The sequence below is a fragment of the Bidens hawaiensis genome, unplaced genomic scaffold (genome assembly GCF_021521415.1).
Source record: "Bidens hawaiensis isolate Kalapana, Puna unplaced genomic scaffold, B.hawaiensis_p1.1 tig00026186_1, whole genome shotgun sequence".
Taxonomy (NCBI): domain Eukaryota; kingdom Viridiplantae; phylum Streptophyta; class Magnoliopsida; order Asterales; family Asteraceae; genus Bidens; species Bidens hawaiensis.
This window is the reverse complement of record NW_027494210.1, coordinates 219,358-282,554: the sequence shown is the minus strand read 5'-3', so window position 1 is coordinate 282,554 and position 63,197 is coordinate 219,358. Positions and strand designations below refer to the sequence as shown.

General features: G+C 36.1%; 4 protein-coding genes and 3 pseudogenes across 5 annotated transcripts; 2 read left to right on the top strand and 5 right to left on the bottom strand.

The window, feature by feature from the left end:
- Window positions 1-12: 12 nt before the first annotated feature.
- On the bottom strand, window positions 13-1,356 carry LOC143573034 (pentatricopeptide repeat-containing protein At3g13880 pseudogene; annotated as a pseudogene).
- A 6,127-nt stretch (window positions 1,357-7,483) lies between these two features.
- On the top strand, window positions 7,484-9,002 carry LOC143573028 (uncharacterized). Its single transcript, XM_077058019.1, has 2 exons — window positions 7,484-8,256; window positions 8,840-9,002. The coding sequence occupies exons 1-2, from the start codon at window positions 7,597-7,599 to the stop codon at window positions 8,945-8,947; spliced, it is 768 nt and encodes a 255-aa protein (XP_076914134.1). The 5' UTR covers window positions 7,484-7,596; the 3' UTR covers window positions 8,948-9,002.
- An 804-nt stretch (window positions 9,003-9,806) lies between these two features.
- LOC143573033 (receptor-like kinase TMK4 pseudogene) lies at window positions 9,807-12,584 on the bottom strand (annotated as a pseudogene).
- Window positions 12,585-16,288: 3,704 nt separating this feature from the next.
- LOC143573022 (norbelladine synthase-like) lies at window positions 16,289-17,528 on the bottom strand. The gene is made up of 2 exons (XM_077058015.1): window positions 17,306-17,528; window positions 16,289-16,703 (listed from the first exon to the last, which is right to left on the bottom strand). The coding sequence occupies exons 1-2, from the start codon at window positions 17,526-17,528 to the stop codon at window positions 16,411-16,413; spliced, it is 516 nt and encodes a 171-aa protein (XP_076914130.1). The 3' UTR covers window positions 16,289-16,410.
- Window positions 17,529-22,832: 5,304 nt separating this feature from the next.
- Window positions 22,833-25,471, bottom strand: LOC143573021 (adenylyl-sulfate kinase 3-like). Its single transcript, XM_077058014.1, has 6 exons — window positions 25,313-25,471; window positions 24,697-24,846; window positions 24,064-24,182; window positions 23,898-23,982; window positions 23,092-23,138; window positions 22,833-23,012 (listed from the first exon to the last, which is right to left on the bottom strand). Exons 1-6 carry the CDS (start codon window positions 25,437-25,439, stop codon window positions 22,914-22,916), a joined length of 627 nt encoding a protein of 208 aa, XP_076914129.1. The 5' UTR covers window positions 25,440-25,471; the 3' UTR covers window positions 22,833-22,913.
- Window positions 25,472-35,632: 10,161 nt separating this feature from the next.
- Window positions 35,633-40,160, top strand: LOC143573020 (uncharacterized; annotated as a pseudogene). The gene is made up of 3 exons (XR_013142353.1): window positions 35,633-35,864; window positions 39,062-39,130; window positions 39,445-40,160. The product of XR_013142353.1 is annotated as an uncharacterized LOC143573020 (transcript).
- A 764-nt stretch (window positions 40,161-40,924) lies between these two features.
- LOC143573019 (uncharacterized) lies at window positions 40,925-42,073 on the bottom strand. Its single transcript, XM_077058013.1, has 2 exons — window positions 41,890-42,073; window positions 40,925-41,112 (listed from the first exon to the last, which is right to left on the bottom strand). The coding sequence occupies exons 1-2, from the start codon at window positions 42,043-42,045 to the stop codon at window positions 41,008-41,010; spliced, it is 261 nt and encodes an 86-aa protein (XP_076914128.1). The 5' UTR covers window positions 42,046-42,073; the 3' UTR covers window positions 40,925-41,007.
- Between the last annotated feature and the right edge of the window lie 21,124 nt (window positions 42,074-63,197).

Sequence of the window (63,197 nt, the reverse complement as noted above, 5' to 3'; positions counted from 1 at the left end):
ACTCGACTTCACAATCCCGGTTTTAACCGAATAACTTTGAACCTGCTCACCGAATCTCACACCACCCAAATTAGCACACGCACTCAAAACAGTCCGAAACTGTGAACTCATCTGGCTTTAACCCAAAACTAAGAAGTTCACCAAACAAACCTAACGCCCGTTCATATTCACCGTTTTGAGCAAAACCCACAATCATAGACGTCCATATCACTATATCTCGTTTATTAGTTGAATCAAAACATATTAACGCGTCATTCATTAACCTCCACAAAGAATAAAACTCAACAAGAACACTTCCAACATACTCATCACACTGAAGATTATTCTTATAACATGTGCATGAATTTGCTTCCCGAACTCCAAATTTCAAAACGCAATACAAGCTTTAACCATTGTCGAAAACGTAAACTCTGAAGGCCTTAACCCGTGCCTTTGCATATTAATTAAAAGATCCAACGATTTCTTCACTAACTCATCGTTAACATCCTCCCCACGAAGCAGCCCGGCTATCATCGCATTATACATCACCACATTCTTGTCACAAAGAAGATTAAAAACCAAAACCGCATCGTTTAAATCCCCAGTTTTCGCATACATGTCAAGCAACGCAGTCCCGACAATAAAATCAAGATCCCACCCTACTTTCACCGAGCACACGTGCAACAACTTCCCCCACACCAAACAAAAGTTAAAACCCGCACAACACGCGTTAGGAACACTCCCCAACACATAACTACCGAATCTCACCCCGCTCCGATGCATTTCAACCAAAACTTGCAACATCTCATAATGCAAACCCGCCTTAACATAACCCGCAATCATCGAGTTCCACGATACCTCATCCAACCCATCACACTTATCAAACACCACCCGCGCTTGATCCACTCGTCCACATTTCGAATACATCCCAACCAACGGATTACTCAAAAACGCGTCTACGCCAACACCACTCGACACAATCAACCCATGTATAACCTTCCCGAGCTCCAAATCACCGGTCCGAGCACAAACGCTAAGCATACTCGCATAAGTATACTTACTAACACCAACATTCTCAACCCGAGCTACCCGAAACACTTGTTTCGCAGTAACAAACTGACCCGTTTGCGTACACGCGGAAATCAACAAGTTCCATGACACAATGTTTCGTTCGGGCATTTCGTCGAACATTTGGAGTGCATTGTCTGGTTCTTTGCATTTTAAGTACATGTTCATGAGGGTGTTGTTAAAGAACAATGGTGGGGTGTAACCGGTTTTGCTTATGTGTGATTGTGCTAGCTTGGCATGGGTTGATGAGTGTGAATTGGTTGATGATTGAACCAGTTTAGTGTATGTAGAATTGTCTAAAGTGATCATGGTTGATAAGGATCAGAATTTTGGGGGGTTCACTTGGGGCAACATGAGAAGATGTTTTGTTAAATGTGAAGGGTAAGGTTTTAAAATCCGGTTTTTAACGCGTTTCGGATTGGAACGGGTTGTAGCGGGAGGTTCAATCAGGATAATTAGTTTATCTTGTAATTTCACATAAGCCGATAAGCGCAACTTTAATTTCAGAATAATCAAAAAGTATATGATTTTATAATAAAGTATAAACCAAAAGTAAATCTATATTAGAAAAAGAGAAAAGTACTATTTGCGTACCCGTGATTTTAAGGCGGAGGCATAATGAGTCCCTGAAATTTTTTTTGAACTGGTTGAGTTCCTGTGGTTAAAAAAAATGAATCATTTGAGTCCCCGCCTTTACTTAAATTTCAGGGTAAACTTTCATTTTACTGAAACCACAGGGACTCAAATTGTTCGTTTCTAAAACCATAAGGACTCAAATTGTTCGTTTTAGAAACCACGGGGACTCAACCAGTTCAAAATTTTTTTTAGGGACTTATTGTGTCTCCGCCTTAAAACCACAGGGACGCAAACAGTAATTTTCTCTTAGAAAAAAGTGTATCGGCTTTTATTAATCTCAACTATTATCTTTTGGTTGTTGTCGGTCAAAACTAACGAATTGATTGCTGACGGTCTCAGCTTTTAACGTATTTGTTCACAATAGTCCGCGACTAACATAATCCCAACCCCGTTACTTGCAGGTCGTCGGGAAAATGTTTTTGGCCGGAAAACTCACATTTTTTCAGAAAACTCAGCATTTTCGTCCCAAACATTTTTGTAACCTTAGATCGGACCATTAGAGAACTTTTTCTAGTAAAAGCTTCAATTATTGAGGTCGCTTGATCTCTAGAACCATTGATGGAATCGATTGGTGGTGCTCAAATGATGGTGGTTGGTTGGTCGTGAGTCGGTGGTGGTGGTGGTGTTTATGTTGAGATTACCGGTAAAAACGTGACTTTTCCAGCCAAAATCGTTTTTTTCCGGCGACCTGCAAGTAACGGCGTTAGGATTCTGTTAGTCGTGGACCGTTGGGAACAAATACGTTAAAAGTTGGGATCGTTAGTAGCCAATTCGTTAGTTGGGACCGGCAACGACCAAAAGATGATAGTTGAAATTAATAATAACAATACACCTTAAAAAAATATATATAAACACTTGATCTTCAAAAAATAATCCAGAAATTTACGTGTTTCAATGTTAATTGATAGGGTTAAAAGTAATTTTTTTTTAAAAATATGAGCCGCAAAATATTAAAAATCTCTTGGGCTTAAAAATGGTTTGCTGGTTTAAACTGGCATTTTAGAAAAAACCGCCAGTTTAATATTCTAGCAAACCGCCCAAAAATACCAGGCTTAAAATACCGGTTTGATATGCGAAACATGATATAACCGATTCAACTAGCCATTTGTCTTGGTTGCTTACGCTTTTTACGGTAAACAAGACAAAATATCTGAGAAATGAGAAGATATGAGAGTTGTATAAGCAAAAGACGAATACTATGTGTCATAAGGTGTTCATAAACAGTAGATAGCAACAGAATCGTCTAAAGCGAAACAAGTTAGGCGCTTTGGTTCACAGTTCATTTTTTACAATATGCAATTAGACGTAATTTGGTCGGTTAAATGGCTTTTAAATCGTTTAAACATGAATAAAAGTTATTTACTATCATTTAACACCGACAACACATTGTAATACGTTCTATACACCGGTTAAGAGTCCGTTGTGAATAAATACTTCATACCGGTTAACAACCCGTTGTTAATTATAATAAACACATGTTACAACCCGTTTCAATATCTTCTAGAATATACACCGGTTTTGAAAGCATTTTAAATATGTTTTGTAACGCGTGATTTAAAATGGTTTTGAAACCATTATGTATACACTATTTAATACTTTTAAAATGGACCGTTTCTATACTAGTAAACGCTTTAAACTTTATAGTTTTATAGTAGATCATCGCATTGAGAATTCGTACCTCAACAAAACTAACTTAAAATACATATAGTGTCAAGCCGACGACTTCACAACATACTAACCACTCTTGTTCTTGACCACCTTAATTATGGCGCGACTTGGTATAGTCGAACATTATAGATTTTAACTCTTTTCCTTTCTTAATCGCTTTGAACTCAAGATCACCAATATTCAACGAGTAATCAGAGATGATTTGACCGAAATTTTCAAAAGAAAATTGAACGACTTTGTTGTCTTCTTGACGAGTAAACAATACTTTTGTTTCGCTTCCGTTTCTCTTGCTTTTCAAAGTGACTTCAGCCGGTTTATTTTTGAACAATTGGATGTTACAGACTTGCGCGCCTAACGCAGGGAGTAACTTGTTTATAACGTCGTCATTCGACAACAAAACACGTCCGGTGGTGTCCATGAGATCTGTGCAAAACATGTTCTTCTATGGTTTGTTATGCCTAGCAAATTATGATTTGTGTATTCTACTGTCTATATAAGAAGTAAAGTTGAGCATGAAATATATTTGATATTTATGACACCATAAGAAATAATATTGCTTATCAATTATGATAGTTAAATGTAAATAAACCTAAATATATTTTTATTATTAAGATGTATTTAATTGGAGGATTCTTGACTTTAATGCAAACTAGGTAACAAACCCGTCACGCAACGACTCGCATTCGAAAGATATTGTATAGTAGTGCGTGCGATTTGTTGCGTCGTGCCTAGTAAGAGTTAGATGTGACCGATTGATACATACAAAATAGACACATTGAATAGCAATCTTGAAGATAAAATAACATTAGATATAATAACATGAAGATTAAGGAAACTTAGTTGATCAAAAATGTTGTCGGTGTAGACGGAATCTACTTAAATCTTGTCGGTGTGGACGGATTCCAACTTATAAGAAGAAAATATAAATCTCGTCTGCTTGGAACAAATTTCTCTCAAATATGTTTCCCAAGTCGAAATTAAAAATGAACATATTTCGAGATTTTGAAAATATGCACAGATCAGGTAGGAAATATAAAAAAACCGTATGGGAAGACTGCTTTTGAGAAGAAAATTAAGTCAGAAAATATGGACGGCTCCCCCAAGATTCTCAAATTTTTGGCCGTGTCCATCAACATTTTTCACAAATTTGGCCTGCTCCTTCAATACTTTTAAAAATTTGGCCGGCCGTTTCATGTTAAGGATTTTTTTCAATGCGTCGCCTCAGTCCATATTATTTGGTCTATTTTAGGAATATTCAAGATTTTTGAGTCATTTTACACTTTCTCTCTCTTAAAAAGGGCTATATCAGGACTTTTCCCATCATAATATATCTTTGTAATGATTTAAGCAATAACACGGTCACGCGTTTCACTATTTGCAAGTTGCAACTATCCATCTTGTTATATTTAAACATGAAGGCAATTTCGACACATTTACCTAAAAAATGCCTTTTTTCAATAATATTTTTTATATGGGAAAGTGAATAATGTTAGGCGTCTAACATCACACGAAAAATCAATCAAAACGGTGTCCTTTTTATTAAATCATCTGATTCAATCAAAATCACTTTCATATTGGTTTGAAGATTTATAAAATCGCATCCTTCAATGTTGTTCCTCTTTTCCAATATGTACAACTATTTCTTCGGCCACATTCATCCTCATGGTTTTTTTTAAGGACTCCATTGCAAAGACTTTCAACGTCAACAAGTGTCACAAATCATAATTCTTTATCAATTGATGAGAAACTCTGAAATAAATCAACCAAAATATGAACGAAAGATAGATAAGAAAATAAAAGAACTAAACCATCATTGTCATGTTCTAAACACCGAACTGATTACATAAACTACAGTCAACGATAGAAACCCTAATTCGAATCAAGAATATCAAAAATACAACCAACAGGAAATAGGAAATATTCTTCGTTTTAATAAACCCATATGGGCTGGGCCCTCTCATCTCCAGCTTTAGGTCAAAGCTAGCATCCAAGCCCATAAGTAGCCATCCAACCAATCAGCCCAATAACACTCCAAAAGTCCATAAGTGTCTAGACAGCATATTAAACATATAATACCAGAAAAATTGTTATTAAGTATTTATGCAAACAAATGTTTGACATTGAATTGAAAGTAAACACATATTTCAACAACAAGGAAAAGAAATTGATTGTTAATTACTAATAAAAGAAAATTGATACTTTTAGTCGTTTTTCATTTGTTCTTTTCAATGTAGTGTATTAGTAGGAAGCCTGAGTTTTTTAATGGAGATCCATGTTCGATCCCCACAAACAACACTTTAAGAGAACATGAATGGCACAATGAAGGAAAATCGGGATCATTGTGATCTTTGGTTCAATCCTGAGGGCGCCCGGGTTTTACCATAAGTGGGCCTTCAGATGGATGGTTTTTTCCCCGAAATTGGAGATAACTTGGAAGCGCTTAAAGGCTCCGTATGACTGAGTTAGACTAACTGGCGACGAACTTTTACCATTGGGTCGCTCCATACAAAATACCCAGGCAATTATGTTTGTTAGCCATTAAAAAAAACGTTTTTCTTTTCATTCAACCACCCTCAATAGTTTCATATATCTTCACGAAATTACACTTAAGATTTCATTATGTCGATTGGATGTGGTTATCAAAGTACGTTTTAATTGGTTTTCCATGTAAGATTAGACGCCTAACAGCACCCTATTCACTTTGCTCAACATTCATATCTTCTTTGTAAAATTTATTTGTTATTTATATGGTTACTAGAATATCATGATTTTATATGTCAGACTCCTAATTAAAGACGATAACAATTATATATTTTCATTAAAATCTATGGGTCTGAACACCCCCAAATACATACACAAGTATTGAACCAGCAAAAGCCAGCTCTCACCCCTCTTCTATGGAAACATTGATGATTACAATCCTTTGGATGACATGGATGAAGGGTCAGATATTCGTTACACGCTTCACCAAACATCACCAAGCTCCCTGAATTAGTTAAGCATACATTGACCGACAAAAAAAAAAGGTGAGTCATTAGATGTGTGTTACTCATACGGTTAGAAATTAAAAGTAAAACGTTACTTTATAAAATTTAAAGAATATGTTGCTTACCGACAAATATAAGTATAAGAAAAACTGCAACGTAATGGTTTATAAATGATATGCTTATGAGTTCTTAGTATTTCAAATCTAAAAGAATAGATAATGAAACATTATACAATCACATGGCTCTTTTGGATGCTCGGAGATCATAAATTTATACTTGAAGCATTTTGATGAGAAATTGAGAATGCAACTTAAATATATATTGATATTATGACATTAATTAAATAACCATAAATGTGTGATATTGTTGTTTTCAGCTAAAAAAAACAGTTTTCATATATATCTTACCAAAATAAACATTGAGAGTTTGTTTGATATGATGTAATGAAATGTATGTGGGGATGGAATGGACGGAGTAATGGAATGGGTAAAGGAGTGAAATGGATCATTACTATTCCGTTGTCTATTTTAGTTGCCATATATGATTCATTACTTTATTATTATTAATAAAATAGTAATAATAACACGAATATTAATAAAATAAATTTGAACGTTCAACAATCTCATGACTGGCTGATTGTTAGCACAAAAAACAAACAATCATTCATTCTAACACATTTATGTTACAACTGAGTAAACAATTTAATTCCTGAAAAACTAAATGTGTAATATGGTTTTACCTTTACCACCAGATTTATTCCTATAATTATTTCTATATTATGTGAGAAACAAGTTTAATGTTAGCCTTTTCTTTTTCATAACAAGAATTTGCCAACCGTCCTATTTGTGAATTGTGATAGTATAGATCATAAAAGGTAGATTTTGTGTTCACCCAAAGTTGTTGTTTAGGGTCTAAAGTGACATTTAATATAATATATATATTTTTTGAAAGTGTCGGGAGAATTAGCCAGCTCTTCTGGAAAACTCCCAATAAAATATCTTTGGGAGTGTATAAAACAATTTTGAAATGAATTAGGTACACATTATGTAGGTCCCATGGACCACCCCAAATTCATATAATATGTCATCCACACTATCCATTATTAATGTATTATACGTGTAGAACAATAGGACACCCTTAGAGCTGACTATTTTCCAAATGCAAGTTCCATACCTTCAATAATTCAGGGAATCCATCAAATTAATGTACATCCTTTATATTTAGATTCTTGAAAAACTTCACCTTTGATGAAAAAAAGATGGATCTTGAAGATGAAGAGTGGGTGAATATTCCTCGTGATCTTGGACTTCTTGAAGTCCAAGATTACGAGGGTGAGAAGATCTTCTTAGAAAAATATGTCATGAGTTCCGGAAATTTTTACAAGCCGAATCACTTCTATACATCAAAGACGTCTCAAGATTGTACCGAATATGAACCGATATTAGAAAAGCAATCCGATCACAAAGAAGTCAAAGAAATCATCAAACATCCAATTTTGATCGAGGGATCTAAGGAAAATTCGGAAAATTCATTTGAGTCTGAGTTAGACTCAAATCAAGATCCGATCTTTCATGTTTTCTTTAAGAAAGAAAACCAATTTGTCGAAATGATAATGGGTTCTCCGAGACTGAGTTCTCAAGAATCTTGTTTGTCTCGTATCGAGACCGTTCCATTGGAACAAAATGAAAAACATGGCGACAATTGTTCATCACCATCAAAGATGATCAAGAAAGAAGTGGTTGCTTGGAAAGAAAGTAACCAAAGATTGAATTTTTGGAAGTGGGGTTTAAGTGGGATTGGTGTGTTTTGTTCTGTTGGCATGACTGCTATTACCATTTGTGTCATAATGTGTGGAAGTGGCAGAAGGCACAAACAACAAAACCAAAAGCTTAGGATTCAGATCTACCCTGACAACAAGGTTATGTCACTTTTTTTATTTTTTATATCTTTACACACTATTACATGCTTTGAATTTATTATTTAACCTGTCAATGGGTGTATTTATATAGAAGTTTTTGAAGTATTAGAAGTATTGTAACTGTTAAAAAAAAGAGAATGTCATCGTCAATATTAAGCCTCAAGCCCGCCGCAATTACTATCAACCCAACTAGTTGTATAACTAAGTTAGCGACTTACAACTCGCGAGTAGCTAACTTGGTAAAACTCACTATTAAATCAACTTAATCCGGTTTGACTCGTAAAAATATTTAAGCTGCCGCTAGCTCGCTCTTGCATATTGATAGTCTGGTTCTATGTTTAAAACTTGTGTAACTTAGGTTAACTTCTTTGTTAACTTGTTATATGAGACTTGTGTATCGAACTTTAAAATTATTGCAACTCAAAATAAATAACTAATCTAACTTATGGATCCACAAGCTGGTTCGAGTTGAATATATTATTATAAGCTTGAGTTCTTAAGTTAAACTAATAATTACTAGTCGCGTAACGAGTTTTTTCGATCATATAATTTGTATTGACATTAAGTTTGGATGTGTGATCAGAGGATAAAGCAGGTGGTGCAAAATGCAAATGAAGCAATGTCAACAATGAGAGGAGTTTCTCTGGTCAGGGCTCAAATCACATATGGTGGACACTATGAAAGTATCTAGACCAATTTGCCATCTAAATTATGTAGATATTGTAATTAAACTTTATGTATATAATTGTGTAGATATAGTTTGTATATATATGTATTTGTGTATATTTCTATTAAATAATGTATGTAAATATTGTTTGGAATGTTAAGTTAGAAATCTACTGAAAATAGTTGAGAGCGAAAAACCTCTTGTCGGTTCAAACGTCTTCTGAACGAGCATGAGTTTCAAAGTAAAAGTTTTACTTATGCGGGTTTATTCTAAAATAAAAAGGGTTAATATCACAAAAATCAAATGACTTGTTAGCTCTTAAATTTGTTATGAGTTGATGTTTGAAGTTTACCAAAATACTGATGTTGTTACTTTTCTGTAACCCTCTAGCATGATACGCATTTTCATTTGAACGGGATAAAAATTGATAACTTAGCGTTTCATTTAACAAAACGCCAATAGGGCTCCATCCACTACATATGGTCTAACATTTACATAAATACAAATTCGTTTGTATCGTTAATGGTGTTTGTGCTTTGGGAGACTCAACGGTGCATTTAATTTGGTGTTTCAGTGTTGATTTTATGCTTACTGCTCGACCCCACAACCTTTGCTTTCTCGCCCCCACCCTCTTCAGTTGCAAACCCCACCCTTGACAATTTTTTCTTCCTTTTTATGTTTTGAGTGAATTATATAACTAGTCTATGTACTTTGTCAAAGGGTATTTTAGTCATTTTACACAAACTAAACAGAATTGTTAACAAATGTTGATGTTAGATCTGAAACTTATTACAAAATGAAAACCACGTAACCCAGACAAGCAGTTTTTTAAACTTACCCTAAATGTGTAACCACGACGGCAATTTATGTAAAAACGAGAATGCTAGATTGAGTTTGGCTGAAAGGCATTGAACAACATACTATATGTATCCTCATTGGCTTGAAGAACATGGGGAAGGCTCATATGATGTCTATGATATGTTTGTTCTTCTTCCGACGGATAGGGTTCCCATTGCTCTACCAGAGGACCCAACACGCTAACCACATAACCCATGTTAGGTCTCTGAAACGGGTCATATGCAGTACAGTGGTATGCGAGCTCAGCCACCTTGAGAATACTTTCAAGGGTTACTTCATCATTAATATCAAGAACTTGATCTATACAACTTGTCATGTTTTCCTTAGAGAGAGGGAGCCTTCTAAACCATGTAGCCAGATGACATATCTCCTCTGAGATAGTTTCGTGTACTGCTTTTCGACCCGTCACTAACTCCATTAAAACTACCCCATATGCATAAACATCCGCCTTTGTTGTCACCCTCCCAGTACCTATTTTCTCAAGAAAAGTTTGAATTTTAGGTTCTTGTAAAACTTTCATATAAACTAGAGACTATTCATGTATTTTACTTCTGTTATAATTATAACCAACGCAATTGCAAAAAAAAAAAAAAAAAAAAAAAAACCGAACTAGAGGTGGTAATTCTCACCGGCATACTCTGGTGGTAGATAACCAAACGTTCCCGCCAATCTGGTATCAACAGAGTACTTCCCATCAAGCACAATCTTAACCAACCCAAAATCTGCTACGTTGGCTCTCATATCATCATCAAGAAGAATGTTAGCTGACTTTAAGTCTCGATGAATGAAGCGTTGTTGTGCCAAACTATGCAAATATTCCACCCCTCTTCCTACATCTAGAGCAATCGAAACCCTTTGTTTCCAACTAAGAGGGGGGATTTGAGCTTCTCTCCAGTCGAACAAATGTTGACTTAAAGTTCCTTGGGACATGAATTCATATACCAAAAGCCTTTCGTTGCCGTTAATGCAATAACCAAGAAGTGACACAAGATGTTTATGTCTAACTTTCGTTAAAACTTCAATTTCCGCTTGGAACTCTTTCATTCCCTTTGTTCCCGTCGCATCAGATTTCATCCTCTTGACTGCAATCATAATTCCATCATTTAACATGCCTTTATAAACAATTCCAAATCCGCCTCTCCCCAACACATTGTTGTCGCTAAAATGATTAGTGACTTGTTCAAGCACTTGAATGGAAATAATTAAATTACCATTTCTGGATATAGGCATCTCACCATGATCCACACTCGGTAACTTGGTAGGAGCTCCATAGCAATTATAGTAACACGCATACAACAAAATCCCAACAAAAACAAGAGCACCAATCGCAATGCCAATAACCATATTTGTTGAAACAAGCGACCCCTTCGAATGTGGAAGTGGGCTTCCACCTGAAACGGTAGAGACGTTTTGACCTAATAAAATGTTGTTTTCATGTGAAAACCTCACCTTTTGGGGGAATTCAGGTATAGGCCCCGAAAGATTATTGTTTGACACGTCAAGAAGTTGAAGATTCGGCAAAGATGCCAAGATTTTGGGAATGGAACCTGTAAGATCATTGTCATTCAGTACTAGACTCCTCAACCAGGTCAAGTTCCCGAAGGAAGGTGAAATAGTACCCGAAAACTTTTGTTTTCCAAAGTTTACTCCGGTCACATTCTCCCCATAAGAATCACATGTAATAAAGAACCAACTGGCACAAGCATCATTACCTCGCCAAGATACCGCCAATGACATTGGATACCCTAGAGCTCCAGTGACCTCAAGGAGGGCCGTCACTTGTGGGTTACACTCTCCTGGCATAGGTAAACAGAAACTATTATTATCGAATAATTCTAATTCTACACCGCTTTGAAATACAGGCAATGGACCTTGCAACTTATTGTTATGTAAGGTAATATTGGCTAAATTAGGGAGAGACATTAAGGAATTAGGAACTAAACCTGTTAACTGATTATCCCTAAGTTGCAAATCAAACAAATTGATGCATTTTGACAAATCTGGTATGGGACCGGTGAATGCATTAGCTTGTAACCAAACTTGATTAAGATTAGTCATGGACGAGACTACATCAAGCGTGCCAGAAAGACCTTGTTTTTGATTGTTAAGCCAGAGATTTTGAATTTCCAATCCGCCAAAACTTTTAGGCAGGGTTCCAGTGAGATCATTGTAAGACAGACGAAGGTTGCGCAAATTAAGTAAATTATGAAAAGTATCCGGAATGGACCCAACAATGTTAGCATTGCTAGCTTCAAATGTTTGTAAATTGGTGCTTTGAGTGGGGTCGATAGGGAGACTCCACGACGACATGATTGGATTGTCCGAAATGCTAAAACTAACTAGATTGGTGAGACCGGAAAGAAATCCAAAAGGAAGTGAACTAAAATTATTATTGTCTAGGAACACTTGTTCAAGGAAATTGAGGTTAGATAATGTAGGTATCTCACCGGAGAGCGAGTTGCGTCTAAGATCCAAGAGTTTGAGGTTCGAGAGTTTGTTGAGATCGTTTGGGAGAGTTCCCGCGAGTGATTTAGAAGGTAGAATGATGCTGGCTACACGATTGGAGATGTCACATGAGATTCCTTCCCAATTACAAAAGTTGTTGGTTTTCCAGGTGGATGGAGTAGGAGAAATGGAGGCGGAAAGTTTTGACATGACGGAGGCGTCATCGGCGGTGGAGAAGGAGAGGAGCAGGATGATGATGATGGGGGAAAGGCAAAGGTGGTGGTGATCACAAGCCATTGTTTTCGAGTTGATGTAGACAACAAAGAAGTATAAGATGAAGACTATTATTATAAGATATAGTTTACCCGGGATATAAGGGCAGACTTTGAAAATTCAATTTGCATAAAATATAAATAAAACATACAACCTGCTATAAGCAATTAAGCATTGACGGTGCATTTTATAATGTACTTATTTGGTATTAAATATTTAGGAACTTTAAGGATAATATAGTATTACTATTATTATTATACGGTACTAGCTTTTAAACAAAGTTGATTTTAATTTAAATGTAATTGATTTTAATCATATATTGGTATTTTTTCAATCTTACTTTTAAGATGTTTTGCAGCGGTTTTACAAATTAAAACTCTACTTATCATATATATTGGTATTGGACTTTGCATTGGTAAATATTGGAAAAATTACAAAATGAACTTTATATCTTTGTATTTTCAGTCTCGTGTAATACATGGGCTTATAGACTAGTATTATTATATAGAACTAGCTTTTAACCCCGTATACAAAGGTTTTTTTTTTACATTTGTCGTTTATATTATTGTAAGCATACTTTTTTAGATTTTAATTTAATTTATTATAGGAGGGTTTATTAATTATATTCATTCAGAATTTATATACTTTGACTTATTTTAATCCATTTATGTTTATTTATAATGTTCGTTCATTATGTTTGTTTATTCTCATTTTAGAATGAAATATTAAATGAATTATCTGCTTACTATTTTATATTTGTTCGTTTGTGTTCATTTATATTTGTTTATGTTTGTTTGTGTTTGTTTATATATGTTCATTTATGTTCGTTTACCTTTGTTCAATTATGCTCGTTTTCGTTCGTTATTAGATTTTAAATACATGAATATAAACAAACACGAACATCATATTCATGTTTTAAAAGAATTGAGTACATGAACACAAATATTTCAGATCCGTGTGAACATTAAACCAGATGGTGACCAATAGTACTGAATTTAAAAACTTAAGGGAATGGTCCCCTTTTATTTAAGACAGTCAACATAACACCAATAAAATAAAATTAAAAAAAACGGTGAGGGGTGGAGGAGGAAGACGATTGGTGGGTCGATTTAATCAAACTATTAATCAAAGACTGAGAAGAGAAGAGAAGAGTGGAGTTGCAAACCTTACCATGAAGAAGAGGATGAAGAAGAAGAGAGTCGGCTTTAGCGTTAAATATTATCCCACTTATTTTTTATTTGAAGCATATATGTTATATTTTTTACCCTTAAATTTATAACTTTTAAAAACTTTATCTTTTATCATTTATAAGTTTTATTTCTTATTATTTAACTAGTTTTAGAAACCCGTGTATTACACGGTATAAGTTAATTTATAAATTGTAATGAATAATTTAATACAAATAAAATAAAAGATAATTAAGTCTCCTTATATTGTGTAAAAAAATGTATAACAAATATAGTTGCTTTATATCATCAAATGTATTTGAGTTTTAAATCGAGAATGAGTTGTTCTATCATCGGTATACAATAATGAAGTAATGTCACTGGAAGCACCATTTAAAACAATGAGTCCTTTATATCTGAAAGATGTAGTTAAAGTCTTTCACAAAAAAATTTTCACTCCATACCCGAAACCCTAAACCATAAGCCATAAAAAAAACACCAGATTTTCCTTTTTGAACAACTTTCATGATATTCTTATAAACACACTGTTGTTCAGTTGTCACAATAGTCTTATGCTAAATATAAAAAATGAAAAATTTGTCTATGCTGTTTAAGACTTATTAAACATTGAATAATTATAAAAAATAAACAAAATTATTATAGTTTTCTTCAACATGAATATGTCTCAAAAATTAAATATTAGTATACTCTTTAAACATAATCTCTTTTATATACAATTTAATTTTAAAGGAAATATCTTAATTTACGTAATTATTATATATATTAATATTTTTTTATATAAGTATGTTTACACTATAATTTATAGCATTAATAATTCAATCGATGGAGATCGACGAATTAATGCGGTATGTTGAATTTATAATCAATACTATATTTAGAACCAAGATATTTTTTTTTCTTTTCCATCAATAGAAGAGAAGCCCTACTTGCGGTGCGCGCATATAACGTATATATGTGTGAACCCTCGGGTGGGCAAAAGTGAAATTGCACTAATTTTGACGTTATTTTACTAATCTCGTGAAAATAACGTTAAAAGTGGCGGAAGGTTAATCAGGCATCATGTAGTGGCGTTGATAGCTGAAAGACAAGGGTACATGCACCAATCGGCCGGTGTGCCAATGGCTGAGTGTTATGTGCCTTATGTCTAAGGCTTGATACAAAACTACTTTCGAGCCGGGGGTCTCACCGAAAGCAGTCTCTCTATTCCTACGGGATAGAGGTAAGGCTGTCTACATCTTACCCTCCTCAGACCCTACTATAGCTTTGCTATTGGTGGGATATACTGAGTACGATGATGATGATGATGATGATGATGATTTGGGCGGGAATTTAATAGTGAGAATTAACTTTAGTATGCCATATGTCTAGAATTATTTTCTTTTATTATTATAGGTAGATGTAATTTTATTTTTATATAATGAAATTTTATTTGTTTTATTCTTATTTAAAAAATGAATAATAATAATAATAATGAGGTAATGATTATAGCTGGCTCCATCCATACACCCCTATGGTGTATGGCGCTAAAAAGGCCCTATGGTGGCGTGGCGCCAGATGGCGCAAAACGTTCATAAGTGCTTCATCCACTACACGTGGTCTAACATTTACATATATACGAATTCGTTTGTATAGTTAATGGTGTTTGTACTTTGGGAGACTTGATGGTGCATTTAATTTGGTGTTTCGGTGTTGATTTTGTGCTTTGGGAACTGGCTGGAAATTGGTGCGTGTCTAACATAAATGTTGTACATGGTGGTTACAGACTTACAGTGACCTTGCTTGACCCCACAGCCTTTGTTTTCTCGTTAACCTCGTCGGATTGTCGCTTGCGACCCCCACCCTCTTCAGTTGCGAACCCCCACCCATTGACAATTTCTTCCTTCTTTTATGTTTTGAGTAAATTATATAACTAGTCTATGTACTTCGTCAAAGGGTATTTTAGTCATTTTACACAAACTAAACAGAAATTTTAACAAATGTTGATGTTAGACCTGAAACTTATTACAAAATGAAAATCATGTACTCCACACATGCAGTTTTTTAAACTTACCCTAAATGTGTAATCACGACGACAATTTACGTAAGTAACTCTCAAACTGAAGAGGTTGGCAAGAGCCGACATTTTATTTTTATATCACCATGATTCTGAAAATCTAAAAAATGCTAGATTGAATTTGGCTAGAAGACATTGAACAACATACTACAGGTATCCTCATGGTCTTGAAGAACATGGCCGGCTCATATGGTGTCTATGATATGTTTGTCTTTCGTTTAAATTAAGTTCGTGTTAAATGAATCAAATTAAACAATATTACTCACTTTAGCTATCGTAGTTTTTATTATCTATTTCCTCCTTTCCCTTCCTTTATAATGTCAATTCACTTGTCGAAAACATGACGAGATTCAATCGTTATAAATTTTTACCTGACGTCAAAACATGGTAAATTGGATAGTTAAGTTAAGCATACCGACCTCCTGGTACTCCGCTTATAACACGAAACAAGTTGTGTGTCAAAGCCAAATATGCTCATATTGGATAGTTAAGTTAACCTCTTAAAAAGTGGTACATTAGATAGTTAAGTTAAATATGTTGCATACAAACATGTGTTTTATGTACCACAAGAACATTAGTAAATCATTATTCTTCAAACCAAAGGCAAATGCAATCAGTCACTCATACTAGTGAAAAGCACTGGCTTACGCTAACCATAAACATGATCCATGTTAATTAGATTTCAAAAGATGCTCGCTTGCAACGCTTAAAAGGTTAAGGAGAGGTTCATTGGTGACAAGAGTAGCATTAGCAGCAAACTCTTCCTTAACCTCGTACTCAATCGTTAGTTTCTGAATGCACGATGAGCCTGTGGCATCGTTTGGATTATCTTTGATCTCAAACCTTATTCTATATAAGGTAAATCCGATATCAAGAAATCCCCCTTCCACAATTTTGTTTTCTTTTATCATATTCTCATTATCGACCTTTGTAAACTTCTCTTTGTAATACAAGAAACCTAGCCCTGCAAAATGATACGATACTATCATTTATTCGTCTACAATATATCTACACTCGTTTAAAATTTAAATTTGGCTCAACCTAGAAATTCATCAATCTACTATCAAATGATGTAACCCTCTTGTTATTAATATATACATGATGAGAAAAAAAAAAGAATATAAAATTTGTATAAAATTTTCTTTTTATTGATTTTTGTTAGGATTTAGTTTACCAATCTTCTTTTATCTTTAGCAAAGTTATTCCGAGTCTATTTGTGACTGGATTTCAACTGCCCTTGGCTATCAAATGATTTAACCCTCTTGTTATTAATAAATACATGATGAGAGAAACATAAAAGAATCCAAATTTGTATAAAATTTTCTTTTTCATTAATGTTTGTTAGGATTTACGAATATTCTTTTATTTTTAGCAACATTATTTCGAATCTATCTGTGAATGGATTTCAGCTGACCCTGGTCATTTGACATTTCATATCCAACTCACCCCCACCTTTCCCTCCTGCCTACGACCTCTCGTCTGTTAAGAGAATCAACCGGGCTACCACTAAGCCAGAAGAACAATGGTATTGATTAATATTATGTATGATGAGAATGAAATGCGTACCGGGCTTCAAGGTAAGCTTGAGTATGCTACCAAGTCCACCATCGCCTTCAACCACATCAACTGCATCGAGGACTTTCCCGACAACGAGCTTTCCTATCTCAAGAGTGCCATAGAGTGCCCAAGCTTTGCTTGTTGGCACCTTCACTTCAGCCTCTTCTGTTAAGCTTCCAAACATTTTTATTTGTGGTTGATGGAGTGTGCATAGGAGGTTCATTTTATACATAAACATGTCATAATGGAACAACTTGGATTTATTTCCTAATTGTTTTATTTGTCTTTTTTTCCATGATTATTCTCTTCATCACCTCCACCTGTCAAATCTTAAAAGCCGGCCACTGTTTTTCTTGTTTGTTTTTAACGATGATAGAAAATGCCATAATCTCATTATCGAACTTTGTAAACTTCTCATTCTAATATGGGGTGTAAACAAGTCGAGCTGTTTGAAATTGGCTCGTTAAAAGGTTTGATCGAGCCTGATCTCAAGCCTAAGAGTAAGCTTGTTTAATAAACGTGCCCAAGCTCGAGTCGGCCCGCAAGCCTAAACCAGTATGTTATTTATATAACTTTTAAAAATATATATTTAATAATTATTAATTAATATATATAATGTTATGTAAAAATAAATAAAAATAACTAAATAATATATATTATTTTATACATAAAATTATGATAGAAAAAATACATAAAAATAATTATATTTATATAAAAAATAATTTATAAATAATAAACGAGCTGAGCTCGAGCTTCAAAATTTACTCACGGGTCGAACTCGAGCTTTGAAAATAGAGCTCGAAACGAATCAAGCTCGGCTCATTTGTAGTAAGAAGAAAAAAATGATATGGTTTTCTTTTGAAAAAAATAAAATGAAATGAAATAATATGGTTTTCTAGTAAGAAGAAAAATTATAAAAATTTCTCGTTTCTGTAGTACTCAAGTAGAAGAAATAACTGTAAAATTTCTTGGATAGAACGACTGAAAGCCCCTCTCTTAATCATGTAATTTTTCGTTTTTCGTCCTGTTAATAGCTTGCTAGTTGGTATTTTTCAATGTAGCACCGTCATTATGTCACACCCCAAAAATCTCAATTTAACAGCGGAAGACTTAGTCAACTAATTTGGGTGGTGACAGACACCGTTTAGCCATCAGAATTTAAGCATAACATATTAACATACAAGTTGAACTTTTATTCATTACAAAATGTCATGAATACACATGTCAGAGTACACATTTTATTTAAAATAGAAGTCCAACGCTCAAGTACCACCCACTTATTTTTCCCACATCATCTTCACGAAGCCTCCGGTTTTCATTTACCTGAAAACACGTTTAAAAATGATTTTGTCAACACAAAGGTTGGTGAGTTCTTAATTTAAAAACCATGGTGTAACAGCTTTCGGCTTTTACATCAATTATTTCTTCATTTTCATCAATGGGAATATCATCATTAACTTTTGTATTTCACTTCACATATATTATTTCATTGAAACAAAGGTTTTCTTGTTTAATTATTCCCATAAATACCACTTCGTTCATTCGGACCGAAGTCATTTCAATACCTTGCTTTTACTAGACCAAGGTCTACTTTCGTTTTATACATGAAAGTTATTCAAATTTTCACACCGGTCCTTGCTTTACCACAAGAGACCATTTGCCCCCCTTTCGCTATAGAAACGAAAGTGCATAAAATTCAACATTTTATTTAACAAGTGTGATAGTTATAGACTAGCTAGGAATATAACAAATGTATAACTCCCTTAAATCTATAATCAAAGCGTACAACAATCGAAATATTTATCACTTACCCCACCGGCGCGACCGGTGATGATAGGGCGTCACCCCGATAGATCTATCAATATTTCTATGCATGTTTAACAATTAATGATTATAAGGCTGTGGAATTGTTCCCAATTTTTACCCACAACAGCCCGAACAATTTGGTTAAATTTAAAGTCATTCCAATACCACAGTTGTCAAGATAAAATGCGTTTTGACCCAAACGTGCTTTCCCCCAAAACATTTATAAATTATTTAAATGTGTCAAAACAATAGGGATTTATGAGAAACTCACCTTTGTCTCAACACAATTAACACGTACGAGATGATACACAACCAGTTGATGCAAGATCTTAACAACATTCATCCATTGATAACTGGATTTCCTATGTTTAATACAAATATATTAACACATAACACATAAACAAGTAGGAACGTATCCTAACATAACTCGTTATCCTCACGTGTCTTATTTATCATAATTGTAGTGATTAAATTACGAAGTTCTATCGTTTTAGAAAATCGTAACTGAATAAGATGTTATTTAATAAAAAGTACATATATATTTATTGTAAAATTATAATAACCTTTTATTAACTAGTTATCTGAATAATTTATTCTGTCCAAATATCCTATACACACACACACGAAATCGTCCAAGTCTCGATTGTAACGTTTTTAACACTCGATATTAACTCGCGGTTTTCTAATTAATTATTAACAACCTTTTCATTGTCCAAGTTATTTCCGATGACGATATTTATACTAATCTCTCGTTTTCAACACTTAAAGATATAAAATATATATACCTCATCGCGTACGGTTCGAGTCTAGAAATCTACTCAAAACCCGCATACAATGCGATCCAGATACACCAACGCTTTCGTTTTTGCGTCACAAACGTTTCTCCGGTCTCGGATCGTCCGTACGACACCTCAAAACCTACATGCAACTCGATTTAATAACTATTTTCGTTATGAAATCTGACAAGTAACTTACGAAGCATATAACTCACCATCTAGTCATCTGATCATCGATCCCTTTGGTGGAATCAAAGATCTATATGTTAGGAAGGCACCGAAAATTTCAGCTCGATCCGACGGTCGGATCTCCGGTAATCTTCATTTCTTTAAAGCTGCGTTTTCAAGATCCGCTCAACGAACTGAGTCCGAAAACGAGCCTAAAAACCCAACTTAAACTTCTCCGATCCTCAAGTGGTGGTTGTATTTTCCAAATACATTCCGTCAAAATATTTATTCAGTTCCTGACTTAAGTTTGACTCGTTAACTTATTATTTCCACTAATAAGTTATTACCGATCGTTTTCTAGTATCGATGTCGGTTCCGTGTTACTCCAAAACTTAATAAAACTAGTTTAGTAGTTTTTCCCAAAAACAACACATCCAAACTTATGGTGTCTATTCGATTTATTTTATCCACATAATAAACCTCAAAATGCGACGACAATATTAACTTTTGCAAACTTATCAGTACACGTGCTTTAACGACCGTGTTCGAAAATACTAATTTGCATTTTCCCGCTTCGTTATAACTTAGAATTGAGTCACTTTTTCGCCTTCGTTCTCGGTTTTCAATACCCTACAATATTCAATTGAATCCACCCATAGATATTTTCTCGAATATCGGGTTGAATATTCACACGTTTTATCGAAAGCGTTCATTTCTTCTAACTTATCACCAAAATTTCCTTATCCGGTCTGACTTTTCACGTGCATTCCTTTATATATTATCTTCATTCTTAGAATAAAATAATATTTTAACTTACGGTCTTAATTTCGCACTTAAACGGCCTAAACATGTCTTAATCTCGATTAGGAAATATAATAATACTTTTTATTTTACCGGGTATCACACATTAAAAGAAATATTTATTTCTAGAAGAAAAAAAAAGGTAGTAATATAGAGATGTGTTTACATCTAAAATTTTTATATAATTATTGATAATCATTTTTAAATCCGTATGAGATAGGGAAGAGTTCAGCACCACACCGGTATGATCCTGAATTTTTAAAAAATTGCTCAGTTCGGTACTGGTACCATAGACAAAAATTCGGTAAATACTAGTGTCAGTACCGATTGGTAACGATCCCAAATTTCTTAAAAATTTGGTATCAATACCGAAATTACTTGGTTCGGTACAAGTACCAGTAACGAAACCGGTATCCATGACTATCTACTCGTACCTATAATGGGATGCCTTTACGTGTTCAAATCTTATTATTTGTACAAATATATTCCGATGAGTGAGTTGAATAGTATTTAAAAATATATATATATATATATAATCAATTTGGTCCACCAAACTATTATATCTTTGTTTAATGTGTTTGGTGAGAGTGATATGTTCTTGAAATTGGTTATTGCAAAGAAAAAATATCAGCAAACCAATGAGATCAACAAGAATCTTTCAATTATATTTTAAATATATATATTAAAATATTTTCTTTAATATTTTTATTCAGCGGGTCATGCATAGTAATGTTATGACTCCAAGATCAGCAAATATAGTTTTTAAAAGATTGGGTTTTGCGATTCAAAAGGGGGTAGCGGCGCAGCTTGTTACCCGCTTGCCTTCTATTTCGATGTAATCTAAACTTTTCTTTAATAAGACTGTTAACCTATTAAGTTATTTTTATTCAAAAATATATATATGTGTGTGTGTATATATATATTAAAAAAACAATTCAAATATCGCAAATCGAATTATTAGGGGTGCAAACAAAGCGACGCTCGCGAGCTATTTGAGATCGGCTAATTAAAAAGCTTGATCGAGCTGAGTTTAATCGAGCCCGAACCCGAGCTTCACTTATCGAGCTCGAGTTAGCTCGCGAGCCTAAACGAGCTTGTCATTTATATAATTTTAAAATTATATTTTTAATAATTATTAATTAATATATATATAATGTTATGAAAAAGTAAATAAAAATAATTAAAAATATAGATTATTTTTATACACAAAATTATCATAGAAAAAATATATAAAAATAATTAAATTTATATAAAAAACTGTTAAATAGTAAACGAGCAGAGCCCGAGCTCTGTGTAAGTTAAACGAGCCAGGCTCGAGCCTAGTCGAGCTCAGGCTCGGCTTGGCACTTGCACCCCTACGAATTATATAAGGTATGCAATATGCCAGTATGCTGGTTTCTTTCGTTAGCTAGATTTCGTTTCTAACAAGTGGCACAATATATATGTAATATGTACAATAAGCTAACATCAATCCGACAATTATAACCCGTTAGTTATCCACTGAAAGAACGTGGTTCACCTATAGGCTATATAAGGACAATCTTTACTTTGTAACACGTATATTTAAATAGCGTAAGTTTTTGTCAAGTTATCTATCATATATCTTTTAGTATTTATCGAAGATGGTCTTTTTCAGTTGGTCACTTTTCTTGAGTTTGGCTTCATCAGCAATCAATATAGGTCATTCATATCACACACAATCCATTTGTTGTGTAAAATTTGGATGGTGTTCGGACAGTTGATGCACTGGATCAATAAGAATGACTGTAATGTAATATCGACCCTGACACTTGTTCAACAAAATTCCGATTTGGTTCAACTCCTTTCGAGTCAATTTTTGGCATTAACCGAAGAGCTTTCGTGCGCAGTTTTATACTTGGTCACAAAATTCAAAAAAACCAAGACACAAATGTTTACAACATACTAAAGTTTTGCACTCAAGATTTTATATTTTCATCTTTAGAAGTTTAGAAAAAGAACTTCCAAAGGCCATGGTTCATATCATTCATCCTAAAACCGAAAGGTTCAAAGAGGGGGTTCAAAGTTAAAACCATTATATTGAAGTTTCAAGCATGAAGAAAACCATTTATGTCCAAGTAAGAAGCCACTTGTGCAGCCATGTCACATGGTGTGGGACAAACTCCATTTTTCTGTTCAATATTGATCTGCAAATATTGATAGGTAGGGTTCATTTTCGGGTTCAAATGATAAAAAAACAGGGGTTCAAATAAAAGGTTCATGTACCTCACAATTCAGCGGTGGTTCATAAGGATCGTCGATTCCAGTGAAGCCTGCAGTGGGTTGAGATTATATGAATGAAATATGATGCTTAAAAATTATACTATTTAAGACGAGACAGTTTGTGAAATGCGAATAAAAGGGCTCTCAAAAGTAGGCTTGTAAATGAAACAAGCGTTCAGTGAACCGTTCGGAAATTTTTGTTCATTTAGTTAAACGAGCGGACATGAACACATGTCTCGTTTCTATACGTTCATTTATGCTTGTTAGCTTACGTGTGTTTTAGTTCGTTCGTTTATATATTCATTAAAATAAGTATGGTCATTACAATTAGTCTAATTTTATAAAATTATATAAAATTAATATATCACCTCTTACAGTTTATCTAGTTATATTATATTTTAGGCCCAACGGATTGATGCTCACGCTTACTTTTAATTGGTGTTAGCTCAGTCATGCTCGTTCATCTATGTTCATTCGTTTGTGTTCGCTTACATTCATGAACAGTTTGTTTACACTGTTAATAAACAAACATAAACCAACACGAACATGCTCATGTTCTTAACGGACGGACACAGACAAGAAAACCACGTTCGCTTAATCGTTCGATCATTTGTTCAGTTAAAGTTCAATGAATGAACACGAACACGCTCTACTCGTGTTTGTTCGATTTTTGTTACAAACATAATTTGACCATTATATTGGAAGAAGCAGAATCAGAACCCAACTATCCCCTGGATAAGCCCTACAGTCCTATTTTCCGGTTTAACTAACCAATCACGATATTATTAAACTTCATGTAAAAATCCTACCTTTAATCTTTCCAGCACGTGCGAGCTTGTAAAGGCCTTTAGTATCCCTTCCTTCACACACTTCAAGTGGTATGTTCATGAAAACCTGCAAAAGTATCAACAAATTTCACGTTTTTAACGCATGAGCACGCACTGACAGACAAAAACACACAGAAAGAAGCATTGCCTCTATAAAATTTGCATCTGTCAACATTGCACGACATGCATCTCGGTCTTTTCTATAAGGAGATATCAGACTGGCTATACAGATTAATCCAGCATCTGCAAACAGCTTTGCTACCTCTCCTAATATGATTATGAAATCAAGTATGTCAGATCATCAAGAGTCTTTAACCAGAATAAACATAATAACAGTAAATCTGAATTTTGACAAACAGTTAACAAAATCAAGAAGAGGCTAACTTAATAATGTACATCAGATTAACAATTTATTCTCGTTGAGGCACACGTTTGAATGCTTTTGTTGTTTAAAGTTGTAATAATCAGATTACATGTTGGTTTTTGTCAAACTCTTGATTATGCAAGAAACTAAGTGATAAATTGACCAAAAAGAAGTGTTTCACGTGATTATATGTCGCCATGTCATCCAAACTTGATTATTTGTCCCCTAAATGATGAGATAATCAGAAACAGAAACTGTTTATCCAATCATTAAAAACTAGTCATTGTCACTTTGAGTCGCAATAATTGGATAATCATTTACAAAATGCAAATCCAAACAGCCACTAAGTTTACAAATAGATAAACTTAAATCAAGATATAATGAACTCATTTTGCAAAGAAAAAGGAAAATACTTACCAACCCTACGAATATTTTCTGTTCTGTCTTCAGGTAAAAACCCGAGATTTTTATTTAATCCATGTCTAACATTGTCACCATCAAGAACATATGAGAGTTTTCCCCTGGAGTGTAGTTCTCTATTCAATGAACATGCAAGTGTACTTTTGCCTACAAAATACCAATAAAAAGCGGATAAGATGTAACTTCTCACCTCAAGCATGCACAAAATGGATAATTTTGTATAGGTCGGGTGACAAGTCAAATGGGTAACTTTTTTATAACTATGAGAACACGTTACCAGAAAACTCAGGGACCCACCAATACCCTACTAACCAACGAATCAGGTAAATCACAGGTTGTGTTAGGCAGGTGGCCTTCAAAAGGCTATGGTAAGAAACCAATGGAATCAAGATACAAACACGAGACCTCTGCTAGAGAGTGCTTACTATGAATTAAAAATGATTTAGAAGGTTTTATGCATTAAAATATACAATTTGGACACTTCGACCCGTTTGAAGCTCTACTCATAACCCGAATCAACCCATCCACGAGTAAAAACGGGTCAAATTTGACACCTTTTGAGTGTGTGAATCATGCAGATACTGTATAACAAGAAAAAGGCTCGAGTGCAAACCTGACCCACTAAGACCCGTGATCCATACAACACACCCCTGTTGGTTAATCAGCTTTTGCCGTTCTGCTTTCCCGACCGCACATTCGTGCCAGAAAATGTTTGTTGGATTGCTAATTGCAGACATCATACACCAATCTCACTTCTCTACTTGCAAAGTTACCCTGTAAAACATTAGATCAATCAATTATCTGAAATACATGCACAATTACAAATAGGGCTGTAAACGAACCGAACCGAACTAGGCATTGTTCATGTTCGTTCGTTAAGCTTTTACGGACATGCAAACGGTTCACACAGCTAACGAATGAAATTCCTTTTCTGTGTTCATTCATTAAGGAAATGAAGTTGTTCGTGAACGGTTCACGAACACAAATAAACACAAACAATGTGTTATCTGATTTGGCTAACCGAAACAGTCGGTGTCAACGGTTTGGTATGGCTGCCAAGTTTGTGTAGGGTTTTTTTTTAACATTCATATTCATATGTTAATTTTACAAATAAATTGATTACATAATACTCGTATATACTTTTGTTTTATAGTTAATAATTTTGCTTAAATCTATATGATAAGATTAAAAAAAACCATTAAAAACCTTAGTGAACAAACAAACATTAACGGAGCTAAACGAACACATTATTGAACATTCATGAACACAATTGAACAAACATGGCCTTTGTTTATGTTCATTCATTTTGTTAATCGAACAAAGTTCCTGTCCATGTTCGTTCATTTATTAAACGAACTCTTGCCGAACTTTTGGTCATTTACAGCCCTGATTACATATAGGCTTGTAAACGAACCAAACGAACATGAACGAGGGCATGTTCATGTCCGTTCATTTAACTTTAACTGAACACGAACATATAATCAAACAAGTTTTTGTGTTCATATTCGTTCATTAAGAAAACAAGCGTGTTGTTCGTAATTTCATATTCATTCTTTTAAAACCAAAACAAACAGTTCATGTAAAAAAAAAAACCTTATACTAACATAATAGAATAAACATAAACGAATACAAATGAACATAACTGACCAAACACAACCAAGTACACACACGCACACACATACATATGATTTAAACGAACGAACGTAAAGAAACAAACATAAACGGACATTCATGAACTTAAATGAACAAACAAAACATATGTTCGTGTTCATTCTTTCAATTAATAAACAAAAAAAAATGTTCCTGTTCATTTCATTTATTATTTAATTTATTGAACGAACGAACATAAACGAACATTTTGCTGAATGCTCGGAGCCCCAAATTACTTCAAACCAGAATCTAAAAAGTGCAAATATGCATATCTAATAAACTGTAAGCACCTACTTCAAATTATAAGCGATATACGAACGGAACACGAACATATAATCGAACAAGTTTTCGTGTTCATGTTCGTTCATTAAGAAACAAGCGTGTTTGTTCATATTCGTTCCTTTAAAATCTAAACGGACAGTTCACGTAAACGGGCTAACTAAAACTAACATGATAGAACAAACATAAACGAACACAAATGAACATAATTGACCAAATACAACCAACTATACACACACACATATATAATTTAATCAAACAAGTTTTTTGTTTATATTCGTTCATTAAGAAAACAAGCGTGTCCATTCATATTCATTCTTTTAAAACTCTTTTAAAACCAAAACAAACAGCTCATGTAAACAAACACAAACGAACAAAAACAAACTTATACTAACATAATAGAATAAACATAACTGACGCAATGAACATAATTGACCAAACACAACCAACTATACACACACACACATCTACATATACACACACATACATATACATATACATATACGTATACGTATACGTATACATATAATTTAAACGAACGTACGAACGTAACTAAACAAACATAAACAACACAAACGAACATAATTGACAAAACACAACCAACTATACACAAACACACACACAAATGAACAAACATAAACCGACATTCATGAACATAAATGAACAAACAAAACATATGTCCATGTTCATTCGTTCGATTAAATAAACAAAAAAAAATGTTCATGCTCATTTCATTTCATTTATTAAACGAACGAACATAAACGAACAGTTTACCGAACGTCCAAGCCACAATTTACTTCAAATCAGAATCTAAAAAATTGCATATGTAAATATATAAATACAAAATATCTAATAAACTGTAAGCACCTACTTCAAATAATTAGTTCGTACAAAAGTAACAGGTAACTGAAAGTATCAACGGTACCTTGTGAATCACGGAGGATCTGAAGAAGACAGTTGAGTGTGAACAAGTGAAGAAGATGCGTTGATTATTAATGTGATTTGGTGGATGAATGTGGACGTTATTATAGGTATGATTACGAAGTGCGCTATGTTTTAGTAAATTCCTTCCCCATTAAATAATACTCCCGTCCGTCCCATTAAAAAGTGTCATGGTTTGAAAAACACAAAGTTCAAGAAAGATTGAATGATTACCTTTATTGTTTACGAAATGACAATAATGCTCTTGAAAATTGGGTCCATCAACATTGATTATTAATGCTAGTTATGTGAGTTTAAGAGCATTCCCAGCCCATTTCCTATCCTATATCCATATATATCATATAATTACACTAAAAATATCATCTTTCTCTCTCATTTTCATTTAAATAATACTTTTTTTATACTTTTATCATTACCTTTTTCTCTCATTCACTCACAACCACTTTCAAAAATATTAAAAAATTATAGAGATCAACAGTGTATTTCTCTAAATTTAACCATGAACAGTAAAATTTTCTCTCTTCTCCCCTCGCAACCACTTTTTACCATCTCTAGCAAATAGAGAACTCCCTCACATAATTTGAAGAACCCACTGGGAATGCTAGGTAAACTTAGAAATTGCCTAAAAAATTTTAAAAGTAGACATTTGTAATGAGACAACTAAAAAGGAAATATGGACATTTATGGGATGGAGGGAGTACAATTTTGGGTTTACGGTTAAAGATGACAATGAGTTGGGTTTACTTATTTCTCTGTTGGGTTCGGGTTTCACTGTCATTCCTGTTTAAAAGTGACTGATTTGACCGTACCGATTGATACCGATCCCAAATTTTCCTATCCAGATTTTTTAAAAAACTTAGTACCAGTACTGGAATACTTGTTTTAGTACTAATACGAGTATCGTTTGGTCATCCTTACATTGAAGTTCGATATTACATTGGAGATGGTTATTGGTATCTATTTTTTTCTTTTTGTATAAGGTGTATACGATATTTCATTTAGCTTTTGCATTTGTGAAGGGTTTGGAAGCGGGTAAGATCACTTCGCGATATGATGTGTGTAGCTATGGTTGTAGAAGTCGCTAGTCGTTGCCAAATCGGTCAACTGGAGAGTTAAGAGTAATCGGCTTAGGCGAGGGGAGGGGTGGGGTGGGTGTTCGAACATTGTAATTATTAAGAAATTAATTTTTGAGAAATTATATGTGTTAAATATCACAAGTTTACTGATATTTATATAAAGAACAATATAAATATCAAATCAAAATGATACATGTTCAATTGCTCAAACACTAAAGTATTCATTCTTTAACACAATTATTTAATTCTTGTCTTGGGCATCTCTATGAAAGGCAACCTTTTTTACCGAGTAGGACCGAGTCTAATTTTTTATATCGAGTTGAAGAAAATCAGTTCAGTTCCCTCTCGAGTAGCTAGTAAGCGCCGAGTGTTTAACTGTATACGATGAGTTTTACAACACTGTGTGCATCCTTACCCTACACTTCGTGTAGGAGACCTTTTTCCATGACTTAAATCATGGCCTCTAGGTCACAAGGTAACAACCTTACGAATTACTTCAACCCACTCTCTTTCTACAACTACCAAAGCTTTTATTAAAAAACTACGAACTAGATCATACCAGTTCAACTTGATCTCATGTGTATGACTATTTGTGTAGACCTTTTTTTTTTGTGTGTGTGTTGAAAATTTGTTGTTTCGTGTTCTTCAAATTGTGCCCTGCTTGTGGTGCGCACATATGATGTATATATGTGTGAACCCTCGGGTGGGCAAAAGTGAAATTGCACTAATTTTGACGTTATTTTACTAATCTCGTGAAAATAACGTTAAAAGTGACGGACGGTTAATCAGGCATCATGTAGTGGCGTTGATAGCCGAAAGACAAGGGTACATGCACCGATCAGCCGGTGTCCCGATGATTGAGTGCTATGTGCCTTATGTCTAAGGCTTGATGCAAAACTACTATCGAGCCGGGGGTCTCACCGAAAGCAGCCTCTCTATCCTTATAGGGTAGAGGTAAGGCTGTCTACATCTTACCCTCCTCAGATCCTACCATAGCTTTACTATTTGTGGGATATACTGTGTACGATGATGATGATGATGATGTGTTCTTCAAATTGCCCAACAAGTTGCCAACTAAATTATTTGAACAACTTTTCTCAAACTTGTAAAGTCTCCGTAACGAATTTGCTAGCAAGTTTCTTTTACTGGTAACATCATGTTTTGATTTTTAGATTCCGGTAATATTTTTCTACCAAGTCAAATCACCACATAACGTATAAAAAAATCACATAGACATTTATATTATTTAACTCATACTAAATTTAATATATTTTTTAAAGCAGATTTGATGTTTTGATGTTCAATATGCAAGTAAATGCAAAGGCTTAACAAACAAGAAAAGGATCATGATTTTGTGATTGTTAGGTATGTTGTGACCTTTTAGGGGGTGTTTGTTTTTTCTTCAAACATCTTCAAGGAGCTAATGTCTGCAGGCGCGCAGACATTACCCTTGAAGACTGTTTGTTTTTTTTCTTAAAACAGATCTGAAGTTATCTTCTTTCATCTTAAAAGAAAAGCAAGGAAATCTTGCTTAAAACATCTTCACAAAAAAACCCTACTCTTCTCCCTTTGCAGCCACCCTCTCATCCACTGCTCCTACCACCGTCCGCCAACACCACCACCCACCGTACGCCGCCACCACCACCCCCGTACCCCGCCGCCACCGTCCACCACCATCCACCGCCACCACCACCACCACCGTCCACCACCCACCATCCATCACCACCACCGTCCACCACCCACCATCCATCACCACCACCGTCCGCCACCACCACCACCATCCATCACCGCCACCACCACCATCCATCACCCACCACCACCACCATCCATCACCGCCACCACCACCACCATCCATCACCGCCACCACCACCGTCCACCACCCACCATCCATCACCACCACCGTCCACCACCCACCATCCATCACCACCACCGTCCGCCACCACCACCACCATCCATCACCACCACCGTCCACCACCCACCATCCATCACCACCACCATCCATCACCACCACCACCATCCATCACCGCCACCACCACCATCCATCACCCACCACCACCACCATCCATCACCACCACCGTCCACCACCAACCAAAACCATCCATCACCACCACCCATTGTCCACCACCACCATCCACCGCCACTACCCACCGTCCGCCGCCACTACCACCATCCACCACCACCACCTTCCACCACCCACCAAAACCAAATCGGCATGGCAAGCAAAGACTAAAAACTAGATGTAACTTGAATAAATGACTTCTATCTTGTGAGATAAGTTTGACAGTTATGCAGACAGTATCAGCTTATAAAAACAAACAGTCTTATATTTTCAGCTTGCAGATCTTCAGACCACATCTTCAGTTGCAGACATGAAAACAGATGAAATCAGCTTGCAGACAGTTTATGTCTGCAAAAACAAACAGCACCTTAGTGATTGTATTGTTTGATTATTTTGAGTAAATTTTTCTATTTTTGTAAATAATAAATTGGAAAATAAGTTGGTGTGAAAAATAATCATAACGCATTATATTTGTAATTTTGGAGGTCTCCTACTGTTTTCACACTGCATCTAACCTTTCTTTTTCTTTTCTTTTTTATTTTATTTCAATGATTAATAAAAAATATAAGTTAATATTATTTTCTACTGTAGTTATAATTCCTTGCAAATAAATTTTAACAAGAAATTTGATGTTTTATGTTGATAAGACAGGTCGTTTTATTTTCTGCTGTATTATGTTTTATGATTTTAGGACTCCAGGAGCTCGTGATGTAAAGTTCATCCTTTTTTCGCCTTCTCGATTAAAAATTTGTTGGAACTTTATTCTAACTCAAACTTGAGGATTCTGTCAGAAACAGAGAAATAAGATTTCTATTAACTCCAAATCAGATGTACAAACTCAGAATTAATCAAATAATGTCATGAACAACCAGACAAGAACAATATTAACTGAAAAATAATTGGCAGAAGGTTTCAACAAATCTAACAAAGATATTAATACAAGAGATGAGAGAAAGCATGAAGACTGATCTGAAGACCAAAGCCGAGCGCCACGCGAGAAGATTATAAAGTCGAACAACCCTAAAACCTCTATTATCAGGTGGTATAAAGATAAAGGTCTAAAACAAGTCAGCCACATAAACTCTTTAAGCCCACATCCAAGCCCATCTGCTACAAGACCAACTTCAAGCTCGTTCACCAATTAACCAACCCTCGTTAATAATACATGAGCAAATCATTAGAACTAAAAACATACAATAGTATATAATATTTTTTATTATACAATTGAGCTTATACAAACATTTCAACAGATTCATGAGAAGATTGCTTTTCATCAGATCAAGCTTTTGCTGGTTTTTCAGCCGGTTGCTTGTTAAAGTTTATAGTTTGAAAAAAGAGTTCTTTATTAAGGAGAAAAACAAATCGAGGCTCTTAACTAAAGCAAACATTTATGACATTATATATTCGTGTTTGTGATGCAGCATATCGCATATTTGCATTTCTTTGTGTAAGTTATTTTATTTTTTGAAAGATTTATGATTCGTATTTGAAGACCCCATCGCATCTTTCTATAAACCATTCTTTTGAATTATATAAAACATCAAATTCGCAGACATTCACTGTTTATGGTACACTTTTGAAAAATAATTTATACTAAACTAGTGTATTACCCGGCGTGTTGCGCCGGGGCTGGTTGGTAAAACCCAGACGTGAGTAAAACTCAAGCGTTGTTGGTCCCTGTTTTGAAACGGTAAGTCAACGCGAACTTAGTCAATTTTTATTAAGTGCGTTATGGTATCGAAACTAAAACAAAAAATAAGACAAAAACAATATAAAAACTGATGTGGGCCAATGGGTGGCGTCGGTAACTAAAACATAGACGTTGGTATAACCCGAACGTTTTCGATCTGGCCGAGTTTTGAGGCGATGAGTCTACGAAAATTTGGTCGGTCCCCGCCACATTCGTTATGGTACCGAAGCTAAAACAAAATGATAAAAACAAATTTGGAATTCGGTCAGTTTTTATTACATTCGTTACAATACCTGAACGAAAACAAAATCGGGCGATCGAATTCGGTCGGTTTCACTTAACAACACAACCATCCGTCCCACACCAAATTTAATGTTGAAAGACAACCATTCCCATATATATAAAAACTTAAGTAACAAACTTTAAAATAAACAAAAAAGAGACCCAATATTTGAACTTGGGTCTCAAAGAAACCAAACTACTCCCTCCGTCCCATTAGAAGTATCCATATTTTCTTTTTTATTTGTCCCATTACAAATGTCCACTTTCAAACTTTACTAGCTAATTTCCAAATTTACCCTTAGTCACACAAAACTAGTATTAATAAACAATATTGATTGACCCAATTTCCGAAGGCATTATTGTCATTTAGTATGCAAAAAAGGTAATCATTAATCAATCTACCTTAAATTTTGTGTTTTTTAAACCATGACACTTCTAATGGGACGGGGGAAGTATTAACCTTATCAACACAACCATTCAACCAACACCAAAGTTTATGCAAAGAGAAAACCATTACAATATATACAAAAACAAAATTAACAATACTTTGTGACACCAAAGTTCTTGTTTATCCTAATTAGATAATTCATTACTACATAACCCGATTTGCTTACACGAATGGTTGGGGACGGTGTAGCCGACCAACACGATTCCATACTAAATGACGCCCTAGTCTGGTTGAGTGGGCTAGTCAAATCGTTGGTTTTACCAGTTTGATGGTTTAAACCAGTTTTTATTATTTCATTTTGAAAATGAAAGTGAATAATTATATCTTAAAAAATATAAAATAATTAAGCAAAAGGAAAATAATTATTCTATACGATGCATATGTAGTTTTGAGTCCTAATACATGTACACCGGCCAATGACATACTAACTACACAACATACAAGTAATATGGCCATGGCCGTATGAGGGGCTACATTGGTCGAATGAGTGTTATAGTAACCAATCATGCATGTCGTATTTTATATCAAACATATAATGCATTATGCTGACATATAAGTAACTTATGTGACAGCACACGTCAAAATTATATCATATGAGCTTTTGATATGGATATAAGCTAGCGAGCATAGTGATGCATATGACACCACTAATATATCGTGTGGGATATCTAATAGGGGTATAAGCAAAGAGCTAGACTCGTTATATTGATAGGAAGAACAGACCTCTTACCACTAGGCCAACTTCTCAAGACACTAGTTTGTTTTAGATAATATTATAGATACTATAAAATTTAGGGCTTGATCAAATACAAATTAAATTAACGTGCTAACTGCGAAAATCAAATAGTATAATTACGTAATTACATTACTTGATTTTCATAATTAGCACACTAATTTAATTTGTACGTTAACTTTTCCCGTAAAACATAGTATAGACTTTGATTATTATACTGATACCCTAATTAAATTAGTGTGCTAACTGTGATAATCAAATAGTATAATATATAAAACATAGTGTAATTATAGTGTAGTGCAATTACACTACGATGTAATTATATAATTACCCTACTTGATTCTCACAATTAGCACGATAATTTAATTTGTACGTTAATTTTCCCATAAAACATATTACAGACTTCGATTATTATACTGAGACCATAATTTTAGAAGCTTGTATTTGATTATATTTATTTGTATTTATCTCAGTGTATTCCCATTATTCTATACATGGTTGATCAATGATGCATTACACCTTACGGGTTTTCATTATTCTTCAGTTTGACTTACGAGAGTTCAGGCTCGGCTCGTTTTGAGTTCTTTTTCTCAAGCACAAGCTTGGCTTGTTACTTGTTTTTCAAGCTTGGGCTTGGTTCAGGCTCGACTCGTCTATTATTTATTAATTAAATTATATATGTTTTTTTAATATATATTAAGAAAAATCATAAACAAGCCTAAGCTCGGTGCGAGCTCCACTATGCAGTATAATAAAACTCAATACATAAAAGTTCAAAATTGGTAAAAACACAAAAATACACAAGGCTCTACGCGCTTAAACGGCTTTCTGTACAAAACTCGCGCTTGAACTCGGTAATTAAAGGAGCTTTGTTTGAGACTCTGGATAGTAGTAATAGGGGTGAACACAAAACCGAATTAACCGGACCAAAACCGAATTAACCAAAAAAACCAAACCGAAGCATTAACCGACGGCTAATTTTATGTGTTTTTAAAAAAACGTTTCCCAATTTAAAAGAAAACAAAAAAACGAACCGAAAGTAACCAAAAAAAAAATTAATTTGTATATTCAAAATACCGATGGCTTCAATTTAGATTATGTGTTTAGCCTAGGCTTGTAAACGAACCGAGCGTTCGGTGAATTATTCGTGAACCTTCGGCGGGAAATTCGTTTATATAATAAATGAACGAATATGAACAAAAAATTTGTGTTCGTTTAATTAAACGAATGAACATGAATACATGTTTCGTTCGTTCATCTATTTTCATGAACGTTCGATTATGTTCATTTGTTAAATAAACGAACATGAACATAAATATTTATTCGATTAACTGATTAAGTGTTCGTGTCTATTCAAAGTTAAATGAACGAACACGAACATGCATTTGTTCGTGTTTGTTCGATTCGTTTACAAGCTTTCATTATTCACATTGATGAATACATCGGTCTCAATCTCTAGGCTTTACCGATTTTCTTTGTGTTCGTGAACACTATCATTTCATTAATGAACGAACACGAACATAAAATCTCGTTTGGTAAATGTTCGTGAACACATTATTTCCTTAATAGACGAACATGAACAAGGTCTGTTCGTGTTTGTGTGGTTCTTTTACGGCCCTAGTTTCGTCTAATAACCGAACCGAGTTGTGTTTAGGTTTCAATAGATACTGTAGGACGATGCATATTCGGACACGGACGACTGACCTGCAGGTCCGTATTCTGTTGCCCCAAATCAATACCCAAAATATCTGTTTTCATCCGCTTGCGAACAAACGAATGCGCGAACACCAACCACCATGCACTCGCGTCTATTTCCGGTGCCAATCTCCGGCGACGGCACCGGCATCTTCCCGCTGATCTCCACTTCGCCGCCGATCCACCGCCGCCGTATCGCCGTTACGTTCGCCGTATCCAACAGTCAGTTGAATCACTACACCGTTCTAGGTATATCGGCAGACGCTTCAACTTCTGATATCAAAAATGCGTATCGTCTACTCGCTCGGAAGGTATATAATTATATAATTAGTTAATTAATTACAGCGTGTGTGCGCGTCTGATTTCAGTTTTAAGTTGCTAGGGTTTGGATTGGCATTTGTGTGAAATTAGACGGAAATTGTGAATTAGGCTTCGATAAACTGTCTGAATATGCTTTGATTCTTGTGATGGATACCTAACTATTGAGCCTAGCTAGACTTCGCTAGTTTCGAGCTTCAAGCTTCATTTCTAAAGCTCGACCTTGGCTCGTAAGTAGTTTTTCAAGCTCGGCTCGTTTATTATTTATTAATTAATTTTGATGTTTTTGTAATTATTTTTTATATATATTTCTTTAACTTTATGTATAACATTAATATATATTATTTAGTTATTTTTTGTCATAATTTTATATATAACAATTAATATTATCTTAAATAAATAGTAAATATAAAATAGGCTCATTTATTATTTATTAATTAATTTTTGTATTTTTGTATATATATTTTTTAACTATAACTTTATGTATAACATAACATGTTATTTTTTTGTCATAAACTCATAATTTTATATATAATAATAATTATTAAATATTATTTTAAATAAAAAGTAAATATAAAATAGGCTCATTTAGAATCACTAGCTGGATCAAACTCGTTTATCAATCAAGCTTATTTTTAGGCTCGGGCTTGGGCTTGTTTATGCTCGACTTGATTTGAGCTTTTTTGCCAGCGGATCTCGTGTAGCTCCCAAGCGGCTTGCCTCTGATTTCAATTTGTGTTGGTAGTGTTAAAAATTAGTAATTAGGCGTGATGAGGGTTAGGATTAACATTTGTGTGAAATTAGACGAAAATTGTGATTTAGGTTTTGATAAACTGTTTGGATGTGATTTGATTTTTATTCTAAGTTAGTTTTATAAGAGGAGGCTTGTGATCAGGATACCTAATAAGCCTGTAGTGTGTGCATGATATGTTTCATCTAGTCCTATTCAAAGTCTTAGTTCTCATTTTGTAATTCAAATTATAAAAACCTCGAAACGATCCGAGCGTTATCAAGCTCGATTCTAGCCTGAGTCACAAATAAGCTCGTATAGTTTTCGAGTCCGAGCTCGATCGTCGTATGGGAAGATCGTTTAGGCTTGTCGAACATTAACGAGCACAGCTTTTTTTTAATCTTTTAACTTTTTGGACTTCTGTCATTTTTAATTTCACACTGTAAATTAATAATTAAAAATGTATATAAATTAATTTATAAATAATAAACGAGTCAGGCCTGAGCCGAGCTCGAGCTTGAAAAAACAACTATCAAGTCTAGCTCGAGCTTTAGAAAAAGAGTTCGAAACGAGCCAAGCTTGAGCTCTTGTAAGTCAAAACTATTAATTGGTAAACTTCGATGATGCCATTCAATAACCAAATGGTTTAAATACAATTGGTAAACCTAACTATTTTAGGAACCTATAACCTATTCTAAATACTTATTCTAAATATGAGCCGAGGGTCTCACTGGAAGCAGCCTCTCTATTCATATGGGGTAGAGGTAAGGCTGTCTACATCTTACCCTCCTCAGACCCTACCATAGCTTTGCTATTGGTGGGATTTACCGACTACGATGATGATGATGATGATGATGATGATGATGATAACCTATTCTAAATACAAATATCCTCTATCTCCTACTTTCTAGAGATGTTCACAAATCTTGAATAATATTACAATATCTAGGTTATTAAAAACAAGCCGAGCTCGAGCCTAGTTGAGCTCAGGCTCGACTCGGTTACACCCCTAGCTTGTTCTAGGATGCCTTACAAGTTATATGCATAAGACCAAAGATGGATAAAATAAATTAGTAAAGAGCAGTAAGTTCTTATTATCTTAACTACAGTGGTTTGAATGCTTAATGTAATTGTAACTGGTTGTTCATTGCTTGCAAGATATAGATTTATACAAACTGACCATAAGGAAAAGAAAACGTATAATGGACTAGAGGAATATTAAACTAATTACAAGTGGTATACAAAAGGAAATTGGACAAAACTGGCAGTATGATGAGTTGGTGACCATTCTTTTTTGACAGCACTTACAGTTGCAAATGAGAGGGTGAACATGTAAAATTTTCATGCATGGTAGTCTTGCAAACGACAGCAAAAGCAAAGACTTTTTTCTACTATTTCTTTACCTTCAACGTTAGTATATTAAATATGTAGAGCCGGTTTGTCTTATTCTCCACTTTATGGAAGTCAATATCGTAATCTTGCAAGGCCACATGGATAAATTGAAATTTGATTGTATAAAAGGAAAGGCAATAAAAAAATATCCATGTGATTGAATACAATATTACAATCTTGCATTTGCTATTATCATTATGATTAACCTTTCTTCGACAATTTTGTCTGTTAAGATATTGACAATTGTCCTTGTAAGAATTCTGAAAGAACATTGATGTGAGCCTATAATTCGTATTCCAGGATTACTTCCTGGCAGTCTCGGTACAAGGTCATTAATACTGAATTCTTACTGCTGCTATTAAGAAAGTTATGATACACGGTCTCACCAATATTACAAATACTGAAAATAATGTTGAACATGGACTCGCTGTTTTGACAGCTTGTTTTGTTTCCATTTATGTAGTCGAGTTCATCTGATAAATAAGTAGTATCATAAAGATACATATGCAAGTTAACCTAATGTATCCTGGATTCCTGGCTCATACCAAATTATAAAAATGACTGATGATGTCTTTGTTTTGAGAAACTTACGTAACAAACCAGGTATTTTTAACCTGTTACTAGAAAGAAACACGTAAGGGGAATGAACAACGAGAACATTGGCTTCCCTTGATGTCAAAAGTGCTTGATATTCACCTTATAAAGGCAGCCAGCTCTAATTACTGTAAACGAGCACACATGCTACCTTAGTGAGTAATGAGAACATAGAAACAGATGTCAACATTTAATCAAGGGTAGGCTATTCCAAGCTTCAGAAATTTCTTCTAAACCAATAACAAAACTAGTTCTGCTACCATTTGTCCTAAAAAAATGCATCACCTTTTTTCTTTAATTAATACTCTTGGCTATGATCTATATTGGTATCATTTTCTTCTGCATGCGCCTCTTTATATTCCTGCCCTGTGCTTTTGCTTTTATTGTATAAGATGCTGCAAATTAGCACTAAAAATATAGCATAAAAAACAACGATAAGTAATATTAATAATAATAATAATTTGCTCATGTCAGTATCATCCGGACGTTAACAAGGATTCACAAGCTGGTGAGGTGTTCAAAGGCATCCGTCTCGCATACGAGGTTAGAAGTTTATTTTATTTTTAAAATTTTTGTCTGTGTGTGTTAATATGTTCGATACCTGTATTTAGTGTGACTTGTTAACAAAGCAAACTAAAAATCATCATAAAAAGTGTCATTTAGTTAACCTACTAAACTGTTGTGTAGTTGATGAATGCTCTATATTAAATACCTTGAAAGTTGAAGTTAATCAAATGACGCATCTACTCTCTTTTTCTTCAAGCTCTCGTCATTTATTGAAAGTTTTAAAAGATATGTAAAACATAGTATAGTTAATATGTTAACTAATTATATATTTCTACCATAATATCTGGCAGGTTTTGTCGAATGACACAACGAGATACCAATATGACAGATCACTTCAGTTTCAACCATATGCAACCCGCCATGGCGGATATATGACATGGACTTAGAAAACGAAATAAAAACACACAGATGGTCTGATTTGAAACAGAAAATGGGGAATCAGAAATATCGCGAATGGCGTGATTACGAATATTTTGATGATGACGTGGACGATGAAGTTGATGAGACAGATGACGTGGCAAACGAAAGAGGCTCCTTTATGGAAGTTATACGATCTGCATTTCTCTCCATATTCTTACTGAAAACCATAGGGGCAAAACTGTCTTTAACATTTAGCAGTATAATGGCTTTGCTTGACCCGGAGCTGGACCGAGGGTATAAGGCGGGGTATGTGGTTGCGTGGGTGCTGGGGGGTAGAAGTGGAATTGTGCTTACGCTATGCCTCTCGTTTGCGAGTTGGGTATGTGGAAAAACAAGCAGTAATATTGTGGCATTGGTGGTTGTATCCATGTGGGTCGGGTCGAGTCTTGCGAGATTTGCTCCACTTCCACAAGGGGCTCTTCTTACTCTTCTTTATATGTCTGTTAAACTTCAGGCTGATCTAAACTAAAATTACATTATAGTTGCTGCATCTGTTGTATTTTTTAGTGTTTATTTTCCCATTAAAAACTCTTGTAAATATTGACATGGATAAACCATAGTCCAAATTAATGTATTTGTAAGCAAATGGGCCAAATGGTAGTAACAATATATGGTTCATTGTACGGTTCAGTCGGCTTTGTTGTTTGGGGCACCCCTCGATTGCTGCATTGGTTTCATTGGCTTGTTTGGTAACACCGACACAATTGGCTCGGTTTGTGAAATTTGCAAACAAGTTGGGGCTGGTGAAACCGAAGAAGCTGTGGCAATTAGGTAGTTTTGTGCATGCTGAAAACCACCCTTAGTACAGTCGGTTAGCTGTGAAACCGAAAGTGAATGATTAGTTGTCGCGTGGCTTGCTTGGTTTAGGCCCTTAGCACCCTTTCTGTTTTGTGTTTGAACTGATTTTCTTTTTTCGAAATCATTAGTATGTCTTGAAATTTATAAAATTGTAAAAATGGTTTATGATTATAATACATATACATAACTACATATTTCAAAATGAAAAGGAACATATATATAATAATAAAAGTTAACTGGCTCGTTTATTTTACACGACCGGTTTCAAGTTTCAAAATGGACCAAGTGCAAAACGAAACCAAGTGGCGTGCTTTGGTTTGGCCGGTTTCAAACAGTTTTTAAACACCTTTGGTTTTTCTTTGTAACCATGAGAACCCGTTATCAAAAAACTTACATAACATATCAATACATTGCTAATCAAGACCACTCAACTATGAATTTGGATTTGAGTGATGGGAGTGAATAGGCCACAAACAATGTCTCATTGTCATATAAAACTTCTTGATTCTATACATTAATGATACAAACAAATTAAATGAAATCTGATTTCACTTTCTCAACACAATTACATGAAAACTGGAATCATGATAGAGTTTGACTTTAAGCTCAAACCCAAGGATCAGCATTCAACAACATTAACAACTCTTCAGTTTTCCATCTTGTTTAATCTGGTTCAAGTTCCTCCACAAATACTTTCCACTAGCCATGTCAACAAACCCCCAAAATCCATTTTGAGCCATCTGAAATCCAAAAAGATAAATCAAAATCAAAACTTGCACATTTACAAATTACAAGGGTCAAAAAAGTAATGTTTTGACTGAAGTTCTGCTATTTTTAAACGACTTAGTTTCGTATGGCGAAGCTTGAACTAAGACACCCGCGGGGGGGGGGGGGGAGCTCAAAATGTATACAAAATTTCACAAACAAAGGGGGATGTGCTCAAATTTTCGGCCGAAAACAGCTAAATTTACACTACGTATAAAAAATTTCGGCCGAAAATGGCTAAATTTTACACTACATATAAAAATTTTCGGGCGAAAAAGGCTGAATTTTACACTACATATAAAAAATGTTGGCCGAAAACGGCTAAATTTACAATACGTATAAAAAATTTCGGACGAAAACGGGTAAATTTACACTAGCGCGTAAATAAGTAGGAGGCCCGGGGTGGAACCTTAGCCATTGGTTTCGTATCCAAAAAGAGATAGCACCATGGTTGTAAAAATCCTGCTTAGGCGCCGATTAATCCCCGATAATCGCTAGTTGGACTCCGACGACTAGTTGCCGATTAATCCCTATTTGGCTAAAATCGAAAATTTTATATATACATTTTGGTATATATATATTATATCAAAAAATTACATATAAATTCAAATTCGATTAATCCTTATTAATCCTGATTAATCACTAGTCCTAACCCAGCGCCTAACGAGTTCAACAACACTATTAGCGCACAGCTTATTGTCTGTTTGCCTTCTATTTCGTCGTAAACACTAGTTTTTAATAAGAACCATTACCTTGATGAAACTAGATTCTTGTTTGTTAACATTAACCGATGAATCGTCATCAAAAACATTGTCGTTTGTATCCAAGGAGGCTCGAACCGACTTCCAAGCCATGTAACCGGCTAAAACAGCCGAGAAGAACACCAACAGGAACCTCATGGGACACATCTTGTTGTCTGAATTCGGAGAGAATAATGTGAATAATGATCAAAGGTGTAAGGTTTGGTTAATGTTTTTGGTATATGATATAGGACTAATGTATTGTTTACATGAACGCGTCTGTCCCACTTGGGTTGATGTGGTCATTGTTTTTATAAAAGTCAAAGGTGGCTACACCAACTATTCTTTTGCCAAAAGGGTATTATGGACATTTATGATTTCTTATTAATATTTAATAGTATTATTTTTTTATGACTTGATAAAACGTTGATTATTTAATAATAGTTAAATTACAAAACAATAGAGAGGATAGTAATATCTTCGTGACGAAGTGGTGTAAGAGGATCTCGAATAAATGTAATACACATGTTTGGAGGGTGGAAATAAATCGTGTTTATACCTGGGAGATAGAAAGAATATTCAAGGAGCGAACATGATTTGTCTTTTGTGTGACTCGGGGATGGAAACGATAGATCACTTAATGAGTAGGCGTTCAATAGCGAAGGTTGTTTGGGAGCATTTAAGTCGTTGGTGTAAGGTTCTGGCTACATTCGGTTTTACGGTTAGAGATGTTTTGGAGTTGTACAAGCCGTGGGGTTTCTAGATAAGGCTAAGGAGGTCTTCCACGGGATTGTGATTATCGTCTGTTGGAGCATTTGCAGAGTGAGGAACGAAAGAGTTTTTCGAAAGAAAAGAGATCAGGATCGATTCGATTTTAGGGGAGACTAAATCATTTGGTTTTCTATGGTACAATTATAGATCTAATAAAAGCCCGATTGATTGGACAATTTGGTGTAATTTTAGATTCATGTAATAGTGTTGGGTGAGCTGTTCGGCTTTCCTCTGGCTTGTGGAAGGGGCTTCGTTGTGGTGTTCTCGACGATTGTTTATAAAAGTTCACGTTTCGAAAAAAAAATTGAGATCCGAATTCGAATAATATATATATATTTTTTATTTTTTGTAAGCTTTTTTTGTTAATTCGATTTATTCGGAATACAACAGAATTCAAAAAAGAAAATTGAATAACTCGAAAATCAACCCTGTAAACATACCTAGTAAAAACCATCTGTAAAGCTTAAGTGTGACATCCCTCGATTTCGGGTCAAATTGTATTTATTTTGTATTTGTTTTTATGTTGTAAACCGACCCGATTTATATCCCGAACATTTCAAATATATAAAATATTGGAATTTATGTTACTAAAACATTCCCGCTTGTCTAATTTAAAAAACCCCTTTTACGGATTCGAAAACGGACTTAAAACGCTCAAGATACATCAAAAACGAACTTCCGGACGCGAACCGACGTGCTGACCAGCAGCAGATCAGCAGCAGACCAGCAGCCCCTTTTTTTTGTTTTTTTGTTGTTTTGTGACTTGTCTTGACCCCTCTTGCATGCAAACCTTGATATCACACCCCATGCTTGACCATTTCAACCCACCCTATATATACACCCCTATCTCCTTTATTAATCCTTGCTCATTCATCTCTTTCTCTTCCAATTCTCAAACATTCAAAGGTGTTCTTCATATTTTTTTAGTTTTACATTATAATCAACTTGTTAACACTTATTTATACTTGAAGATTGTTATACAACATATATATAATAGCACCCTTTGTACCTTCGGTGAGCATTTCTCCGGTCTCGGTCGGTTAAGTGTCCGACCCATAGGACAAAGCTACATGGAGGACTCGTAGTAGTCCTTGATTATATATGTTTTCCGCATCTAACTATCAAACTTGTTATACTTGTTTAACTTCTGCTCATCTTAGTTCTATTTTACATTTTAAGTTCCATGGTTATGGGTTTGTAGAGACTAGCCTCGGTTATTCCGTACATAGCTCTAAACCGGAAGCCGAACTCTTGTTTACTCGTTTGTTTAAATAGTTGTATAACCATGTTTTATGTAAGATTTGAATTTCAAAAATCATTTTAATTAGTTCCATGGTTATGGGTTTGTAGAATCTAACCTCGATCTTATCCCGAAACAAGATCCGAACCGGAAACCGAACTTTCATTTAAAGACTTTGTTGTTGACTTTTTGTATGTAAAACTTGGTATTATTATTTATAAATTATTTTACAAGTTCTATGATGTTTGGACATGTGGTAACCATTCTTGGCCTTATTCCAAGATAAAAACCGAACCAAACCAAACTAAACCAAGTTTACTCGCTTAAGACACACAAGTGTGTTTTTAACCATTAAAGCTTATATACTTCTTTAAAAATACTTTATAAACTGATTTTAATTATTTTCACAAAGTACTCGGAATGTTGAATCCAACTTGATCTTATAACAAAGTTTGGATCGATTAAACCGAACACTCGCTTAACGGACGTTGTTAGTTCTAAAACAATAGAACTACATACTTGGTTAAGTCTCTTTAAGATTTATTGAGTTATCTCGTACATTTATTATTTTGGGAAAGTTGACTTTGGGTTTGGTCAAGTCACCAAGACCCGAACCGACCACCCGAACACTCGTTAAAACCCGTTTTAGTATCTATATTATAAAGGGACTTGCTTTCTTGCATTTTTACCCACCTTATTACTTAACATAGGTTGAGTAAACTTAAGGGCTAGATACTTTAACCCGGTTTCGAGCAAACTTACATTTTTAAAGGACTATTATTATAATTTCTTAAATATTTACATTTTAAACCTTAAACTTTAAATTGTTTACATTTCTCATTATTTATTTTCGTTTAAAGACTTCCAAGACAACTTTTCTAATACAAGACTTCTTCTCCTTTAGGCTTCGTTCGTTAAACTCATCGTTCCGGTTAATCTCCAAATCATCAAATCTTTCAAGTTTATTTCTTGAATGTGAGTACTTTCATCCCCCGTTTTCACTCTTTTATATTTTGGGGGTGACATTGCAAACTTATTCAAATCCAAATGATTTATACTTGAGTCTTAAACCACAAATTTTATTGTATACTTTACTTAAATAAATGCTCGATTTGGTGATTATATGCTTATATGCTTGAGTGCTAATGTGTTTACCGCTTTTGGATGGTTGATTCATAAATCCGAGTATATCTGGCATCCCCTTATAGAAAGGTGTCGTTAATGTATTCTTATTAACGATTTCATACAAAATCCGAGTATATTTGGCATCCCCTTATAGAAAGGTGTCGTTAATGTATTCTTATTATCGATTTCATTTATCTAAATTGTTGCTATTATTTATTGTTTTGTATACAAGTTGTGGAATTTCATATTATATATCTATTGTTCAAAAACTATGAAATTGCTCACCAACCTTTGTGTTGACAAAATCTATTTATGCAATGTTACAGGTTTGACTTTAGGTTGACTCGAGGACTTGAAAAAAAAACGTTATCGAGGCTATTAGGATATTAGCAAAACGAACATTATATTATTTACTATGATTTAAATTCAGTTATTGTATGAACAAGTTATGTGACTCTGTGTGTTTTTATGAATTTAAATGAGTTGATTAAATATTGTCACTTAATAGTGTCGTGTGCGATGAACAATTGGTTGCGCCCCGACGTTTCCGTCATGGTCGGGGTGTGACATTAAGTTTAAGTAAAATAGTCAATTATTAATATATATATATATTGTAATTTTACTAGTATATAATATAAAACTACTTAATTTTAATAAACTAAAATAGATCTATATTAATAACAATATAAACAAAAACTTAAGGGAAAATTTTTTTTCCCAGTGTTTTTGTGAAATAACATTATTGATAAATTCAATTACAAAAGATAATCCAAGTACACATAATCCGATTATAGTATTACTTCTTTTTGCATAGCAAAATGTTACAAAAGCGTGTATATATTATTGTATTGTGATATAATTGGTGAAATTAAAACTTCAATCTCACGACTAGTAAAGTTAATTAATTAACTAATATAAAAGATATTAACAGGTTATCGAAAAAGAGTTTGCCCATTTATAAACAATTGAAGTGGTTGTGCCTTTTAGATGATTGTTAGCTGGTGACCACTCTTACATGCCTTTTGTTTACGTACATGCTCACCATGTCTACGAGTTGATTTGAGTTTTAACTTCACATTTAATATAAGGCGTTTATAATTTTTTTTATAACTTGTACAGTTTGCACTCGGGCACCCTTGATCACCCTGGCAAAATGGATCACCCTTCCGACAGATTTTGAAGAATATAACATGGTGACTCAACCTATACCCATCTAGGAGGAAACCCACAATTAGAAAAACCTCCTGACTCAACCTGAAACAAGTTGTCCCATGCGAGACACAATGTCTCGAATCCATGACATGCCATAAGAAAATTCATGGGACTATTGCTATACCACATTTAATTTTTTCCGTTTATTAAACAATGTCTTATATTAATTCTTATTTTTTGTTTAGGGAAAATGCCATCTAATTGTAATCAATTTTTTAATAGTACTTAGTCAAATTTTATAAATGTTATATTCAAGTTCCTAATCTTAACCATTTACAAAAAACTTAACTTCAAACTAATATTAAAACCGGAGGTGCTTTGTTTGCATGTTAAAATTTTGTACACTATAGCCTTTGAACACATGACCTTTTATTTTGAATCTTAACTACCTTACCATTCCACCAAACTAAAAATGACGGTTTTGCTAGTAACAAAATATTTAAATGGCTTTAAAAGAAATAAAAGCTAATATTAGATAGTAATTACTATTTTTTATTTTTTTTTAGTAAAATGAGGGTATTATAAATTTATAATACTTTGCAGAAGTTTATCAATTTGGATGGATACTAAAGGCGATTTTTATCTGATAAAAATATTTATTAATTTGTCGCTAGCCACGACCTCATTCCATGAGCAACCAATAAAGTTGTTTTTGAATGTTTCAATCAGTTTTTTATTTTTTTTTATTAACTAATGCACGATGTAGGTCCATTATCAATTTATCATGCATCAACTATTGTAAAGGTTGATGGTTGAAAATGTGCTTTTTAATACTTCCAAATTGCCCACGTCAAATCTTAGGTGAATATGGTTGAATTTAAGGACTGGTCGTCGTTCAAATAAATTAATAAATAAATGATTAATATTAATAAGCAATGATGGATTAGTCAATAAGTTTTACTTTTTTACATGAGCTTGTCTTTGCATGGGATTTGAGGGCACAATATTGATGCAAATACTTAGATAATTATGATGAAACTAATGATTGAATAGTATTCTATAGCATGCACAATAATTAACACAACCAAATAATTAAACAATATTTAACACAAATCTAGATGGTGGTGTGGTTCAACCTTTTATCAGTTTATGTTAAATATGTGTAGTAGATGGTTTCACATTTCACACCAAGCTTGTGGTCTTTTCATCATTGCTCCCTGTACCACCTTCCGCATCACTACTTGCGACAACCTTGCAGACGTGGCGGGACGATTGTTAGTAAAGCCACATTAAGCAACAAACTAAAAAGTGAAAGGGATACAATGGATTATAGATATATAATAAACCAAGAAATAGAAACCAACATCATAATATCAACAAAATAAATAAAAATAAAAAGAATAAATAAATAAACATGCTTTAAAAGCCCAGTCCCATAGATATTGATGCAAGCACAAATTACTTGACTTATTCCCAAAACTTTAGGTTGCACCAATGACACAAACGGTTCTTGATCAATTATCTACACAATAAGAAGCACCTCTAGTATACATATACATAAATATTATACCTGGACTTCCCACAAGTGGCATAAGTCTCTGTCACTAGACCAACTATCCAAGTGGCTAAGCAGTTTTATTGTGTCAAACTTCCACCTCATAAATCTACTTATAATTACAACCGGGATAAACCCACAATACATATATGTAATTTGGTAATTGACATTGGTTTGGCCCGAAGAACACAATCTTGTAGTCTTGTACTCAATTTATCCTGAAAGAGCCTTATTCAAAAAACCGTCGTTATATGCATGCAACCTAAAAGAACCTCAACTGAGTGTAGGCGGATATTAACCCCCTCCCCCCACCAAATAAATAAGTAAAAAAAATTCCCAAACGGTCATCTTCTTTAAGTAATATGATCCAATATTCCAATCCGTGTGACAGAAGTTTTTAAACCATCCAGATGCTGGGCCTAGTAAAATGGGCTAGCCTAATGGCAGTATCCAACTCTCCATAACCCAGTAAACATTAGGGATGGCAATGGGTCGGGTTCAGGCATTCCCAAACCCATACCCGATTATAAAAGTCTATCCCAAACCCATCCCAAACCCGTCGGGCTTTAATTGGGTAATTACCCTTCGGGTTTCGGGTTTCCTATCGGGTTTTGATGAAATACCCGTCGGGTATACCCGGCTCAAAACCCGTCAGGTTTCTACCGAGTTTCGACAAAATATAACTAATCGATTACAAAGATAGTTACCATATAAGTAAAATATCTCAAATAATTGACATAAAGAAATTTCGACAAATAATATATTTGTAATATAGTGTGTGTGTGTGTGTGTGTATAATATAATAAGCTATATCGGGTACATCAGGTATATAATCGGGTAAATGTGTCGATGTTATCGGGTAATCGGGTATATTAGAATTCCCAAACCCGCGAAAAATTTCAAAACTAATCCCAAACCCGTCCCAAACCCTAATGAGTCGGGTATTACCCGTCCCATTTATGTCGGGTTTCGGGTTTTATTGCCATCCCTAGTAAACATGTTAATTAGAAAACTTAACTTCGGCGTTCTAAAATCTTATTTTTCTCAAGGTTTTAAAACTTTAAATCCGTAACTGATCTTAATGAAACACAAAAAGCCACTAAAAAAATTTCAAAAAAAATAATAAAAAAATCATAACTCAAAATATAAATAAAAAACAAAAAAACTTAAAAAACCAAAATGTTTCCCTAGTATTTCCGGTTCAAAAAAAAAACAAAGGCGGAAAATACACAATGCCGAAAATGAACAAACACCACGATAATAAATAAAAAAAAGATACAAGTGTCACAAAATATAACACGATACTGAATAAAATACAACATAATGTTGAGTAATATAACATAACATCAAGAAAAAAATACACAATGTCAAGGAAAAAAGACAAAATTAATTAAGAAAATAAACAAAAAACACAATGGTAAATAAAAGACAGAATGAACTTTTTTCCTCTCGACATTGTGTCTTTTTTTATTTTTTTTTTGAATGAGGAAGATGATGGAAACATTTTTGTGTTTTTATATTATTTTTTTATTAAATTTTAAGTTATGATTTGTTTATTAATTTTTCATGATTTTGTTTGAGTGGTTTTTTTTTGCCTACAAATTCTTCTCGTTTTTGTCTCTCTTTGTAGAATAACTTGACCCATACTTACATCTACTCTTATATATATATATGTATGTGTGTGTGTAGGATCAGGTTAATTTCAAAAGTTTTCTTATTAAGAGAAGTCCTTCCAGCCAATCATATAATTTTTTTTATGTTTAATTAATTAATAGGACATATTAGTAATATTTCCATGCTTTGTGTTTTGGTAACTAATAAATAAGTTAGGTGTTTCACACATGATTTTCTTTTTATCTTTTTTTTATATTATATTGATTGTTAATTTTTCATTATTTCAAAATTCTTTTTACAATTCCAAATTTTATATTAAAATAAGAACAACTAATTCCGAATAATTATCCCTATGCATTAAAGATACATGCTACACATCAATGCTAATAACATATCCTATACACATCATACAACATATCTTACATATTAAAAATACATGCTACACATCAATGTTACCAACATATCATACACATCATACAAAATATCCTACACATTAAAAATACATGCTACACATCAATGTTACCAACATATCATACACATCATACAACATATCTTACACATTAAAAATACATGCTACACATCAATCTTAACAATATATCATACACATCATATAACATATCATACACATCATAAAATATACCCTACACATTAATTAGTCAACATGTCCTACACATTACGTAGTATATCTTACACATCATACAACATATCCTGCACATTAAATATATTTATCCTACATATCAAATAATACATCCTACACAACGAGAAAACAAACAAATAATGCAATGCAACCCTTACATAAAAAATAACAAAAAAATCATAATAATTAAAAAATAAAACCGAAAGGGTTGTGTTCAAAATTGTTCATCATAATTGACATTAATTAATGGTTGGAGTTAACCATTAACTAAGGCATAAAATGGGGAAACGACCTAGGAGATTAAAATTCTGTTGTAACAGTGTCTTATTAGTTATTGATTTTGCCATTTCAATTGTGTACCATTGATTAAACACAATTGATGGTTCATATTCATTTCTCGCACTTCTCGTTATGGTTGCTTTCTATATTCTCTCAAGTAGGGGTGAGCACGGCTCAGTTCGGTTTGGTTATTGGGTGAAACCCAAACCGAAACTGAAGTCATCGGTTATTTTATAATACCAACCAATCGGTTTTCGGTTATTCGATTTTTGATTATTTTCGGTTTTTTTATTGCATGCAGACATTGCAAAGAAAAAAAAAGATCACAAAAATAGAGTACCACATATATATTGAATTCAAAATACAAAAATAGGCATGCGTTATGTTGAACCAAACAAATACATAGTTTCTTTAGTAGTAGAATTTAAAATTAAATAAAATAAACAAAGTTCTTAATAAAAAAACACTAAAAGTTTTGTTTGAATCTTCATTCAATATCTTAGTCATCTTCTAAGTGTTTAGACCCCATCGTCATCATCTTCATAATCTTCATCACCGTCAATGGTAGATTCTTTTGAAGTTTTGTTTCCGGTCATAACATCTACAAAAGAACGTGTACAATTGTATTAATATTTAAGTAAATATTGAAAAGTCAAAACACGTCGTAAATAAACATTTATTACCAATTATATGTTCTCCAACTTTTCAATCAAAGTCTCTAATTGTTGAACATACACATTAGAATCTTGCAAATCCGTTGGTTCATACCGTGTCGGGTTAATCGGTTCGTTTCGGTTTTTTTAAAATGGATAATCGAACCTAAACCGAAAAATCGGTTTTTCAAAAAACTAAAAAATTAACCGTCAGTTAATGCTTGGGTTCGGTTTTTTTGGTTAGATCTTTTCAGTTTGTTCGGTTTTGATTCGGTTAATTTGGTTTTCTGCTCAACCCTACCCTCAATCCACCAAATTTCTTTATTTGTAAATGGAGGCTTCTTATGCATTTGACCCGAATTCATGGGTATGAGTCTCACTAAACCCAGATAGCCCTTAAAGAGGTTATAGCATCTCATTAAATTAAAAATTAATCTTACCAAATATTTGATAAGAAAATCCTATATAATAGGGATATATACAAAAAATTAATATCTAATTTTTCAAAAAATATATATTATTTACAATTAAGAAACAATTTTATAGTAAAAAAAAATAAGCGGACTATGGGTCTTACCAAACTTAGATAGCTTTTAAGTCGTGCTATAACATCTCATTTATTTGTGAACCCTTTTATCATCAAATCTTAAGTATATTATTAAATTTCTTACAATAAATAAAATTAAAAAATATATATATAAATATTAGAAACGAATAATGTAAAATAACCCGTAATACGGGGGATAAAAGCTGGTATATATATAATTGAGAATTAGAAGGGGGGGGGGGGGGTTATCACTCGTGAGTCACTGACCCACTAACCAATTTCAACATATAGGGGCCGACGGAGGTGTTTCCCGAGTACTCGAGAAGGACTACCTGAGTCCACCCCAACCCCCTTCGGATAAAAAAGAGCTTGATATAAGGTTAAGCCCTTTTTACATTTTGAATTTTGAGGGTCTTTCGGCAAATGAGGAGATTTAAATTTACTTGGTAAATCGGGCTAGAGCACTTTGGTATCGATAGTGAAAAATACCGGAAAACATCGTCGAAACAACACCACAAAGTTTACACTAGTTGTCTCGAGTAAGCAGAAAATAGAATCATGATATTACCAAAAAAGGATATCAATTCTAAAAGTATAAAAAACGAATATCAATACTGAAGAAACACTAAGTGAACCCTAGACAGATTATAGATAATCTGGGGGTTAAGTAATGTTTCCCACGGATGAGATCTAGCTGAGAAGGTTGTTCTTCAGGAGACCTGCAAAACAGACACCGTAAGCTCGTCACTGAGAAGGGGGGGTTCCTCCTTGTGACCACCCTCCGGCGTGAGAATCAGACTAGATTGCTCTGAATATAAGAGTATATTAAGAGATTGCTAGGTAAGATTGAGATATCAGATGATGTCCTTACCATTCCAAGGTGTTGGAGTATTTATAGCCGAAGGTAGGTTTCCAAGCAGGTACAGCCGGCTGAATAGTATTCCTGTTCTACCAACAGTGGACGTACGTACAGGCCATGCTGGTTGGTGGATAGGTTATGGCCAACAGTAATAAGGTCGGCTGTATACTGTTCCTTTACTGCCGGCTACGCACTGTTCCACCAACTGTAGGCTGCGCACGTCCCCTCGTAAGGGTTGGTGAGTAGGCAGCGGCTAATAGTGACAAACAGTACTAGAGGATGCTCCTCTTCGTATTGTTGTCGGTGAGCTGTCACCCTGTGATTAGTTCATGGGCTGCTTCTGGTCAAACTGTCTGTTCCGTCCATACCTTAGTAGGTATAGTACGAAAGACCTTCCAGAAGCATACGGACTGGCTCATTTAGGTGGGAGTGTTCCCGCCTTGCTCATTCCTTCATGTGACAACTGAAGTAACGAATGCCTTGTGCGTGTAGCCTTGCTGTTAGTGCGGGTAGCCTTCCCTGATGGCTTGTATCCGCAGCTGCGGGAACAGGCGGGGTACTTCACCATTGGGAGGCTTTCCCTGCGGGTACAGCTGGCGTACTGCGTGTAAGGTTCTTTGAGCATGGTGGGTCCTGCTGGAGCAGTTGGTCATCGCGCAGACGTCCCTGTTCAAGGTGAGTCTTGCGGGTCCAACTGGGCTCTGCTGGGACCTACCTCTACAAGTCCCCCCAGTCCAATGTTCTTCTCATGAATTATTAATAAGTGAGGTGAGCTTTTGGACTTAGCAAGGGGTTTTGAAAGGGTTTAGTTTTTCGGTTTTCCGTGGTGATTCATCCCGCGGTTTTCCTGATGTCACGCAGAAATTCCCGACTTTTCTGCTTGATCTTTGGGCGTGAAGCGGGTAAGTTTGTAACCTCCTCGCGCGTCAGGAGTGTTGAGTCCCAATTGTGTGGATTCTCCATGAGGTTTTGGTGGTTTTCGACATAGTGATCATTTATGCTAAAACCACCAATTCCATTTTGGAGTTTCAAACAATATAGTTCTCGACGTTCCCGTCGTGCGGGAATGTTATTCACGTTTCCACAAGCATTGCCCAGAAGATCCTTCTTGGTTTGAATTCCCTGCAGAGTGCTAAGTACGTGAAGGGTTTTGCCTTGACACTGTACCCGCACTCGCCTTACGGTTACTTTACTTCCAAGGTTTTCTTGGCGTCAATTCCCTGCGGGTGCTAAGTATGTGAAGGGTTTTGCCTTGACACTGTACCCGCACCCGTCTGATGGTTACTTGGTTGCCAAGTTATTCTTGGCTTCAATTCCCTGCGGGTGTTAGGTATGTGAAGGGTTTTGCCTTAACACTGTACCCGCACCCGTCTTACGGTTACTTGGTTGCCAAGGTAAGGGGTATTTTCCCGCTCACTTTTGAATCTTTTTGAATTTTGAATTTTTTGAAATTCGAAGAGTTGGTGGAAAGATAGGAACAGTCCAAACATCTGAAACGTCGTGCGACGGTTTCTTCTGACTGTGTCAGGACGTGCAGGAAGTTATGGCGACGTGACAGTTCATGGTCATTCCATACGCTTTTTCAGGCGCGTGGGCGCGATTTTTCGGGCGCGTGGCCGCGAAATTAATGGTGTGCGTCCTGTCAACAGCTGTTGCCAGCTTGCTTTTTGCCACGTGTCATAGTTTCATTGCACCTTCGTTTTCTCTCTCTTCCGCATTAATTTCATCGCATTAATTGCGATTAGTATATAAAGGGGGAGAGGGTTATTTGTAATCCACACTTTCACTCTTCTTCATCTTCTTTGCGATTTCCGGCGAATACTTATCCTTTTCAGGCAAGCATTCTCCCGAAATCGTTTTCTTCTTTTACAAGATGTCTCGTGATATCGATTCCACAGCTGACGACAGGAGTACTGCTGGTGAGTGCCAGTGTGCTCTTCCTGGCGATCTGTACCGGTATGTTGTCAGGAAGTTCATGCTCGAGTCTCTCGAGCCTGAGTTTCCTGAACCCCATCAGACCGTGTACGATGCCCCCGAGGCAAGATCGGGGTTTATGCAACATTCTTTGTCTATGGGAATCTTAGGTTCCCATTGACAAAGTTTGTTTACCGTGTCCTTGAGAGGCATGGTGTTCACTTGACCGAGTTGCACCCCATGGCGATCGCCAAGATTCGCCATTTTGAGTCGGTGTGCCGGATACTGGGCATTGAGCCCTATGTTGACCGCCTGATGACCTTCTACACTTGGAGGTGCATCCAGGGGTGGTACACGCTGTCAACCCGGATTAAGGGTTTGAAGATCTGTGCGACCGAGCGCAGTCTTCGCGCGTGGAAGAGGGAGTTTTTCTTCATATCCGCCCGCGCCATCCCCATTGCTATGAAATTCAAGAAAATGGGCAGGCCCTTCCCAGCCTTCACGCTTCCAGCTACCAGGAGGCGGAATGGTTTGCCCAGATATCTCGGGTCCAATCTCCGGTTTACCGGTTTGCGGAGTCCGGGATGGTAATGCTGGGGATGAGCCGGGTGTGGAAGGAGGCTGATGCGCGCAAGATTCCGATCGTCCTCGAATACGGTTCGAACTCTGTTCCTTACGGTATGCCTTTTTCCCTTTTGTTGATTTTGAATTTCTTCTAACTTTTTTCCTGTTTATTTCAGAGGGGAACGACCTGCAGTCGCTCCTGAACCCGCGGGAGGCTGACGGTCCCGCACGGATGGGTACTCGTGCTCTAGATGAGAACGAGTTGCCCATCCTCGAACAAACGGCGGATCGGTTCGTGGAGGTCTATCCGCTAGGCCATGATATCCTCAGTGCCCGTCGGCCAGGTAAGGCGCTCTTCGCCCCTCGACCTCTCAATGCTGAAACCTCTGCTGGAATTCCTCTAATCGTATGTTCTGATGAGGAATCCGCAGATGGTCCTCCGTTGGTGCGGAAGAAGAAGGCTGCCGGCGGGAAGGGAAAAGAGAAGGTGGCCTCCACTGCCGATCCGGTGGCTCTGTCTGACTCGGAGACTGAGAGCGAAGAAGTGGCGGGGAATCCCGGTGGTGGTAAGACCACAGCTCCGGAGGTTGCGACTGTCACCTCCGGAGAGCCAAAGAAGACGACGGTGACCGGCGCAAAGAGGCCGGCTCCATCGGGTCCATCCCCGCCTCTCCGTACCTTTAGGCTCAAGAAAACCCGTAAGTACAACTTTCTCTTAGCTTTTATCTTCATAGTTTAATCCTTAGTCTTTTAACACTTTTCTTCTTTACGCAGGCGTGGATGTTGGCGCATTCCAGGGTGAGGGGCCGAGTATTACCTCTCCGCCAATGACGGTAGGCTTGGTCAGCCTACCTGAGGCGTCGACCCAGGCGCCTGCGCCTGCTTCCGCTGGTTCAGTTGCTCACTCCTTTGAGCCGACTATTCCAGCCGAGATGACGTCGCCGCCGGCTGTGAGTGCGATTTTTACAGCATCCTTCACAGAGCCGGCGGTTACTGTTGCCGCGGATTCTGCGGCAGCGACCGCGGCGGCGACCACGGCGGCTGCTACCATGCCCCCGTCATCGGCAACGACGGCCGGACAATCAGGTACGCGTGGGGCTTCTCGCATCTCTCCGCCACCTTCCCATCTGCCTGACCTCTTGGATGGATTTCCATTGGGTTCAGGTGATGGGTTCGGCGGTTATCGGCCTGTAATTGACCCTACAGGTGCGTAGGGTTCTTTGGGCCCATTTTTCTATATATATTTTATCATCTTTTCCTAACTGCTTTTTGTTTTCTGCAGTGTCGGATTCCAATGAAGTGTATGTTCCGCGATGGAACATACGCCGAGGAACAACCCTTCGTACCCCTGTGGAGTGCGTGGAATGGGCTCGCCACGCTGCTCCCCATGGTGCGTTGGGGGAAGCCATGGCTAGCTACCAGGAGGGTAGGCTAACCAACGAGCTTCGGGTTCTCCAAGCCCGGATGCAGCCGCGCGTCGAGCTGCTTTGTCGTGAAAACGACAAGTTGAAAGCAGCTCGCGCCAAGGAAGTATCTCAAGCGCGGGCTCTTCGGGAGGAGAACCAACAGCTGTCCGCAGCTGCTGCGGAGAAGGAGAAGGCCTTCAAGGCCCTCGAGGTTGAGGTTCAAGCGCGACTCGAGGCCCGCTCTAAGGCTGCCCAAGCTGTTAACGAACAGCTTCGGCTGGCTAAGGAGACTGCGAGGAACGCAACCGAGAGGGCCACCAAGGCTGAAGCCGTTGCTGAGCCTTTGCGTGTGGAGAATGAGGAGCTCAAGGCCAAATTAGAGGCTCTCCAACGTGCTCATGATGCCTTGGCGATGGAAGATGCCAAGAAGCTCCAGGAGATCTTGGACCAGAGGGGCGTGCTTGACCATACCGAGCGGAAGCTTAAGGGCGTCGAAGAGGCTGCCGCAAAGGAAGTTCTACTTGCCAACCTTAACAAAAGCGAAGCCGAACGCGCCTGCACCCAAGCTCAAGCCGCCCTTCAAGAAGCTCTGGTTGCCAATGAATGGCTTCTTCGAGAAGCGTTGTCTCAGGTAAGTCTATCTTCATGTCTTCACGCTTTTCTTTGTAAATAGGGTGTTGACACTTGTATATTTTCTTATGTAGGTTGTGCATCGGGTCTTCTCAGAGACATCTTACGACGATGCTATGAGCGCAGCCCTCAACGCTTCTCACGAGGATGGGGAACGGGTCGGCTTCCTGCTTGGTCTAGGGTTTGTTGAGAAAGGCGTCCCGCCATCCAACTTCCCTTTGTACAATGTGGATACTGAAGCCATATATGACCAAGCAGTAAATCAATACGCCGCATTCCCGCATCCGGTGGTGGAGAAGGTGAATGAAATTGCTGCTGCTGATGATGGGCTACCTATCCTTAAGGCTTACCTTGAACAGCCACGCTCTACTGACGGCGCTGGTCCAAGTGGAAGTGGCCCTGAAGCCTGATCCTGAAGATCCCTTCCCGCTGCTAGGATAGATTTAGTTTGTATAGATTTACTTTCTTGTAGGCGGGTAGTTACCCGGCCATTCTTGTAACGAATATTTATGAAATGTAAATCTCTGTGCGGCTAAGACCGCTTGATTCATTGGATTCCTTGCTTTATAAACGTTATATGACTTACATACTTTAGTTTAAATTAGCAATTTTCCAAGTGTTTAGAATAAGTTAACCTTTGAACGTGGTAGATAGGTGTGAAGTTTTGCTTCCTCTTTCGTGATTGTGCGGGTAGGACCGTCACTTGCACGTAGTAGGATGGCTAAACTTTACCATCTGACCTGCGTGTAGGTTTACCTTATCTTTGAGGATAAGTTAACCTTTGAACGTGGTAGATAATAGGTGTGAAGTTTTGCTTCCTCTTTCGTGATTGTGCGGGTATGACCGTCACTTGCACTTAGTAGGATGGCTAAACTTTACCCATATCTGACCTGCGTGTAGGTTTTCCTCATCTTTGAGGATAAGTTAACCTTTGAACGTGGTAGATAATAGGTGTGAAGTTTTGCTTCCTCTTTCGTGATTGTGCGGGTATCACCGTCACTTGCACTTAGTAGGATGGCTAAACTTTACCCATATCTGACCTGCGTGTAGGTTTTCCTCATCTTTGAGGATAAGTTAACCTTTGAACGTGGTAGATAATAGGTGTGAAGTTTTGCTTCCTCTTTCGTGATTGTGCGGGTATGACCGTCACTTGCACTTAGTAGGATGACTAAACTTTACCCATATCTGACCTGCGTGTAGGTTTTCCTTATCTTTTTTTTTTTTTTTTTTTTTTTTTTTTTTTTTTTTTTTTAGGATAACCTTTGAACGTGGTAGATGATAGGTTGAAGTTTTGCTTCCTTGTTCGTGATTGTGCGGGTAAGACCGTCACTTGCACTTACAAGGATGGCTAAACTTTACTTACATCTGACCTGCGTGTAGGTTTCCCTTATTTTTAACGTTGTGTTTATGCGGGTTTTGCCGCCTTCCACACGTAACGACTTACTTCTTCCCGTTTATGCGGTAAATACCGGCACCAGTGGGAAGTTCATAAGTATAAAGGTAAACACATTATGAAAGGAGAATCATTTCCATTAGAAGTGGCTCTAGGCCTTTTCTTTACAAGTTTTGGAATTGATCTACATATAACATTTGCGTAATTGAGCTCCATTCCATGTTCTTGGGATGGGAGTGCCATCGAGCCTTTCGAGCCGGTATGCGCCCTTTCCCAGGACTTCTTTGATAATGTATGGCCCTTCCCAGACCGGGGCCAGCTTTCCCGGGCGCTCTTGGTTTGAAGCCTCGTTGTTACGCAGTATGTAGTCTCCTATATTGAAGTTGCAGAGTTTTACCCGCGTGTTGTAGTACTTTTGCATTTGTCGTTTGTAGTTCTCTTCACGCACTGCGGCTAAGTCTCTGCGTTCCTCGGTTAGCATAAGATCCAACCATCTTTCCGCATCATTGTCTTCTGGCTGAATCAAGACCCTTGGTGAGGGTAGACCAATTTCGACCGGGACCATGGCTTCAGTGCCATAAGTGAGGCTGAACGGGGTTTCTCCCGTACTGGCCTTCTTCAGCGTTCTGTTTGCCCAAAGGACGTGCGGAAGCTCGTCCACCCAGCCGGATCTGTGTTCCAATAGTCTCTTCTTGATGCCTTCGACGATGCTCTTATTTGCTCTTTCCACCTCACCATTACCTTGCGGGTGTGCCACTGAGGTAAAGGTGTGGGTGATTTGAAGTTCTTTTAGCCACTGTTGTAGCTTCTTGTCAGCAAAGTTGGTGCCGTTATCGCTCACCAAATTCTGTGGAAGTCCAAAACGACAAATAATAAATTCCCAAATAAATTTTTTGATATGTTTCGCGGTTGTTTGGGCTAAAGGTTTTGCTTCTATCCACTTGGTGAAGTAGTCGATGGCTACCACTAGGAACTGAACATTTCCTGCTGCTGTAGGAAATGGGCCTGTCACATCGATGGCCCACTTCTGAAATGGCCATGAAGAGGTGACTGGAACAAGTTCATTCTTCGGGCGGTGCGTGTTGGGTGCGTAAAGCTGGCAAGACCTGCATTTTCTGATGTATGCCAGTGCATCCGTATGCATCCCCGGCCAAAAGTATCCCGCGTTGTTTAGCTTGGCTACAACAGCGCGGGGACCTGCGTGTACTCCACAGATGCCTTCGTGTACTTCCCTTAGGAGGTAGTCAGCATCTTGGTTGTCCACGCATCTTAAGAGTGGGCCAAGAAAGTTACGTCTGTAAAGGGTGTCATTGACGAGTTGATAATTCAGTGCCTTACAGCGTAGTTTTCTTGCCTGTGTTTTGGACTCCGGTAGTGTACCTGTCGCAAGGTATTTTATTATTGGTGTCATCCACGTTTCCGTGCCGGTTTGGATGACACAAATTTCCTTGTGCGGGACCGAAGGTGTCTTGAGGAGTTCAATGCGGAAAAAGAGTCATAACCGAATGCTTTTTTTCCTTTAAAACACATGCAAATGTTTTTTTAGAAAAATCAAATTTAAAAAAATTATATAAATAGAATAAAATATAAAATATTTGTGAGGATTGCTGGTAAATGATCAAAAACTATTTATTCATTACAAAAATTGTGGTTGTATGTGTTGGAATTTCGTATGCCCGAGACACGTATTTTAGATTAATGTGGCTAACTGTGTTTGATCCAAGTCGGGTCATACCCAATAACGAGCTAGATAGACACCGGATTGTATTTGTTTAAGATATGATCTTTAAACGAATACCGAACACAAAATTCAGGAAATCGGGTTTTCTGAAAATTGCACTTGAAAGATTAAAATAAATAATTTGGATTATTCATTTATTTAATTATTTAATTGGTTAAATAATTATGCAAAGTTTTATAAAATTGTTTTATAAAAGTGTAGGTTACATTTATATATATATATATATATATATATATGATATATATAAATAAAACAAAAAAAAAGGAAAAGGGGCCTGTTTTGGGTGGGACCCATCACCACCCCAACAAGCCAATGTTAACTTAAGACTCTTGGTTTTTTTTTTGAATAAAAAGACTTAGCCTACACATGCAAAATAACTTTGATCTTTCATTTCAAGTGTGTGAAAAACAAAGGGATTCTCTCCCTCTCGTTTGGTTCGGCCGAAGCCAAGAAAGGGGCTCGGGTGCTCGTTTTTATCTCGTGTTCTTGTCCTAACATTAGTTCGGTTGTAAGGCTCCGTTACCGGTAACCCTACTTTCGTGTTGGATTTACTCATAAACACAGTTCTAAATATCAGAGTTAATTAAAACATTTATGCGGAATATAAAACTTTCAATAAACATTACATAAGTTATAACTTGTCTCAAAACATTTATTGTCTTTCACATTAAAGCATTAAAATTAACACATCATAGGTCTTCAGATGCCGGATTCTTGTTTAGTGCCATGTGTCTCCTCAAGCGAGCTGCCTCATCCTACTCACCTGCGTGCATACTAAAAGTCAGCTACGCTGAGTGAGTTCTAGTTAAACACATAATCATACAATACATTCTTACGCTTCATACTTAATCTCTTAACTTTCTTTCATATACACCTAAGTGCTTTTACTTTCATTTTTACTTTCATACTTTCTTTACATTCATAATCATACGTTCATTTTTACCTTCATGCTTTCCTTACATACATAATCATATCTTTTAAAGAGCCTTTCGCCCTATAACCTCACAGATATTATAAGGGTCTGGTCCCTAGTTTTCGAATATTAGAAGGGTTCGATTCCCTAACATCACAGATATTATAAGGGTCTGGTCCCTATCATCACAGATAGTATAAGGGTCTGGTCCCTAGTTTTCGAATATTAGAAGGGTTCGATTCCCTAACATCACAGATATTATAAGGGTCTGGTCCCTATCATCACAGATAGTATAAGGGTCTGGTCCCCTAGTTTTCGAATATTAGAAGGGTTCGATTCCCTAGCATCTCAGATATTATAAGGGTCTGGTCCCTATCATCACAGATATTATAAGGGTCTGGTCCCTAGTTTTCGAATATTAGAAGGGTTCGATTCCCTAACATCACAGATATTATAAGGGTCTGGTCCCTGTCATCACAGATATTATAAGGGTCTGGTCCCTAGTTTTCGAATATTAGAAGGGTTCGATTCCCTCTTCGTTACCATACAACCATACATCATACCTCGAGTATTAGTAGAGCTCGGTACCCTTTTCGTAACCATACATTATCATTTCTTTCTTCTATTATCTCTATCATGTTCATACACATAAACATACATAACATACTTACCTTATACATAGCGTTACAACCTGACAGTACGTGCAATATCCGAAGATCGTTCACGTACTAACAAGCAATCATTCATACATTTCACATTATCCACATAAGGCATACACTTATCTCTTAGGATAAGTGTATTAACAAACATATTGAGTATGCACACAGCCCCGAAAACGTAACACATAAATGGGGCTAGAAACTCACCTGAACACGGTTACGTTCTCCGTTGATCGTAATCCCTTTCTTCAGTTGTGCACGGCTGACTGTATAACAAGTATACATATCAATTTAACTATCACTACTTATAACATCTTTCTAGTCTTAATTACTACCCACAACGAACGGGGGTCCGGGGGCAGCGCCCCTGGCAGCGGGTTCTAGGGGCGGCAGCCCCTAGCAGGGTCCAAGGGGCAGAGCCCCTGGCTGGGGTCGAGCTGCCAGGTCAGCTTGGAAAAATTTTATTTCCATTAACTGTCTTAACACATTTTTCATTAGATTTTTAATTTATTTTCTAATCGAACTTGACTTTAGGCGAAGTTAACCTTAGGCGAACTTAGCTTTAGGCGAAGTTACCAGCTAGGCGAACTTAGCTTTACAGCGAAGTTGCCATCAGGCGAACTTGGCTTCAGGCGAAGTTGTCATCAGGCGAACTTGGCCTCAGGCGAAGTTACCAGTTAGGCGAACTTAACTTTACAGCGAAGTTGCCATCAGGCGAACTTGGCTTCAGGCGAAGTTGTCATCAGGCGAACTTGGCCTCAGGCGAAGTTACCAGTTAGGCGAACTTAACTTTACAGCGAAGTTGCCATCAGGCGAACTTAGCTTGCAGGCGAAGTTCATCAGGCGAACTTAGCTTGCAGGCGAAGTTCGTCACTTTGAAGGCGAAGTTGCCCAGATGAAGGCGAAGTTGCCCAGGCAGCCGCTGTTTTAGTTTCTGATCGGCATTTCGAGCGATTTTAACACCCTTGCTATGGTTCAATATCACCCACTACGCTACCCGACCATTTTTGGTCGTTTATACACTAAAAAGCTTGGATCTTTAAACTTCAAAGATCAAGAATCATACCTTTTTGGGCTTGTTTGGATCTCGTTTACTTGCTTAATCACAACCAACCGCTCTCTCTTTCTCGGACCTCGCTCTCCCTCTCCTCGGCTGCCGCCGGCGGTTGTAGGTGGTGTGTATGTTATGGAGTGTTTTTAGGAAAATGATGGAAATGAAGGTATTTTGGGGTCTTTGGGGGTATTTATATCCCTGAAATCCCATTCTCATTTAACCCATCTCAATTAATCCAAGTCCAAGACCCGCTCCTTACCCAATATTAATTAATTACGCGAAATCACTAAACATAACTTCCTTTATTCATCATTAAAATTTTAGGATGTTACATCGGTGTTGCTCGTGGGTATAAGCTACTTGAGGCATCCTAATATTGGAGGCTAGCCCATCTTCCTCTTCAAAACATACTACTCTTTTAAGGTAAAAGAAGTATCTTACAATTTACATTTTGTTATCCTACTTGTTCTTGTAAATTGATCCTCTTTCGGGTTTTAGCTTTATGTAACATAATGGTATGTTCCATAAAATTAACAATAGGTTGTTAATAGTTACCTATATTTTCATGCTCCCGTTGCTAGATTAGTTAAAAATGTTCAACTAATACTCTAAAA

Excerpts from the sequence above, each read along its gene's own strand:
- LOC143573028 (XM_077058019.1), top strand. The coding sequence starts at position 7,597 with ATGGATCTTGAAGATGAAGAGTGGGTGAATATTCCTCGTGATCTTGGA. Across the intron at positions 8,257-8,839 it reads AGATCTACCCTGACAACAAG|AGGATAAAGCAGGTGGTGCA; the intron begins GTTATGTCACTT and ends ATGTGTGATCAG.
- LOC143573022 (XM_077058015.1), bottom strand. The coding sequence starts at position 17,528 with ATGTATAAAATGAACCTCCTATGCACACTCCATCAACCACAAATAAAA. Across the intron at positions 16,704-17,305 it reads CAAGCTTACCTTGAAGCCCG|GGCTAGGTTTCTTGTATTAC; the intron begins GTACGCATTTCA and ends ATCATTTTGCAG.
- LOC143573021 (XM_077058014.1), bottom strand. The coding sequence starts at position 25,439 with ATGATGTCTGCAATTAGCAATCCAACAAACATTTTCTGGCACGAATGT. Across the intron at positions 23,983-24,063 it reads CAGATGCAAATTTTATAGAG|GTTTTCATGAACATACCACT; the intron begins GCAATGCTTCTT and ends ATACTTTTGCAG. Across the intron at positions 23,139-23,897 it reads ACGTGCTGGAAAGATTAAAG|GCTTCACTGGAATCGACGAT; the intron begins GTAGGATTTTTA and ends AACCCACTGCAG.
- LOC143573019 (XM_077058013.1), bottom strand. The coding sequence starts at position 42,045 with ATGTGTCCCATGAGGTTCCTGTTGGTGTTCTTCTCGGCTGTTTTAGCC. Across the intron at positions 41,113-41,889 it reads AAGAATCTAGTTTCATCAAG|ATGGCTCAAAATGGATTTTG; the intron begins GTAATGGTTCTT and ends TTTGGATTTCAG.